This window comes from Saccostrea echinata, unplaced genomic scaffold, assembly GCF_033153115.1.
Source record: "Saccostrea echinata isolate AGI-Se365-2 ecotype Australia unplaced genomic scaffold, CSIRO_AGI_Sech_v1 ptg000001l, whole genome shotgun sequence".
In the NCBI taxonomy this organism is placed as follows: Eukaryota; Metazoa; Mollusca; class Bivalvia; order Ostreida; family Ostreidae; genus Saccostrea; species Saccostrea echinata.
Window position 1 is genome coordinate 21,419,082 of NW_026889750.1, and position 72,089 is coordinate 21,491,170.

A 72,089-nucleotide genomic window follows, 5' to 3' on the forward strand; every position below is an offset into this window, starting at 1 on the left:
TCAAGGTAGGTAACTGACGAACAAGTTGATGAAACAAGAATATCAACAGTCTTGTTTAAAGTCGTCATTTCGTAAGTTCTATGTTCGATACAATGACCTTGTCAGCAAGTACAATCTATCATTAAGTCAAATGCTGTTTGACGTTTTTCATACTAGTTGACAGACCCTTTTTTACACAAAGAATTGTCGACGGATTTTTTCGTTGTTTCTCAATCATGACAAGGAACAAACGACGGGTTAGACCGTCGACAGGGGATGCTCACTCCCCCATGGCACCTGATCCCACCTCTGATGTTTTAAGAGGTCCATGTTTGCTCTGCTCCTGATTTGTATTATTTGAATGGACTTTTGAGCTTGAATACTGTTCGTTATCTCAACTGTAGAATTTTTAAAATTTTCTATTTCCGCTAAATTTGAAAAATAAGATATTTTGTTTCTGATTTCTTAAACTCAGCTTAAGATGTATCTATCATTGGTTAAATTTTTTATGATGGTATTTTAGAGTAAGTTGTGGTTTTTCCATAGTCCAAAGGTACATGTAGATCACAATCCTTTATATGTTTTATAGATATTAAAGCAATGGATTTCATACGTTTTATTTTTATTCTATAGAATTTTATACTGTGGATGAATGTTTGTTTGACATCCCCTCGAAAATTTTTCACTCATATTGATATTATTAGACGCCACCACATGCTGGTGGAGGGCTGCAAATTTAGGCCTCTACTCGGCCTTTGAGCAATGAGGGACCTTTTTCGTGCCAGCACCTATTGCAACGCGGGACTTCAATTTATACGGTCTCATCCGAAGGATAGATATACACCTCCCGCAGTGGGATATTGCGAATGAAAAATACAGTTATATACAGGATTAGCAGTATTTGTTTAAAATTTTAGTTTGACATATAAACTCGGTAGGGAAATTTCAAAAGGCTCTAAGCACAGTCGAAGGCCTTGATGGTGGATTGAATCAATATCTTTTATATTATACGTCTTTCCGATCCACATACAAAAGTCAGATATCGATATAGTTAAAAATTCTTTATCTGCCCCCATTTTGTGTTTGCAATTATAACTTTCTAGTTATTAGTGTTGTTATAAAAAAAAGAATATATAAACTCTTTCAAAACGCTACTCCTCCTAAAGTCCTGATTCTTGGTGCACATTTGAAAAACATAAAATTCTGTAAATGTAAAAACTTAAAACGAAGATAAAAACTTGGTGCCATTTATGTACTTACAAAAATATCAGTGGCGCTTCCGTCTCATCTGAGACTGATTGAAGGCATCGTATGGTAAAGGCTTCATCAAGATAAAAATTACAGAAAAAAAATAAATTGGTATGAATCAACGATAACTAGAAAACATACAACAACCAATAATATTGCAATCATGATTTATGCTCAGTGTTAAGAACTGCGAACGATAGCATTGTTCTCCCGCCTACCTAAAAGTCAATTTTCAAAAGTTAACATATTTGAATGATTTTTCATATTTATATAGATATTTTCATAAAACATTACTTCTTTGGGAAAATAAAGAGAGGTAACTCTGTAATTTGGGAAAAAACTTGTGTTTTTCACTATAGAAATCAACGGAAAACGGAAAATTCTTTGAAAACATTTTTAAAACATCTCCCCCCCCTCTTTGTGTTTCACTGGGGGGGGGGGGGGGGAGAGACATATATTTACAGACAAAGAACTACAAAAATGCTTATCTTTTCACCAATTTCAAAGGGTTTTACAACTAAAACATTGTATTTTATCAATAATATATGTTATATACGTAAAACATAAGAGAAGATTTAAGGAACATTTATTCATATCCAAGAATATTTTAAAATGTGTTGATGCTGAAAGCCCGATTTCAATGGAAAATATCGTCTACCCCCCTTATTTAAAGAGCTGCAATTAGGGGTAATTAACTATTTAACACTCGCATTAAAATTATCAGTCAATTACCATTGAATCGTCCTTTGCATTCAACGAAGAATTTGCGTCCAAATTGCCATTGGTATTGAATTAAATAGGTGTAAAATATAGGAGGGAATCGAGAGTTAGCGTGCGTAGTTCTTTATACAAATACCTATGACGTCTGTTTCGTCAGTGGTTAAATTTCATTGTCAATTAAAATATGTCACGCGCGGACAAAAAACGTTTCACTGGTCCGAGACAAATGAACATCGGTAAGTGCTATTTAAGAAAGAATATCATCAATTTAACTTTTGACGCAAGCGACAAAATTTGCTGCAACTCTTTTGTAACTATTTTAAGCATTACGTAATGATGGCAACTCATCATTCTATCTTCTGAAGAAAATTAATTTTAAAGTGAAGTAAACAGAACTTGTTCAATTGAATATACAGCATAATCACTCTTTGAACTTTGCGATATTGTTCTATGTGGAGGTCTTCAAGAAAACTATGAAAATCGAAATTCTACTACATGTATATGGATGGTGTATTCAAATGTTAAACTAATAACATGAGTAATATTTTTTGAGATACATGTACGTACAAATGTACATTTAAGATATTAAGTATTTTTCGACTTTTATCTCACTTAACGAGTGCAAAATTTTTATCATATATGCATGAATTAAAAAGACGTGATTTTTCACTCATTATGAGATGCCACCACTTGCCGGTGGAGGGCAGCAAATATGGATCTGTACTTGGCACTTAAGACCTTTGAGCAGTGAGGGGTCTTTTGTCTGAATTTCTTGGATGTGACCCAGATGTTGTCCAGAACACACGTGTTGCCTGCAGATTTAATTTCATTCCAGAGAAAGTTCTGCCTGAATATATCATAGATAAGCTCAAAGCAATCTTTAAGAACTAATGTCACATTGGTAACTATGTGTGTTGCCTCACAGTGGACGAAAAATGTGTGTTTCTGCTTGTCTGTCTGCAGCTATGGGGAGTTATTTTATTCCTTTTTTATAAAGTTATATATCTTAAAATGTAGTACATTTATAATAATAAGGAATATAAGCCTGCAATAACTTTTTCTCACTGTACTTGTATCATTGAAAACTTATCAATATTATTTTTTTTAGTACAAGTAATATTACTCTAACAGTTTTTTTTTACAACTATTATATGTGTTTCAAACTTGTTTCTACTGCTTAGAGCTAGTATATGTATATGTCACTTTTGTTTGTTTTCCTTTTCTGTGAAAACTGTCTTTTTTTCCCCTTAAACATAGGAAGTTCAATCAGTGTATGGGAGTGCCTTTATTGTCATAAACGGGCACATTTTGTTCTCTGTGTATATTTAGGCATTTGAGTAATAAGGAATTCCAATACAGTATTTAAAAAACCAAGAACTTTAATGGATCTTTTCTTCTGTAAATTGATAAGTATAAGAGCCTAATATACAACACTGTTATCATGAAAAGAAATGAAAACTGGAAATGCTTTCGAAAACAGATGACTTTTACACCAATCAGAAGATTGGTTCAAATTTAAAATGTTTGTTTGTTTGTTGTTTAACGTCCCTCTTGAGAATAGAATATTTCACTCATATGGAGACGCCACCACTTGCTGGTGGAGAGCTGCAAAATTTTTACCTATACTCGGCACTCAGGGCCATTGTGCATCGAGGGATCTTTTTCGTGCCAGCACCTACTGCGACACGGGACCTCGGGTTAATACGGTCTCATTCGAAGGACGGGTCTCCTCTTTCCACAGTGGGATTCGAACCCACTACTTAAGGATCAACTCCTTACTTCGCGACTCTAGAGCAGATGCTCTTCCACTGCGCCATGCAGCGACTTTAAAATAAGAAAGTTAAAACGTTCTTCAATTGCTTAGTTAATGAAAGGTAATATGTTCTCGGTTAGTTTTGCTATTCCAAGGTTTTGCCATTCCAAGTTTTTTCAATGTTTAGCATCCGTGGATGGATTGATTATGAGCTTATGAAATTAAAAACAAACACAAAAATTAAAATCAACGAAAAATATTTTCAACACAATTTTACTCTTTTGCTATAGGCAACTCTCTCTTTTAAGTGGTGTACCAAAATTTTTATGTATCAATAAACTAGTAGTTTAACTTAGTTACAATGCAAGGAGAATTCTCATATGATGATAAAAAATTCTAGAATTGTGCTTAAAATGTTGTGTTTTTTTCCCATTTGTTTTTTGTGTCATTTCCGGATAGAAAGATAGGTTTTCGAATTTAAGGTGGACGCAGACAGAGAGAAAACTTGGAATGGCCTTAGCTTTCTTTTTGATATGAGGAAATTTGATGCTTCTCGCTTATTTTGCTTAGATTTCAGTCCAACTGAAAAGAGGAATGTTCCTCATATTCTTTGTATAGATCTAAGCCAGAATAAAAAGAGTTCCTTGGATGTTTTAATTTTGGTCAGATTGAAATGGGGAACACGACTCAAATTCTTTTGCAGATTTGGTCCGTCCAAAAAATGAAATATATTTTACAGATGTCTGCAAGACTATAAAGGAGGAAGTTCCTCAAAATCTGTTCATAGATTTCGGCACTGAAAAAAGGAACGTTCCTTAGATGTATTGTAAATCTTGGAGTCTGAATAAAAAGAGAGGAACGTTCCCTAAATGTTTTGTAAATCTTAGAGTCTGAATAAAAAAGAGGAATGTTCCCCCAATGTTTTGTAAATTTTAGAGTCTGAATAAAAAGAGAGGAACGTTCCCCCAATGTTTTGTAAATCTTAGAGTCTAAATAAAAAAAGAGGAACGTTCCCCAAATATTTTGTAAATCTTAGTCTGAATAAAAAAAGAGGAACGTTCCCCAAATGTTTTGTAAATCTTAGAGTCTAAATAAAAAGAGAGGAACGTTCCCCAAATGTTTTGTAAATCTTAGAGTCTAAATAAAAAGAGAGGAACGTTCCCCAAATGTTTTTTAAATCTTAGAGTCTGAATAAAAAAAGAGGAACGTTCCCGAAATGTTTTGTAAATCTTAGAGTCTAAATAAAAAGAGAGGAACGTTCCCCAAATGTTTTTTAAATCTTAGAGTCTGAATAAAAAGAGAGGAACGTTCCCCAAATGTTATGTAAATCTTAGAGTCTGAATAAAAAAAGAGGAACGTTCCCCAAATGTTTTGTAAATCTTAAAGTCAGACTAAAAGGAGGATCGTTCCTCAGATCTATCATGCAGGTTTAGCCAAATGAAAGGGGGAAGGGAACGTTCCTCGGATGCCTTGCATAGCTTTCAATGCATTGAAAAGAGGAACGTTCCTCAAATGCTTTGTACAGCTTTCAAGCATACTGAAATATTGCTGAAATCTTTTGGACAGCTTTCATGTTTTCTGAAAAGAGGAACGTTCCTCAAATTTTCTATGAAGTAATTTCAATCAAAATTGATATGGGAAATTTTCTGAGTAACAGAAAAATTCAATAAGAAGTGTTTTGGATGAATTCATTATTTTCAGTGTCTTTGTAATGCTTTTAGAAGTCAAAGACTGAGGAACGTTCCTTAAACCTTGACTTTTGAAAGCTTATCCTTTGCTTGTTGCACTGAAAATGACTGCAGATATGAAAAATTGGGTCAAAAAAAGGGAATTTTGATTTTCCCTTTTATTTTTGGATTGTGTTTATATTCTTCGTGAAGGAGAGGAAATCGAGTTTTGCCACTTTTCTGACATTCCGTCCCACTCGGACAGAATATCATTTTGATATTGTTTCACACTGTGACAGAGTATCATTTTTATTCAATAAATAAATTACAGTTTTTCACTGTTTAAAAGTAATAATGTGATTTATTTTCACAAATGTTTGATTGTATGTTGTTTTACCTCCCATTCGTGAACTTTTCCCCGATATAGAGACGTCGCTATATACTGGTGAAGGACTTCAAATTTAGACTTAAAATACATTCAGGGATACTTAGCAGTGAGGATTCTTTGCCTTGCCAAAGCCTACCGTGACATGCATATAATTACATTTTTTCGGTAGGCGTACTTTTATTTCAATGGGCGTGTATTAGGACAATCACGGCAAAGTCAGTTTGGTGAATATTATGATTGATACGGTGTTTTCGACCCACTAAGTGCACTAGAACACAATACCACATGATTATATATGATCTCATCAAAGTAACATTATTTCATTCAACAGTGTTATTCTTAATCAAAATTGTCTTCATGACAGACTGTCAATGTAAGCTATAATATAAGCTATAAAAGTAACATTTAAATTTTCTTAGAATATATCACAAGAGTTTCTCGCCTACTTGGATATGCTTGTTTACATTAACTTCCACTTTTTAAATTTTATACTCCCCCCTTTTTTGAAACTGTTGCTATGGGCCTATATTCAAGCATGCGTATTAAAGAATATAAAGCATTATCATTTAAAAGCAGTGGCTGTTCGCATTTGGCACATAGAAAATTAATTAGATTTAATATGGAAGTAGTTGAAGTATGAATGGATCTTCTCAAAACAGTAAAAATACTATATAAAATATAGAGTAATTAAAGAGGTGACGATAAAAACAGTGATCGATCACGGAAAATCCATGAACAGGACATAAAACACGAAATCGGATGGAAATACAGTCAAACCTGTTTTAAGAGGCCACCTTTGGGAAGATTGGAAACTGGCCACTTAAGACAGGTGGCCTCTTATTCCAGTTTCCCCTAAAAATAGCCAGTCAGTCAATAAATGAACAACATTTAACACTACAGTTAAATTAATTAATAATCAGAGAATAAAACAGATCAATTTCACACAAGCTTTTCATGTGTATATAATAATTCATTAACATCAAAAATTCTTTTTTTTAAATTCCAAAAAGGTTTTGTGCTTGTTTCGGCTCATACATGTCAGTTAAATGTCACATACATCCATCAGTGTGCTGGTATTACATTGAAATTAAACAAACTCTTTTAATTGCCATTTGAAGAAATATATGTGCCTCATAATTTTTTTTAAATTTTTTACCCCCCCCCTCCTAAACAAACACAAAAGACGGTAGGATAGTTTTAAAAAAACCTAGACAATACATGTATTTCAGTAAGAATTTTTTATTAAATTCCCATTTAAAATTCTCTTTCATATGTTCAAGCAATAATCAGCAGTGTATTGACACCCCCCCCCCCCCCCCACACACACACTCAATACACTTGTTTAATCGGCAGTAAACTTACTTGCTAAAGTTATTAAAGTCTGGTAAATTTTAATTTTTTATAAAGCTGTCAGAATTTCTCTGTTATACATAGACACACAAATAAAGTTGACCAGAGAGGTGTATTACGCAGTTTGAAATCATTTGACAGCACAGGTGTTGTGTGCATTGGAGCGTAACTAATCTCTATAGATCGTCTCCTGATAGTGAAATTCAGGAGATAAGCAAGCCAAGTAAAGTATGTTTTTACAAGAGTAGCAGTTAGGGCTTCTACATGGAATCAAAATTAAAAGGTGTGAAAATATCGATTGTCTTGTACATGTAGTAGGTAATATATGTCTCACAGTGAACATTCTAAGTAATGATGAATGAATATCCTCAAGTAAAAAATCTAGCTTTAAAAAATAATTTCTGAAGCAATGGGAAAATTATTTGTTGCGATTAAATTCTTTTCATTTTTCAATCGGCGGTCTTGAAAAATAATTACCGCATTTATTTAAAAAAAAAGTGACTTAATGGTCTAACAGCACGCCTGCTAATCGATCAGTTGCATAACCAGCAGTTATGTATAATAATCAAAAGAGATCGATTTCCGGTTATGCATTTGATACGAATAATTTCAATACAAAGATGGTAAGTTGACCCGATGCAGGCAATAGTTGAAATTATTATTAAAATATAAGAATGTGATTCCATGAGCAATTTATTTTTCTTTTATTTTACACCCTTATAAAATGCAAGGATTTTCGATTAGCGACGATATTTGTTTTGAAGCAAGGGCTGGTAGAGCGAAAACGCTGATTGAAAACAGTATTTGCCGACTGGAATTCGTGTTAATCTCAACTAACCTTAAATATCCAATGTTCACCATTAGTTTGCATCAATTACATCTTATCCACCCAAATTTGGACTTTGATATGTGTATTATTTGGCAAATATTCAAGGTAAATAACGTTGCCTATGCATGCGATACTTCAGTTGTGAAAGAGATTTCGGGTTATGCATGAGATAAAGGACAAACAGTTTCAAACTTTATGATTAAAATTAAACATTATGTAATTATAACGTAGTCTTCCAAAATTTTAATAGGATTTTCCTGCAAAATAGGATTTTCCTGCAAACAAGTTGAAACATCTGATCTGTTAATTGTTGAAGCAAACTCCAAGGTCAAGGTCAAAATTGTTGGTATCCTAGAGAAAGTCTTGTCACAAGAAATACATCTTCAGCGGGTAATCGTGTTTTTTAACAAATGTTGAACGAATCAGTTTCAACTAATTTACATGAAAATATAATATCAGAAATTGTAACCCGGAACATTATTTATGGTTCCGGGCAACTTTATCTTTGTAATAAAGTGGAAAAGAAACAACCTAGTGACAAAAGATGTTTGAAAATACACAGCAATTGTAACCCGGAACGTTAATTATGACCATAATTTTGGTTCCGGGCTACTTTATCTTCGTTATAAAGTGAAAAAAAAAACAGCCTAGTAACAAAAGATGTTTGAAAATACACAGCAATTGTAACATGGAACGTTAATTATGACCATAATTTTAGTTCCGGGCTACTTTGTCTTCGTAATAAAGTGGAAAAGAAACAACCTAGTGACAAATATATTTGAAAATACTCTCAGCAATTGTAACCCGGAACGTTAATTATGACCATAATTTTATTTCCGGGCTACTTTATGTTCGTAATAAAGTGGAAACGAAACAACTTAGTAACAAAAATATTTGAAAATACTCTCAGCAATTGTAACCCGGAACGTTAATTATGACCATAATTTTGGTTCCGGGCTACTTTATCTTCGTAATAAAGTGGAAAAGAAACAACCTAGTAACAATACTCTCAGCAATTGTAACCCGGAACGTTAATTATGACCATAATTTTAGTTCCGGGCTACTTTATCTTCGTAATAAAGTGGAAACGAAACAACTTAGTAACAAAAATATTTGAAAATACTCACAGCAATTGTAACTCGGAACGTTAATTATGACCATAATTTTGGTTCCGGGCAACTTTATCTTCGTAATAAAGTGGAAAAGAAACAACCTTGTAACAATGATATTTGAAAATACTCTCAGCAATTGTAACCCGGAACTTTAATTATGACTATAATTTTGGTTCCGGGCTACTTTATCTTCGTAATAATGTGGAAAAGAAACAACCTAGTAAGAAAAATATTTGAAAATACTCTCAGAAATTGTATCCCGGAACGTTAATTATGACCATAATTTTGGTTCCGGGCTACTTTATCTTTATAATTAAGTTAAAAAAAACAGCCTAGTAACAAAAGATGTTTGAAAATACACAGCACGTTACCTAATTTGTATTCGTAATAAATTAATTAATTTTTCTTCGTAATAAAGTGGAAAAGAAACAACCTAGTACATGTAACAAATATGTTTGAAAATACTCTCCGCAATTGGAACCTGGAACGTTAATTCTGACAATAATTATGGTTCCGGGCTACTTTATCTTCGTTATAAAGTGGAACATAAACAACTTAGTTACAAAAATGTTTGAAAATACTTTATTATTATCTTTGTATAAGGTAGAATACAATGAACAGGAAACAAAAATGTTTGCTATTACTCTCAGAAATTGTAACCTGGAATAATAATTATTTTTAATTTGCAAATGATAAAAAAAAATGAATTAACAATTTTACATTTTTGCAGATACTATAATTTAAACTCCTCATTTGGGGGGGGGGGGGGGGGCTCAGATAATTAACTAACATTTGTTTTTTAATTTTTGGAATTGTTATAACCTCCTCTTTTTTTTAAATTCGGGGGAGGAGGCTGAGATTTAAAAATATGGAGGGGTGTTGCAGCTTGCCTTCTGCCTACATGTATATATTTGAATTTTTTTCTCCACAAGGAAAAAACTACTTCTATGGTTCAGTGTAGAATGAAAACTGGCAGATAATAATTGACAGATACCGCGATTGGAAGATTGCAGCCATGGCCGGAACCAAACTTACAGTAAAATCCGGAACCAATATTATGATTTTAAGGTTCCGGCCGGAACGCGAAGTATCCGGAACGTAAATTATGCGACACCAGCCCTTGCTTCAAAACAAATATCGTCGCTAATCGACAATCTTTGCATTTTATAAGGGTGTAAAACAAAAGAAAAATGAGTTACTCATGGAATCACATTCTTATATTTTAATTAAAATTTCAACTATTGCCTGCATCGGGTCAACTTACCATCTTTGTATTGAAATTATTCGTATCAAATGCATAACCGGAAATCGATCTCTTTTGATTATTATACATATATAACTGCTGGTTATGCAACTGATCGATTAGCAGGCGTGAACGGAAGAATATAATTTATTCATAAACACAAATAGAGTTCAGCGTATCTAATTTGTTTAATTGTTTTAATTGATAAAAGTTGACGAACAAATGATAATTATCCAAGCGAATTTGTTTAAAATACGGGATAGAATCGCGCCAATGGACGAGGTGGCCGCCTATTAGAGTGTAAATAAGGTTGTGGGCGGCCGCGTTACACAGGTGGCCGTTTATTTCAGTAAAATATATAGGAAAAATCGTCGGGGGGGGGGGGGGACTGAAAGTGGCCACTGACCGCGAGTGGCCGCTAAGACAGTTTTGACTGTACTAGAGGTGGGACCAGGTGCGTAGGAGTATGCATCCCCTGTCAACCCGTCACACCCGCCTTGAGCCTTAATACTTGATATCGCGATTACTTATTTTTATGGAACTCTTTCGCGGTGAAGGTAGGAAACGTCTGTTAGCTGGGGGCAATGTGCTGTTGGATACAATGCGAGATCGAGCATTGTGGATTTTTAAAGGGCAAATATGAAAGAAGTCCTGGTGAAATATCTTGCGGAACATTCTCTGAACCACGCTTATAAATTTTAAAAGAACCCAGTCCTCAAGTGTTACATTTTATTGATACTTTTTCAGTAAGCCTTTCTGATAATCGTTACTTTTGGAAGCTGATGGACAAAACTCTAAATATTCCAAATAAGACAACCTACTATTTAAAGTTCAACCCTTTGCAATACATTGTACTTTCGGCATATTAATTGTTCGAATCATTCGTTTGTCAATAGCATAAGTAGTTCATGCCCCGGAAATCTCGCGAGATTAAGAGTTTCCTCGACTTCGCCGTAAAAGAGCGGCATAAGTTAGATAACTGTGAGGTAATTGCGATACAAAGTATTACCGATCAGATAATTCGGAGTCAAATTTAGTATAAAAACCAAGACCGAACAATTGACAAACGTCAGCCAAAATACGACACAATGATAAGTTATATTTGCCACTACAACAACCATAAAATTTACGAAATTCTTACTTTAAACGAGGTTGAAATCCATATAGCTAGCAATGTCCAAGCAAGAGGGGGAAAACGGGTCACGGTAGCCGTTCACTTCGTGATCGAGAGACCTCGTTCTCATCGCCGTGTCAAATCTAAGACGTCAACATAGGTGAAAATCACGGGTCTTTCAGCTGAGACCTTGGAAACCGAGGTCCCGTGTTACGGCAGACGTTGGCACGATAAGGAACCCTCACTACTCAATGGCCCCTAAAGCCGAGTACAGGTCTAATTTTGAAGCCCTTCAACGTTATATGTTGACGTCTCTGTATGAGTGAAAAATTCTCCAACTGGACATAGAACAACATACAGTCTGTCTATCTATCAGAAAGGTACTACTTGCACCTTTTTCTCCCCTAGCTCCCCATAAGAACAGGTTGTCTCAATCTTCTTCAGATTTGCTACACTCAGAACTTAACATTTATTCCCTAGGATACTTGCCACTGGTGTTTATAACTTTTATTTTACTCTTACCCGTAACTTCTTTTTTTCTGATTCAACGTCCAACTTCTTCAGCTAGCTTCTGAATGCCTGACTTTCCTAAAGCTTTGCCTTATACGCGGGTATGTTAATGCAGTACACAGATCATATTTCGGCGAATTTACACTTTTTTTTCGTAAAATTTAACATTGATAAATCGGAAAAGTCATAGATAAAACATTTACTATTATTATCCATTGTATAGACGTCATTGAGTCTTAGGCTAAAAGAAGCACTCCACTAGACGTCATCACGTGACGTCTATAAATAGAAAAATTGCCTTAATAAAAAAGTGAAAAGTTTAGCACTACCCCGGGGATAATTCATTTCTATTTGTGAAAATAATTATGTAAAAACATCAATGGACTATGGAAAGTGCTGCTAGAATCCTACTCTTCAATCACAGAAAAAAATATTCCAAAGTTTCGCATGAAACCTTACCAAAATTTTTACATTTCGTACATACGATCAAGGAATTGTCATCAATTTATGTTAACCACACGATTCTAGCAGCACTTTCCAGGTACTATAGATTGATTATGTTGTTTTACGTCCCATTCGAGAATTTTTCACTCATATAGAGACGTCACCATATACCGGTGAAGGGCCTCAAATTTTGACCTTTACTCGGCACTCTGGGCCATTGAGCAGTGAGGGATCTTTAACGTGCCTACGCCTGCCGTGACACGAGGCCTCGGTTTTTAAGGTCTCATCCGAAGGACCCGCAATTTTCACTTCAAAGTGCCGAGCGCATGGCGAAGGAACAGCTACCCATTTTTTATCGACTTAAGTCAGTCGCGGCCGAGATTCAAACTCACGACCTCCAAGTACTGTAGAATACAAGCTTTCGATTGGAACAAAAATTATGTTTCATAGTATGCGGCGTAGTGTTGAGCTTTTGCATCTTTTTTGTTATAGAGCGAAAGAGGAAAGGCTGTTCGGGATTTTAAAGCACTGCCTGTGTTCATTATAAGAAAACATGATAAGAATATACCAGCGTACTGATTCCTAATCTTTAATTCCTTATGAATCACACATAACATTCACGGTATATGCTTTAAAACCCCATTTCATATATTTATTTACATGAATTCTCGTCACGTTGTAAAGGCAAGTAGGATATCTGGGTCTAGCCTAATCATACCCGCTTATACCCTTTGGTTTGGCTTGTCCATTCCAAGGGCTGTCAGGTCATTTCACTATTTGTAGTCTTCAATGCGTTTAACTAAATGCCTCTCAACTATTACACCTATATATTCCTATGTAAAACTTTGACCCACTGTTTGGCCCCACTATACCCCTGGGGGTCATGATTTGAACAAATTTGTATCTACCCTACCTTAGAATAACTCTTTATGAATACGACTGATAATGGCTTAACTGTTCTTGAGAAGAAATTTTTAAAGATATTTCCTATGGTTTGAACATATTTTATTGTATAAATAATATACAAATGGTTTGAACACAAGTTCTAACAACTTACGAGGTTCTAACCATAAAGGACTACAACTGTCAAGGTCTATATATAGAAAACAAAAATATTGATATACGAAATATTGTTTTAAACATACATTCATTACATGATAAATATATAACTAACTAGAGTTTTAGTTTTTGTACAGATTGAAAAATATATTTATTGATTTCAACATTTTGTGACTCATCTCCCCACAGAAGTAGGTGACAATCAATAATATTCAATTTAGTGTTTGGTGTAGTAAGAAACAGTAAGATTCTAAATAGTTCCTCTCTAGCATGTTGACACTTATTACAAACAAAGAAGAAATGATATGGGTCTTCTGGTGTACCACATGAACAATTAGGACTCTCAATAATGTTTCTTTTATAAAGATCATAATTTAAAATACAGCTGTGTCGTAGTTTAGTATGTATGATATGAAGTCGTCTGTTACCATAACAGAAATAAGGAGGGGTGTCTGCTGGTTTTTCATGTATATTGTTTTTAAAACTACTAAAAGTTGAGCTGTTTCTTGTGGCAATACTTAAACTATTCCATTGGTTTACTGTATCAGGAACAAAAGATTTCTTAAATATTTCGAGTCTGCATCTAGGAATAGTGTAGTCATCTCGATTACGTGTGTTGTAATTTGATTCAACACTCCTTATTGAGGGAAAAATACTTTTTAAATAATCAGGTACCAAACTGTGATGTACTTTAAACATAGTATTTAGTTTTCCTACTTTACGCCTCTCTGCGAGAGGTTCCCATCATGTTTCTAAATATAATGCATCTCTTGAAGCTATAATGGGTAACCCTGTAATTCTCGCAGCACAAAGCTGCACCTTTTCTAATTTTTCAACATCTTGTAGAGAACATCCATCCAAAACTATAGAACAATATTCAAGTAGTGGTCTAATAAAAGTTATGTACATGTTAGATAGTGTGTTTCTACCAATGTTGTATTTCCTATATTTTCCTATGGTAAACTTTGAATTCCTGTTGTGATCCTGTCCTGCCCCCAGGGGTCATGATTGGAACAAACTTGAATCTACACTACCTGAAGATACCTCTTTTATAATATGACTAATCATGGCTTTGCTGTTCTCGAGAAGAAGATTTTTAAAGACATTTCCTGTATATTCCTATATAAAACTTCGACCCCCTTTTGTGGTCCCGCCCTACCTCCGGGGGTTATGATAAGTACAAATTCGAATCTAGAGTACTTGAACCTACACTACCTGAAGATAACTCTTTTATAATATGACTAAACATGGCTTTGCTGTTCTCGAGAAGAAGATTTTTAAAGACATTTCCTGTATATTCCTATCTAAAACTTCGACCCCCTCTTGTGGTCCCACCCTACCTCCGGGGGTTATGATAAGTACAAATTCGAATCTAGAGTACTTGAATCTACACTACCTGAAGATAACTCTTTTATAATATGACTAATCATGGATTTCCTGTTCTCGAGAAGAAAATTTTTAAAGACATTTATTAAAGACTTTCCTGTATATTCCTATGTAAAACTTCGACCCCCTTTTGTGGTCCCGCCCTGCCTTCGGGGGTTATGATAAGTACAAATTCGAATTTAGAGTATGTAATGAAGCTTTCACATAAGTTTCATCTTTTCTTGACCAATGGTTCTTGAGAAGATTTTTAAAAGATGTCACCAAATTATCACGAGTTCCTAATTGTCTCCACTTGGAAGAGAGCGTGGCACTTCCTGTGAAGAAACTAAACTCCCTTCACCCAGGGATACTTTGTGGCAATTCGGTTAAAATTGGCCCTGTGGTTCTTGAGAAATCGAAAATGCGAAAAGTTTACAGACGACAAATGGACGCTTGACATTATTTGATCAGAAAAATACACTTAAGCCTTCGGCACAGGTGAGCTAAAAAGAAAATAGGTTTCATCTTTCAGTGATCAATAATACGATTTCAGCATTGTTTTACGTTGATCATGAAAATCAAATAAAAACGTAATTTATAATCATGATTACGTAAATTTTCTTGATAAGTTTATTACCTGAATAACAGAATACGAGTAATGACACACACACAAGCTACTGTATAAAAAACAATGGGATATAACTCTTGCATTTTACAATATCCTGTCAATATTCACCAGTGTTTTAATTAAAGCGCATAAATATTCTTAGCTTTTATATGAAAATTATTAACTGGTACCCAAGTTACATTCTGAAATACTGGGGTCTTGCATACAGGTATTATCTGCTTTTTATTAACCAATGTTCACTTTCTCATCTTTTCCTCGTAAAGATAGATATTCCATTTAATAAAACATTCATGTAAAACTTAATTTTCAACAGATTTGAGAAATGATTCTTGTAATCGGATCAGTGGGTCATACTTAACGTAGATTACGGAAATAAAAAAATATTTGACTCTAAAGAAATTATTGCGCATTGCTACTAAATCATCAACTTATCTGTCAGTAGCCTGCCTCGGTTAATTTTTTATCGTACTCAGAGCTTGCTTATGAGTATTGAATAAGTTGGGAAATGAAAACCCTATATTAATACATAAATATTTAGGAAAGTTGACAACGGAAAAGCTGAAAGCTTACGATTTAGATTTTACTTGGCCCTTCCAAATAAGAAACAGGTGTGACAGACTCTGTTGTGTCTTTCGGGGTTCACTGGGATATTTTGAGATGACATATGAATAGGAATAACCTTGATAATTGAAAAAAACATCTTCAAAATACCTGAATGAACATTTGTATATCTTAAAACTGGTATTTAAATCAACCAGACAAGTATGAGACCTTCTGTAATGTAAAGTGGGTTTACATCACATGTACATTTCAGGGCCGTAATGATCCTCATAGACCACCAGCAACTCGGTCACATTTTTAAGTTCAGAAGGTCATATGAGCAATTTTTGGCTCGTTTCTATTGCTTAATTGCTACAAATTCAAAATGCTGTAAAATTGTTATTATGCTAGGCAAAGAATTCCAACAACATATTTTTACCCTTAAAAATAAATTTGAAGTTTCAAATGTTGGATCAGGAATAACTTTGAATTTTGTAAAGATTTGCAAACTCTATTTTAAGAATATTAACAGAATTTTAAGAGTTGTCTTTCTTTATTATTTGTATATTTAAAATATTCATTGAAATTTTGAAAAATCATCCAAAGCTGCCATGTTATGTACAAAACAATTAAAAATATATACGTTTGATAATGCATATGATTTATTGTGTGACAAGCATGACTGTTCGGACCTAGAGGGCGCTGCGATCTAATTGGTGCAAGACAACAATGCATAGTACTAAAACAAGTATATTAAAAAAGAACAGAACTAAACAACCTTGCTATCAGAGGGTTCATCATGGTTTTCTTATAGACTTCCGGACAATGAAAGAAAAGTAAGGACAAGCTTCACATGTAAAACGAACCAAACTATACTGGATTATCAATACCTTACAATTTAAATTTAAAGCTGAACATGGTTCATAAAAGGAATATGTCCGCCATTTTCGATTATTCGCTCCCTATATCTGAGGGCCCCTATATAAGCCGCTCACTTAGTCGCTGTTCAGTGTAATCAGATGTCACCGGTGTAGACGGACGCATGCTACACAGCACTTGATAGCGATAAAAAATAATAAACTCGTACTTCTACGGCAGGAGAGTAAGATAACAAAATCAGCTGTACAGATCAGTGCAGTAAACAAACACAAATACACATTAGTGCAATAAAGTAAATAAACAAAGGCAATGCAAGATAACCAACCCGGCGCGGTGGTAGAGCGTCTGCTCTAGAGTCGCGGAGAAAGGAGTTGATCCTTACGTCGCGGGTTCGAATCCCACTGTGGGACGTGGAGAACGGTTCTTCGGATGAGACTTAAAATACCGAGGTCCCGTGTCGCAGTAGATGTTGGCACAAAAAAGATCCCTCACTGCTCAATGGCCCTAAGTGCCGAGTAGAGGTAAAAATTTACAGCTCTCCACCGGCAATTGGTGGCGTCTCCATATGAGTGAAACATTCTCGAGAGGGACGTTAAACAACAAACAAACGAACACATGTTGCCATTCCACGCCGATACCCGTGACAAAAAAGCAGTCAGGTGTAACGAATGCGAAAGGTATATCCTGGTGCTGATATTGAAGATAGCATAATCGAATATGGCGTATGCCTATTTATACGAGTCGTGTTCAGCTATATATAACAATACGTTGAACATATGTTTTTATTATTGTACTGTTGAATACTAGTGTTGTTTCTAGTAAGACAAGATTTAAAAAGCATATCTTAAGCTGAAAGGTGTTTATTATAAAATACTTTTGATTCACAAAATGCATCCATGGATGTATCTTCATCAGCAACATGCATTATATGACCTTAATAGGGCATTTCTTTTGCGCCGTTTTCCATACCTGAAAAGATGCAAGAAATTCCTAATGAAGGAAAACATGAACATTATATGACATGATTATAAGAAAAAAGCATTTTCTGACCAATTTCTTTTCATTTAGAAATTTTAAGGGACCAGTAATCTTTTTATGAAATTTACTATTTTTCATACTTGTGGCTACCGTTTTTATAAAAGAAACCCCTTTACAAGTTTAGCGATTCTATCTTATGTTTAGGTCATGACAGAGTTTTTTTTTAAATACTTACAAAATAAGATCCTTATACCGGCAATTTACATGTGCACACTTATTTCCTGCCCTGGCCAGTAAATCAGGCAATGTTAAATCTGCAACATATCTTTTGTCATATCTTAAAACAAAACAATATTTCTTTGAAATTATACATTGTTTATTTAAAAAGGAATGACTTTAAAGCCATTCATTATATATTTGAATATAGTCGATAGGTTTTATTTAATAAACCCCTAAAATATGGATTTTGGAATTACCTAGGGATCCATGCTGTATTAATTCTGACAAAAAGGAGAAAGAAAACAAGACACAGGTGGGCACTATGGTTCATTCCTAAAACAAATAAAAAATCAAACACTTACGCAAGTACTACATGTATCACCAAACACACACACAGATATACATATATACAAGGAGTAGTTACCCCATATAATTTTGTTAGTTATGTGCAGACACCTGATGAGCGTGTTCATAATGATACGAGGGTACGTAGCTCCCGAGTTGTCATCATGACCACGCCCATCGGGTACATGTATATGCACACAAGTGATTATATTATATGGGGTAAGTGACTTGTACCATAGTTTAGTAAAATTGATCATATACAAGTCTTTTACAAGTAGTACAAATTTAGACTGACTTGCAGTATTGAAACAATGTGCTTGTTTTCAGTAATAATTTTCTCTTTTTTTTATCATCATTTTTTTTGCTAAAATTACTTAATCTCACATAAAGACATAAATATGGTTAAATTCATCTCTAAACACAAAACTTAGATGTAAGTCTTTTCTACTTTGTTGACATCCAATCAATGAAAGTCATGTGATCTGATTTGAATGTGTAGTTCCAAAGATAATGTTTAGTTAAGAAGAGTAAAGCACCTCGTATTTATTTTGAATTTTTTGGGTGTTTTTATAAGTCAATCCTGTATCCAAAAAGAATAAAATACAGACTCTATTCCCCAACAGCTATAACAAATGCATGCAAAATGATAAAAGAATACAAGATCATGGAAGATGTTTCAAGTGCCTAACTCACAGTGGACAGAGAAACTACAGTTTTTGGAAACAGTCCTGTGCTGGAGTGATTTGATTGATTGATTGTATGTTGTTTTACGTCCCATTCGAGAATTTTTCACTCATATAGAGACGTCACCATATACCGGTGAAAGGCTTCAAATTTTGACCTTTACTCGGCACTCAAGGCCATTGAGCAGTGAGGGATCTTTATCGTGCCAACGCCTTCCGTGACACGGGGCCTCGGTTTTTAAGATCTCATCCGAAGGACCCGCAACTTTCACTTCAAAGTGCCGAGCGCATGGCGAAGGAACAGTTGCTTTCGATTTTTTATCGACTTAGGTCAGTCGCGGCCGAGATTCGAACTCACGACCTCCCGATCACGGAGCGAGCGCTCTACTGACTGAGCTACCGTGAACGGTCTGGAGTGGTTTGAAGAAGCAAATCCTGTTGGACATTTTAAGACGATGGCAGCATATGCGTATGGTTACACTAGACAAGAAAGTATTGATATTGTCTCTGCTTATGCTGTGCATCTTGGTAAAAGAACGGAGGACAAGCCATTTACAATGAAATTTCTTAAGAGATGGCCTAACCTCAAGGTATTAAAACTAAGGGGACTTGAACTTGTGAGAGCATAGATGGCTTCCAAAGAGACAGCTCAGAATTATCGGGTATTTCAAGAATCTTTTTAAAACACTCTTCCTACATATGATATGTATGAGAAGCCTCATTCCATTTATAACATAGATAAAGGGTATATCCATCGTCCATAAACCACCTTCCGTTGTGAGTGACTCTGCCTACTGCCAGGCTGTGATATCTGGTCGCGACATCTTGCAGCCCATGGATGTCTCCTGCCACGGTCCTCTCGAGAAAATTTACAGGTGCCAAAAATCGATGAGGGAGTCCTGTGCTCCCATTACCAGATACAATGTAAGTGAGGTTGCCGGCAAGGCATATACTAGAAAGCTTTCTCCAGAAAATATTCAGTCTGGATTTAGGAAAACAGGTATTTACACCTTGAATTCCGAAGTGGTAAGGATGGCATATTTATATTTATATCCAGCAGAGGTGTTCAAACAAATGGACCCTGGTGTTCAAACAAATGGACCCTGTTGTAAACACAGCAGTGAAAAGAATACACACAATGGTGACAATTTAGACATTAAAGAAGAAGATGCTTTCTAGAGGATTTAGAGTACAGAGAAAGGCACTTAAAATGGCAAGGAAGGTAATTTCTGATAGACCACCATCTGAGCCATCAAAACAGGTAAATTTCATAAATGCATTGTTTACCTTTAAGGACGATGACGATAATCGAAAAGCAAAACGGCAGAAGCTTGAGATCTTGGGAAGATATGCAGTTTTCCTCCAAACAACGAATGGAATTCTGCGAGGATTATATAGGTAATGGTCTATATCTGCCACCAAAACAAAATTTTGGGGGGAATTTTAAAGTTCTAAGAAGTTTATAATTATGCAGACTTTAAAACATTACACACTTTCATCCATCGTAACGTCATAAGTTGAATATGACCTAAAATTATTTCGAAAGAAAATAGTCTATTTACGTAGATGAATTGATTGACTGGAAAATATCCAGCACAGACCTGCTCAGACTCCATCTTTGGATATAATATGTGGGAAGGTAATAAAAAATGTAGAGTTTCTGGGCAAATTGGCGCTTTCTATTAATTGATAAGTCAAAATTGAACAAAACGTGTACGGTTTGTCTTTATAAAATTACTCTTAAAAGTTTATGACGTCACATGCAGACAAAAAATGCCCCCTTCAATAGTATATTTTGCCGATTCAGATTTATTTTATTCAGTATTATACCAATGTGCACATTTCAAGAGATTTTAAAAATTGTTTTTATGAGGACAGGGATATGTCTTTACGGTACGTAGTTCTTAGATGCAGAGAACCATGTACAAGTTATAGAGGGGAGTCCCAGAGGAAACATGAAAAGAGTAACTACCATCAGCTTGCCATCAGTTTGGAAAGGGACAGAATATCATCTTACACACTGGATTTTTATTTTTTATTTTGGTAGTTTATGAGAGAGTGAGTATTTAGTGCTCTAGAAATATTTAAAGATCAACAAAGAAACTGCATGCTTAGTCAAATAGTACTGAATTCCTTACTGTTGGTATCAAGTCAGAAACCTCAACTTGAACATTTAATTTTTCATGAAAAGACTGCAGTCGTTTGGAAGAATTCTAAGCCAAGAATTGTTGATGATTCAATCAATTTGAATTCATTTTCATTTGTATATCAAATTATGCAAAGGTTATTTGCCTTATTTTTCTTCATCCACATACCGTATAGCTGGTTTTTTGGCGGGACAGAAAGAACTACGCACACTTACTCTCGATTCCCGAATACATTTTACACCCATTTAATTCAATACTAATGGCAATTTCGCCGTAAAATCTTTGTTGAATGCAAAGAACAGTTCAATGGTAATTGACTGATAATTTTAATTCCAGTGTTAAAAAGTTAATTACCCCTAATTCTAGCTATTTAAACAAGGGGTTAGACGATATTTTTTCATTGAAATCGGGCTTTAAAGTATCACCATATTTTAAAATATTCTTGGATATGAATAAATGTTCCTCAAATCTTTTCTTATGTTTTACTCATATAAAATTTAACAAATATGATTAATAAAATACTTTTAGTCGTAGACCTCTTTGAAATTGGTGAAAAAATAAGCATTTTTGTAGTTTTTTGTCTGTAAACATATGTCCCCCCCCCCTCCCGTGAAACAAAAAGCTTTGGTATGAATTTGTGAAATGACAGTCCATATTACCTGTAAAAAGGAATTTTTGTTTCACGGGGGGGGGGGGGGAGAGAGAGAGAGAGATGTTTTAAAATATTTTCCGTTGATTTCTATACTGAAAACACAAGTTTTACCAAATTTATAGAGTTATCTCTCTTCGTTTTCCCAAAGAAGTAATGTTTTATGAAAATTCATATAAATATCTATAAAGATATTAAAAATTACTCAAATGTGTTAACTTTTTAAAATTGACTGGGAGGTAGGCGGGAGAACAATACTATCGTTCGCAGTTCTTTGGCCATTTTAGGTTGCCAAGTTTGGCGGATCATATTTTGGTGAATTCAAAACTATTATCGTAAAATCGCGTGTAAAGGCCGCACTCTTATAATGGATGCACCCCCAAAGTTATAAATTAGGGGAAAATCTTGGTGAAAACGCAGATCTTATAGATAAATGCACCCAAAAATGCAAATACAGGTGTAGCTCTTAATTTAACTGCACAAGTAATGTGAAGAACATGTTTTTTTAAATATTTGTATCATTTTAAAAACGAAAGTAGGACACAAACTTATTTTTTCTTTGCAAATTCAGCTTACATTTAAGCTCCACTTACATGTAATTAAGCCTATGTTGTATTTTAATTGTTCTATGTTTATAGCTTATGTACCTAAATATTTTTTTTCTTAATCCCCCCCAAGCATGTTACGACATTTCGCTGACAATTAATGCATTCCAAGCACATGTCTGTGTTACGTAATCAAACCATCTCATCGCAATTACTGTCACACGTAAGCCTAAACTGTAGAGGAATTTTTAAAAGTGGATTTTTAAACTGCTATCATTTACAATACTATTTAAGACTATTTTGAACAATAATTCCGTTATTTTAGAGAATTAAAATTTTATGAGAAAGACTCGTTTTACATAGTAGATATACTGAAACGCAAAAGAAACGCAACATCCTATTTTAGGGGGAAATATTATAAATAGAATATAATTTTGTATCTAAAAAGTAAGGACATCTTCAACTTTGTAAATACCGGTAATTTAACGGTTGATTGATTTTCATACCATTACCGGAAGTTAAGTTCGAGTCCGCTTAACAGAAATCAAAAATTGCATGTTTAACAAAACAGTTGGCAATAATATGGGGTTTGAACGGTTTGTATCTGTTCATCATAAGTAATGCAGCAATATTTCGAAAAATAAATTCTCCTTTCTTTTCCGAAAGCGATGCCAAGGATTCCTGAAAATGACGTTAAGTACGCATTTCCATTGCTCTAGCTGGAGAATCTCAAAATAAAGGTGATGGAAAGTTGCAGATGCAAATATGCACTACATCACACGTCAAGAGGCTCTTACGTATCATTAGCATGAATGACAGTCCTTGGACCGGAAGTCCAAGGGTTACTACACTGCGCTAGGCTAGAGAAAATTCGACCTTATTATCTGAAAAACGAGCATTTAAAAATGGCAAAGAATATTCCTTTCGCTCAGATCTCGAGATAGATTAACCTATTGCATCGTAGAAATCAAGCTGAAATTGTTGTGCATGGCAGTCTTGCACGCTGTAATTTAATGGCCGGGGTGGAGGGTGTTTTAACAGTCATATGATACTTTCTAAAGTTAAAAGATAATCATTTAACATTTTTATCAAATCTTTCATGTTTTTAAATTGTGTTTTACCTTACTGTATTCATTTTTGAAAATCATTGGATAAAGAATTCAAATATTTGTAGTTTACTGCTTGTTGCGTTTCAGTATATGTTTCATTACATTATCGTAAGATGACATTTTTCAGAACAAGGATTGATTGATTGTATGTTATTTTTACGTCCCGTTCGAGCATTTTTCACTCATATAGAGACGTCATCATATACCGATGAAGGGCTTCAAATTTAGACCTTTTATGTCTCCACACCTTCCTCACAAGATGCATCAACTGAAAAGATTGGCTCAAACTAAGTCTTGGGAAGACTTGATTAGACTACATGTTTGCTTGCAACACACCTTCTTCGCAAGAAACTTCAACTAACGCTGTCTTATTGTCGTAAACCTTAAAAGTGAAAAGATCTTATATTGACACGAAAAAGCCTACAATCCGTATGTTCAGTAGCAATTTTGATTTGCAATAGGGCCCCGTAAATAAAATTAAAAAAAATAAAAATAAAGAAAACTAAACAAACAGCGTACAACACATGACAAACAAATGGACGGACACACTTCGATCAGAATACCTCATTTCAATCTTTAATACAATATTTATTGAGCCAAAAATATTGTAGACATACTATATAGAAAACTGATCGATTATTTGCTGTCTCAGCTAAGTATTTACATCCTATTCCGCTTTTAAGCAACAGGAAAGAGAAATCGGTATGTCTCTCAATTTCACCTTGAACCTATTTTATATGAATTGTGCCCATTTACATGACAGAACCCCTATCTTATATAAAGAATTAAAGATAATTGTCAAAATACGTAACTTTCGTAATCTCTGTATATATTAAGCTTCATATGAAAAGGTCTCTTTATATAATGCATAATCTTTCTTGAGATTTGTATAAGAATTTCAATAACTCGTCTAGACAGAAATCATACAAAAAATTAGTTTTATATATATATATATATATATATATATATATGTATTTTGTATGTATGTATATAAATTCATATATACTGAAACGCAAAAGAAACGCAACAAGCAGTAAACTACAAATATTTGAATTCTTTATCCAATGATTTTCAAAAATGAATACAGTAAGGTAAAACACAATTTAAAAACATGAGAGATTTGATAAAAATGTTAAATGATTATCTTTTAAGGTATTAGAGGTGTAATACGCCATTTCCGGTAAAAATGACGGCATTTACCGACGTGTCTGACATCGGCAGTTTTCGGAACACTGTACTTCGTAAACAAAAATGGCGTGTCGTCAAGACGGCCTAGGACGCTAACATAAAACTTACACCAAAGAAAAGGAATATAACTTAGCGGAGGAGAGAATGAATATGATATTACGTAGAAAACACGTGAATATATATTGTTAGACAAAATATGCAGTCAAAACGATGATACCTTCAAATACACACTTCATGGGTTTTTCCAACTTCTAAAAATAGCTTCATTTTCGAAGAACGAACGAGATATATGCCTTTTATTCAAAACTTTACATTCGCATCGCGATTTCTTGTGATTCTCTCAATATCAGCAAACCGTTTGAGGGGAAAAAATGTACGTAATAGGTAGCATTGCGTGCATTGTAGAATCTGCAAATTTATAAGTGACGTTCAATGTCCATAGAAAAATATCTGAGATGTTCAAAATATATCAGTAAAAAATAGAATGTAAATATGTTTACAACTTTAAAGAAAAAAAAATTAATATAAGATATGGCAATAAATGATTTATTCTGGGTTGGGTTAGGGTGATTTTTGTTATTTTATTTACATTAATTAATTTATTTATTTTTACATAAGTTTACTGTTTAGAAGGGGGGGGTGAATATTTTTTATTGATATTTTTTATATACATGTGGGGAACAAATTGGTTTTATTTTACCTTTTGATTAGTGTTTCTGTCAGTATATATTTTAGTCTACATTGTATAGTAATGTTTTGATCTGTAAAGAACTTAATGCACATGGAAGCTGCAAAAATGTAAGACGGTCATTTTGCAAATCTTTGTCTGGGTCAAGGTCACTGTGACGAGGTCAATCTTCTGAACAAATGAATCTGACTATAGTGAAGTGTAATCAATATGACAATAACCTTTTGTTTATATCACAGGTACTTGTGGACAGGACCCCCCCCCCCCTTCCAATATGCCCCACAGGTCAAAAAATATTTTTATGTATTTTTTTTCATAAATTATTCTTCTAGTACACATTAAAAATGTATTCCATAAGAAAAATCCAAAAAATAACGCAGAATTAACGTTTTACTAAAAAATCATACCCGCGGTATTATAAAATAGAGAAGGTAAGTCACTTCCATTTGTTTACACTGGACCCCTCTTGGATATCAGGCCCGAAATATCATTTACCTAATACATGTCACCCAAATGTGTCATGATATCTTGTTTCGGTAGATATTTTTGTCTTTAATCGTGCTATTTAATTGCCCAGGCATCCCATAATAATCCGAGTATTCATCGTCAAACGTGAAAAATGCTACAAGATTTGGAAATGTTAGAGTAGAAATTACGGAAGTGATGCAAAAACGGCACCTAGCGTGTAACTCTCGAGTTCCGAGTGTTATAGAACTAAGGGAAAAGTCAGAGGTCTACGAAAAAGTTCGGGAAAATTTTAATAAAGAAGTCGAAATTGATTCATTAGAATTAAATTCTGCTTAAGATTTTCGAGATGAGCGAGGGTAGTCGTCAATATTCCCTTTAAAGGATGTTATCATTGATACCAAGTAGCGGTTTTAAAATCGCTTAAACATTTATTTACAACTTACAAGACATGTAACCCCCCTTCCCCTTCTACATGGACATGCTTGCAATTAATTCCGATAATATTAAGCTTAATAATTATGTGTATTTTTTAATATTCTTATGCGATGATTATCATTTGCCAAGGAATTTAAATGTGAGTCTTTTCAAAATTAATTCTTAAGAATGAAAATCAGCACCCAATTTAAAAAAAAAAAAAAAATTTCATGCTCTTCTTTACTTTCGCGTCGCACTGCTGAGTTTATTTCTGGCCTTGATTACATATATATCAAGCTGCTATTATTTTAATTGAACAAACGGAAGCTTAATTTCTATAAAATAAAGACTTTTTAAAAAGTTCTTTAGGAACGTCTTTTCTAACAGTCATAGTTAGATAATTGCAACTTGTTTTACGTAGCAATTGACGTTTACATATTGCATGGGTTGTACAACCATTCATCAACCGGTCAATTTGTTTTTCTCCAACACTGTAACTTGTAATGACGTTCCACAGCCCCCGTCCCCAAATTAATCAATATTGATTAAATACATATAGCGAATTCATAACAAATGGGGAAAAAAAGAGATTTTTTTTGTACAGTTTTAAATAATCACATTTCTGTCTTTACTTATTTTTAAAACTAGTTTATCATTCTAAATATTATATTTACTACCACATTAGTTTAACGGATATCCACCTTTCCGCAGACACAATTTAATGAAAATTCCATGTCCACGCAGATGGGGAAGGCGGTCGAGGTGGAGTGGGGGGGGGGGGGGGTTACATGTCAAGTTTATAATGTTTAAGCGATTTTTAAACCGCTACTTCGTATCAATGATAACATCCTTTAAAGGGAATATTGACGACTACCCTCGCTCATCTCGAAAATCTTAAGCAGAATTTAATTCTAATGAATCAATTTCGACTTCTTTATTAAAATTTTCCCGAACTTTTTCGTAGACCTCTGACTTTTCCCTTAGTTCTATAACACTCGGAACTCGAGAGTTACACGCTAGGTGCCGTTTTTGCATCACTTCCGTAATTTCTACTCTAACATTTCCAAATCTTGTAGCATTTTTCACGTTTGACGATGAATACTCGGATTATTATGGGATGCCTGGGCAATTAAATAGCACGATTAAAGACAAAAATATCTACCGAAACAAGATATCATGACACATTTGGGTGACATGTATTAGGTAAATGATATTTCGGGCCTGATATCCAAGAGGGGTCCAGTGTAAACAAATGGAAGTGACTTACCTTCTCTATTTTACAATACCGCGGGTATGATTTTTTAGTAAAACGTTAATTCTGCGTTATTTTTTGGATTTTTCTTATGGAATACATTGTAAATGTGTACTAGAGGAATAATTTATTAAAAAAATTCATAAAAATATTTTTTGACCTGTGGGGCATATTGGAGGGGGGGGGGGGTTCCTGTCCACAAGTACCTGTGGTTTATATATGCTCATTATTTCATTAATTATCATATATCCCATGACATTTACAAAAAGTAATGGCTTAAATTTCTAGGGGTACATCGCTATGATACAGAATATAGATAAATATTGTGGATGGAATAAATTTTTGTTGTTGTTATATTATCACAAACACACCTTACACAAAATTGATATTGTTCTTTCATTGATCTTTCCTACCATATTTTTCATTGACAGAATATTACAAACGGTTTTATGAAAAAAATCGACAAAATTGTCACTCAAAGTAGACAAGTTCTCTCGATTACAAATATTCATATATCATACCTGATGAATTTGAACTAAAAAGAATGCATATATGCAATCTGTACTGCTTAGTGTTGCAGCTGAATACATGAAACATTCAACTGTTTGCGACTAACTAGAGTGCAGGTAAAAAATTACATCTGCACCTTTTATCTATTAAAGGTGCACCAGTGGTTAGAGGGTACAGGCATGAAAATAAGTATAGAAAAATTATGTTTGGACAGAATTGCTTGAAAATATGGGAAATATTGCCTGAAGTGTTGTCCATTATAACTAAACTGAATTTAGTCATATTCAAGGTCATGACCATTACACCCTTAATACCTTAACTTTAGAAAGTAACATATGACTGTTAAAACACCCTCCACCCCGGCCATTAAATTACAGCGTGCAAGACTGCCATGCACAACAATTGCAGCTTGATTTCTACCATGCAATAGGTTTATCTATCTCGAGATCTGAGCGAAAGGAATATTCTTTGCCATTTTTAAATGCTCGTTTTTCAGATAATAAGGGAATTTTCTCTAGCCTAGCGCAGTGTAGTATCCCTTGGACTTCCGGTCCAAGGACTGTCATTCATGCTAATGATACGTAAGAGCCTCTTGACGTGTGATGTAGTGCATATTTGCATCTGCAACTTTCCATCACCTTTATTTTGAGATTTTCCAGCTAGAGCAATGGAAATGCGTACTTAACGTCATTTTCAGGAATCCTTGGCATCGCTTACGGAAAAGAAAGGAGAATTTATTTTTCGAAATATTGCTGCGTTACTTATGATGAACAGATACAAACCGTTCAAACCCCATATTATTGCCAACTGTTTTGTTAAACATGCAATTTTTGATTTCTGTTAAGCGGACTCGAACTTAACTTCCGGTAATGGTATGAAAATCATTCAACCGTTAAATTACCGGTATTTACAAAGTTGAAGATGTCCTTACTTTTTAGATACAAAATTTTTTCTATTTATAATATTTCCCCCTAAAATAGGATGTTGCGTTTCTTTTGCGTTTCAGTATATTATCTTTTTTTACAGACAATATAGATGACCCACCAACCCCACTATTTTGTTAAAATACATTTTCTCGTCGTATGCATGCTCATGATCATTGACAGATGTTTACTGTAAAACAATCCGAACAGGGACGTCGGAATGATTTTGTAGCAATGTCAATCCAAGACGATAAAGGGTTGTTTGGAACCGTTGAAAAGTTGATTAATGGAGTAAAATATACGGTAAGTTAACGGGTACCATGCTTTAAGTGACTGAAGGCATATAATACAAGAAAAAATCCCAAATTGAGGGACAAAAAGCGGTGCAGCATATAGATTGATTGATAATATGTTGTTTTACGTCCCATTCGAGAATTTTTCACTCATATAGAGACGTAACCATATACTGGTGAAGGGCTTCAAATTTTGACCTTTATTCGGCATCAGGGCCATTGAGCAGTGAGGGACCTTTATCGTGCTAACGTCTGCCGTGACACGGGGCCTCGGTTTTTAAGGTCTCATCCGAAGGACCTGCAACTTTCACTTCAAAGTGCCGAGCGCATGGCGAAGGAACAGTTGCTACCCATTTTTTTTTATCGACTTAGGTCAGTTGCGCCGAGATTCGAACTCACGACCTCCCGATCACGAAGCGAGCGCCGCAGCAGAAGATTTTTAAAACATTTGGATCCGTAGGTCTTGGTTCATTCGCAAGTTTGAGCTACATACTGATTATTGTCGAGTCTGAGTAATAATTAAAGTATACTTCATTCAAATAGCGTGCCATCAATAAATGAAAATACACTTTTATCAGGTACGCCCAATAAAAGAGCGGAAAAAAAAATTGATAAATGTATTACGTACATGCAAAATAATTTAGGAATGACTCTAATTCTTGGCCAAATTATTCGAGTATAACCTGGTTTGGGTCAGTTTATTAAATCTGGAATTTTCCATGAATCCCAAGGACTGGAAATGAGAGGATTGTATGGATACAGGTGATTCAGCTGGTTGTCAGGGGGGGGTGTCCCCATACCAAACCAGGTTATACAGATATAATTTGTGTTCGTTTTTGGATATTAACCAATCAGAGGCTAGAATACAAACGAAATTAAATTATTCTGATATAATACATATGTACATGAACGCGCTCTTTTAAAAATGGCAATTATATGTGTAATACTTAATCAAATAAATCCCGCTAATGACATGTTATTTATCATGAATTGTCTGCGCCAATATGATTTTTATATACAGTTAATTAATTAATACCTTTTTCGTGCATAAACAATTCGCAAGAAAGCACGTATGCTCTGTTCAAATTGATTTCTAAGTCAATCTTTTTACTCGACTATAGCTCTTCTCGGGAGAACGTGAATATAATTAACACACAGTGTTAATTTATCAAAAAGTTCGCGAAATATCTCTATATTTACAAACCACAATTCAGATCAAAATGAAATTTGGCACACATATAGTCATAAACATGTTCTTTACATTGTAAATAGTACATGTTACGTAATGTTTTGAGACATGTTTGTGACGTCCCAATGTGAAAATGACGTCAATATGTAGATGAATTGTGACAAAAAAATGGCTAACTCGGTCGTACTCGAGCAATGAATGGCTGTTAAGTTTAACGTATATCTTGGAAATTCCTTTGCAGAAGCTTATAATAATTTGTACAAGGTTTATGAAGTCATAGGACTTGCCAGAAATTCAATCATTAATTGGATTGATTGTTTTAGAGAAGGAAAGGAGATGGTTGACAATGGTGTTCGCTCTGGTCCCGAGTGATAGGATGATCTTAGTTGGGCAATTTATTATAAAAGATCGCCAAGTTACAGTCACAGGTGCTTGGGGACGGGAACCCCCCCCCCTCCCCCGCGTTCCGTACCTCAAGGGTTCTCCGACTTTATATATATAAAATATATTTTCTATAACACATTCACAAAGTATCACAATTGAAATATCCAAAAATATAACCTAAAACTAACTTTTTCAGTTGAAATTAATGATGAAGATCTTTTCTCAGTAGAAAAAGTGATTTCTTCTCCCAATGGGGTGCCTCAGTCTCAAATGAGATGATAAGCTTACCACGTGATTCATAGATAAAGCAAACGTGATTCGTACGGCAGCAAAATTTTTACGCTCTTGGATTTTTTAGTTTTATTTGTGTTATAGTTTAGTTTAGATTATTTGTGTGAATAAATTTGCAGCAAGATCTCTTTCATAGTTGTTGCAGATAACCAGACTGTTTTGATCCTGACTGTCCTATTTTTGTTATTATAATGCCCGCTCCGAAGGAGAGGGAGTATACTGTTATACCCTTGTGTGTCTGTCTGTAACAAATTTTCGTCGCAGTTTTTTAAGCAACTACTCATCGCAGCTGCATGAAATTTTAGCACACTCTTGTCTAGGCATGCCATATGGTGGGAATACTTTTCGTACGAATCTGATGTTAACCTCTTTTTTATTCGTGTGCCAGTCTCTACCAAATTTTCGTCGCAGTTTTTTCAGCAACTATCCAACGCAGATGCTTGAAATATTAGCACACTGTTTGTGTAGGCATGCCATATGATGGGATTCATTTTCGTACGATTCTGATGTCAACTTTCTGTTTATCCGTGCGTCTGTACGTATCAAATGTTCTTTGCTGTTTTCTTAGTAGCTACTCGTCGCAGATGCTTGAAATTTTAGCACACTCTTTGTTTGTTCATGCCATACGGTGGGATTCATGAGAGTATATATTCACAGTGACATCAAAGCGGGGTATTACTAAGAAGCATTGGCTCACAGACTTGCTTTATTATAAAATTATTGAATTGCCAATGTGTGTATCGTTTACAAGGTTGTATTATACTCAGGTGACTGTTTAATGTCCCTGGGCCTCTTTTTATACTCCCGTCTTAAGACGGGACGTATTATGTTATGACGTTCATGTCCGTCCGTCTGTCTGTCTGTTAGCTTTTCTCGTGTCCGGCTCATAACTTTAGTACTATTAAGCCTAGGATTATCAAACTTTGTCAGCTGATACTTCTTGGGTAGAAGGTGTGTCGCACACTAAAAGTAGGTCGCTCTGACCTTTAATGAAGATGCTATGGCCAAATATGGAAAAATCCTGCCCGGCTCATAACTAGAAAACTATTGGACTTAGAATCATCAAACTTGGCCAATTTGTGCATCTTAGGTAGAAGGTGTGTTGCGACCTATTTCAAGGTTACTGTGACCTTTCATTTAAGTGAAATTTAAAAAAAAAACTGTCTTTTTACTATTAGATTACACAATCCCTAAAAATGCAAGAGTGTTGCAGTATCCTTATTAAAAAAATGTTAAATCAAGAAAATACTTATTTTTTTCATTATATACTTTACAGCAATCTATAACAAAGGTAATGTTACAAGAGAAATTCCACCTTTCCCATGGGTGTAATTATCAAGCACTGGTCAAGGAGAATTTGATAACAGAAAATTGCATATCAAATTAGAAATTAATGAATCTAGTGTGAGGAGCTAACTGGTAGAGCATCTCTGATCAACCAGGTGTTATCTATATCTCTCAGGAACTGGGCAAAAAGAATCAGTTGTGTTGGATTAAATACTTGGCTAGCCTAACTTTTAAAATGAATTTGGTGAAAAGTAATTAAAACTTATTTGATATTGTGTAGTAAATTAATTTGATATTGTACAATAAACTAATTTGACATTGTATAATATAAGTAAAACTAATTATACTTCGGGGGATATTGAAATCAGCATGCCTGTTATCCGTATGAATTGCAGCTTAAAACCAGTCTGACACTAAATCTAAAAAATCAAGTATTTAAAAAAATATTTTAATTATGGTAGATAGTCCCTACAAATCTAAGAGTAATGCAGGAACCTTATTAAAAATGTTGCATCAAGATTGCACAAGTTTTTTTTTTTCTTTTTATAAATCTTTGTAACAAATTTTTTAAAAAAAAATCGTTTTCAAATTTAATTTCAGAGTGACATAAATATGCATTTTTATTGCACTACAAAGCAGATAGTATGTATAGATCCATTCATCCGTTGGGAGTAATGAGTGGACATGCATCCAGTTAAAGATTAATTAATGAGTTCAGTGTAGGAAGGCTAGATGTCTCAATCATTTCTGTTAGAGGATCTCTGATCAAGCAGCTCTTATCTGTATCCTTTGGGAATTAGACAGAAGAACTGCTTGTCAGTTTATAGTATATGTCATTTGATGGCCAGCCGTTTTTTTTTTAAATATTAATTTGATATAGATTAAGTTGTTAAGACTAAATTGATATTGTTTAATATGATATTTTTATTCAATCTTTTGAAAATATCAGCTAATTTAGAGCATCACGTCTCACAAATCTAAAAGCTGGGGGGGGGGGGGGGGCTGCAGATGGACATTTGTCAAGCTCTAACACAACCAGTTGAAGATCTATAATGTAATATTTGTTATAATTAATGCCTACACCACAGGAGATGTATAAACAGATATTATAAGGAATGGAAAAATCATTGAAATCCTTGTATCAAGGTTGACATGATTTCCCTGCACTCTAAACTGTTAATGACAATTGAACAATATTTGACGGACGTAACTTGCTGTGGCGGGGCACTTTATTTCTTTCTTTTTTTTTTCGTTACATATGTCACTCATTTTGGGACGCTACTGTGTGTCTGTGGAATAATGCAATTTTGGTCCTGTACTTTGCAGTTACGGTAATTGGGCAGTGATGGATCATATATTGCGATATGCGACCTCGGTCTCATTCGAAGGATCGGTTTCCATGTCCCGAACTAGAACCCGCAACACAAAGATTAACCTCTTACTTTGCGACTCTAGAAGGTAAACATGGCAATATATCTACCATTCGAATTTTCTTTGATTCAAGAAATAGCAATGTTTGTCTACATATCCAACACTATCTTAATTTTAACTATGAACAAGTTACAAAGAAAAATAAGTCCTTTGCGAATTAAAAAAAGGGTTTATTCTATCTCCATAGTTAAATTATCTCTTTACTGTCACATTTAAAACAGAACACTTTAAAATTATTTCTGCTTCTTAGATGCTTTTTTATCTACCTGAGGATGCTTCTATAATCATGGCTTTACTCTTCTGGAGCAGAGGAGTTTTTAAGATGATTCCTATATATTCTTGTGTAAAACTTAAACCTTCTGTTGTGCCCTCAACCCCTGGGGGGTCATAACTTGTACAAACTTGATTCTACAATACCTAAAGTTGCTTCTGTATTAATATGACTAATAAAGGCGTAGTTCTTGAAAAGATTTTCTAATATATTTCCCATATGGTTTCTAGGTAAAACTTTGGCCCCCTGTTGTGTCTGCGCACAACCCCAGGAGATCATGATTTTGAACAAACTACCTGAGGATACTTCTATATTAAGGTATGTCACTCGTGAAATTTGTTATATCAAGGATTTTTTGAGAAGTATATTTTGGATAAGTACTCATATAGTATGACTCAAAATCGCAGAGAAAATGGGGGGTCAGTGTGCATCTAACTGAGCTACGGTACAATTAAGTTGACCTTTTTGCACTTAAATTGTAACTCTTTGGTCAATCACTTTAACCGTTATCATATTTTATAAGATGTAACCATGGCAATAAACATAATCTTATTTTACGTAAAATAGTTTGAATAATATTTATCGTTGAACAAATCATGCAAATTAATGCGCGTAAATTATTGTGTGACCTTTTTGCACTTAAAAAAGTCTCATATTTGGGGTATTAAAAATCTAAATAGGCAATAGAATATTTTCTTGTATTAAACTTTTTACGACTTAAGTGCTGATCGGTCAAAAGTATCGAGTAGTTTAAAATAATGAAAGAAAAAGTTGGGGTCAGTGATGTAAATTTTGAAATATTGGTCAAAATATGCGATTTTCAGGCAAAAAAAGTGTGTAAATTTTATCTCGACTTCCATAATATATCTTCATTTCTTGGCAATGTTTGTTGAGCGAAGGTGTAAATTTTGTTATAAAAATATAAATTGAGACCTATATTTAATATTCCGGGCATATCATAATGGAAAATATTCTCTGAGTAAAAGTATGTGAGGCTTAAGTTCCAAGATATTAAATTTCATAAATGTGTAGATTTGCAGAATTTTCTGCTAAATATCCTTCCGCCACAAGAAATAGTCCCTTATAAATCTTGCTTCTTTGTGAATTTTTGAGCAGCTTTTTAATTGAATGTTGAACATTTTACATTGTTTAATTTAAATATGTTATAAAGATTGAATTGTAATAAATAGTTTTTAAGTAAGAGATTCTGACTGAAATTTTCTAAAAGGCTGACGAGTGACATACCTTAATATAACTTATAATGGCTTAGCTGTTCTCGAGATGATTCGACTTCGACCCCCTCTTGAAAAACTTAAATCTATAGTACGTAATGAAATTTTCACACAAGTTTCGTCTTTTCTTGGTTCTTTTCATGGTTCTTGAGTAGAAGATTTTTAAAATATGCTACCAAATTTTTACGAATTTTTAATTATCTCCCCCTTGAAAGAACTAGACATGAAACTTCCTGTGAACAAGCTTAAATCCCATTCACCCAGGGATGCTTTGTGGCAAGTTTGGAAGAAATTGGCTCAGTGGTTAAGTGAAGAAGTCGAAAATGCGAAAAGATTACAGACGACAGATGGATGTCGAAAGAAATGTGAAAAGTTTACAGACAGACGCCGGACACTCTTTCATCATAAAAGCTCATTTAAGCCTACGGCTCAGGTGAGCTAAAAAGTCAAAAAATTACTCTTTTGTGCGGACAAATAGCAGCCGAAATTGAATTAAACGTCTTTGTTACTAGTAGGCAAATAATATAATAAATCGTACCAAAGTCACTCGGGCAAATCGACGGGTAGATCTTTTCATATTTGCTTCACAGGTAAATAAACAGTGTTCTTCAATCATACTGATGAATTTTTAATTTGACATATTTTTATTTGAAAGTAGAAAAGTATAAACACACTTAAAAAAGTTAATAAAGTAGGTACGTATAATAAAAGATCAACAGTTTGACCTTATCAGTATAAGGCCATTTCTTCGTAAACTGTCGCATCAACAATGTTTGGCGTAATCTATCTCCAGGGCATCTTTTAAACTGTACTCCGTATACAAAATATAAGTAATATATTTCGGATTTCCTACAATTATAAACAATATTATAGGAAGTATATATACATACTTGTGTTCCAATTTTTTTCTCAGTGGCAGTTATTTTGATTGTTCTTGAAGATTTTTTAATTTGAATAAAATTTGAGTTAAAATTTTAACTAATTGAAGTAATTCATATGACGTACTACTATTCACATTTCTTCCCTTAATGAATTCCAGGTTTTTTCCTCATTGTCACTTTATATATTTGTCAATTGAAAACAAAAGTATTTCATAATTCATTGTCATAAAAATATATTGTGTTTGTTAATTAGATCGATTAGAGTGAAAGTTGAATTCTTCAAACATTTTTATTGTTGTTTCTACATAACGTACGGCCAAGAAATCATACCATCATAAGTAAAGTTTCAAGTCTTAATTATTTTCATTTCCGAGTTTGAATGGTAGCGCTCCTGCAGATACATTTTACTTAAATTGAATTTTTTTTAACCAATTAAAATATTTTGAATTTCGCAATTTATAGTGTATTCAATAAGATTTGTCATCTGGATAAATAGAGAGATTAGATAGATAAGTCAGATAGATGTCAAATTTAATCAATTATTCTCAATACACGTATGTAATTAATGTACCGAAACTCATCTTCGAGAAACCATTTTCGATTGTTATAGATGTAAACAGTACTCACATTCAACAATGGCGAGAAAATGCCGTAAATTGGTACTGAAGAAAGAGTTTTCGCGAGAAGTTACCCGAAACCAGTCATTTCGATTAGGAAAAAGAAGATGCACTTGCATGTCGACATACATTCAAAATGAAATACCATGTCACTTAAAATTATAAAACCTTGGAAGGTGTTTATCTTTTGCAAACAAATTACGCTGTTTATTTGGTTCACAAACGGCATGATTACCCATACCTGTACAATATACTTTACAATTATGTTTCACAGTATTGCTCCACCGTGATGCATAAATTGTATTGCATTAATTTTATCTTCTAGACAAAAGTCTTTTGGTTCAATAGAAGCTGAAGTTGTAAAAATGGCTTCATTCACATCACATTAAGGAAAACAAAGTACAAATTTTGCGATTATCCGAGATATAAACCTGTTTCGAAAGAAGTCATTGTGAATTTGTGAGATTTTATTTTCGTTCTTTTTTTTCTAGACACAATGCTTGACATTTTCTTCAAACTGTACGAGAATGGCCAATTGTAAGAGTGCTCAGCTATTACTCAAGAAATAATAAAATGGAAATTTTACTAATGAAGACGCGATTTGTAAACTTGTTTCATTCAAGAAGAATTGTATTGAATAATTTGTGTGAGTTAACTGAAAAGGGGGAGAGTATATAAGCAATTAAATTTTCTTAATATTTCTTTATAGATAATATTTGACCTACTTCCCTTTTTTTAAAGTTAATTTGCTATTCATAAATTTACCTGTCCTCATCTGTAAAAAAAAAATGTGCCTCTAACGCTGTATCACCGATGTCATTGCATTCACAAAACAAATTTAAGCGTTTGATTTAAAAAAGAAAAAAACAAAGAAATGCATTGATTCTTGGCTATTTTTTCAATAATTATACTGTAACATTGAGTGCCAACTTTTTTGAGAACTGAAACGCGAAAACTCTTCTGTCTAAATCGTATATTTTGATAACATTTGATATAATTAATTTTTGGGCTACAATTAAAAGATAATGAAACTATATCTTTACCCCGAAACAAGCAAATCTAGTTCTGCTAATTCCCAGATTGAATGTCAAGAAGGTATTTCTTTTCTGTTTAACAATAAAACTAAAATTAAAATGTCTGGTAGTGAAATAGCTATTATAACGTGTGTGAAATCTACTCACCGACGTTTTTGTCATGAAAAATCACTTCAACCAGTAAACATAGGAAAGCTCTTCGCTGTTTTAAATTTATGGATGATATTGTTAAAGTCACAAAGGGATAGTTATGAATTCGTCTGCCGAAACTTCCTAAGCCACTGTCTAATGACACGATTTGAGACCACGATACGCATTATATAACGTTATTTTTCCATTAGCTCAAGAACCTTTGGAAGTATTGGACATTAACCATAAGGCACTGTTGAAATCACAATAGGTTTCCCATTAGGTATTATCTTTTATTCTATTTGGATAAAATTCATGAATATGAAATTTTTAAGCTTATTTTACCATATGCACAGGGAAAAGAAATGGTAAAAATGTAACAGGGCTCTTTAAAGTCTGACACTTTCAAAGACAAAATGTGTTGTAACTTCTCAGGTTACAATGTTAGTTTAAAGTTACGGTTCATTAAGGATTAGACAAAAATAAACATGGCAGACATTTAACCTTCAAAAATACTAAAATTGTCCTCTATTGGGATTGCTACAATTTCGAGTCTAATTCAGGTTTCTCATCGATATTATTATAAATCTTTAAAATGTTATTTCAAATTAAAAAAAAGAGAGAAGGTAAAATAAATTTTCAAAACACAAACACAAACAAAAATCGGCCAAAGATATACAACCAAAACAAAACCAAAAAACAAAAAAAACAAAAAACAAAACAAAACTTATGTAAAGCGAAAGACAGAAGAAACTTCCGTTTGAAAAATATTGCCAATTAATTTTCAGTGCTTGCTTGAAAACATAATAATTATAATTTTTCATTTAGTTTCAAAATTTGACTGGTGTTTTTCCTGACAAGACACGTGTATACTGTAGTACAGTGCAGGGAACTAATTTTGTTACATCAACCAGCATAAGCATTAGTAGCATCAGGATCGAGCTAGCATCAGCATTTAAAAAACAGCATTACCAGGATCAGTATCAGCAAGCAAAGGATAGAACTAGCATAGCTAGCATTGACCTAGATTTAAAAACCAGCATTGACCTACTTAAAATCAGGATCATGCTGGTTTACTAATAATACAGATTCGTTTTTCACAAAACGAAACAGCAAGTAGATATTCTTATTTCAGTCGGGAACAAATACAAATAGAGTATTTCTTGCGGTTAAATTATTCAATACAATCTTAAGATAAATATTAAATTAATAAATAGCAATAATCCCGCAATATTTTTCGATCTGAATCAGCTGATCACCAAACGTCCTATGGAGTCCACTTTTGAGGCCTCGCCACGGCTTGATGTTATTGAAATTGGTGATAAAAGGGTAAGTAGAAACACTTGGTCAAGAAAAATAAGTTTAACAATACAATAAAGGTATGATGTTTGGTGTATAACTATTTACTTTAATTTTTATTGGGTTTTAAGTGCATACACGTACTAAGTAAATAAAAGTCGCAGTGCCTTTGATAAGATAATCATAGAGGTGTATTGAACAAAACCTAATAATTAAACCAAATAATTGATTCTGTATTATTCACAGCATTAAGCGAATCTAGTTTAAATATTTTTAATGCGGAGGTTCTTAAACTTTATTAAAAAAAAACATGTGCAGATAAATTTGTGTATGTACATGATGTAGATCTGCCGGAAAAAATTTCAATTTCAAGTAGCTAAAAAATAATTATCATTATAACACAAAATATTATATGGGAGAGGATCTATGCATGAAATAACATTCATTTTAAAACTTTTACACTACATATTCTTTTTCACATTATTCATCATAGTGGTACATTGTGTAAACTAGTTTGTATAATTGTCTTGGTATGTAGAATTTTATTTTAAGTACTTGAATCCATTAATACCCTTGCAAATAAAATCTCAATTCAATTATAATAAATACACCAGATTTTATCAACAGAATTAATTAAGTCTATAAATCATTATCTGTGTTTTTCCCAAGTAAAGTTGTGCAAGTTGTGCCTTACAGCACATCTTGCTTCTAAGGAGTGGTAGAAGAAAAATTTGGAAAAGATGATATAAGAGTTTGTTATATTTTCAGAAACTGAACATTTTGCCAAGGCGGTACACATCTAGAAAAGAAGAACTGATAGAAAATATTACTGTAAATTTCATATATTAAGGTTTTAATTTTAGAATTGTGAAATTTGTGTTGCACTGAAGGAGAACAGTTTTAATGTTATATCATCAAGATCAAAAGATATCTGGCTAGCACAAACTCTAAATCTATGGTACACCATAGTATAATAAGTGAATGTTTAAACCATTGGCTTAAACATTGAGGAAAATGTATCTATACAAATGTACCATGTTGTAAGGCCAAAATAAAATTATTGTTCGTTTGGAATTGCCTCCCGCCTCATTGAAATGACCCTCCTGGAAAAATTTTATTGACCAAAAATAAGAAGTTTTTTTTTTTTTATTCAATCAATTCTTGGCCTGTTATCACATGTGCCATCCAATCACTTAAAGTAAGTGTTGGATCAGAGCAAAGCTGGGTTCCTGGTTGATGGGAGATACCCTTTACAAAAAGGCAGAAAATAATGTGTTTACTGCTTATTGAGATTTTTATCATAAATTTTTTATTTAACTTTAATTTTGAAAAAAAAATATCCCTCCCTCCTGAGTCTGAAACCTCCCAGGTGGCAATTCCAAATAAACAATTTTTTAAGGATGACCTGTAAGAGAAGAAATATTTACACAGTAAAACATGGTTATAACGAACACGCTATAATGAATTCATGCTGATGGCGAAATGATTTTCATTCCCTGTGGTTTTCAAACCCATTGGAAAGTAAACATATTACAAATCAAAACTGTTTATCCCAGGCATTTAGCTGTAAGCTTATTTTTCTGTATTTGAATGATTTACTTCATTCAAAATACCCTACATGATAATGTGTTATCCCCCATATTCAGTCTCTTAATGCAGATTATGGAATTTTTCAGTAAACAATTTAAATGAAATCCAAATAAAGAATTGTTATTATTTCAAGTTTAAATATTCACACTACTGTAATGATTTTCCCCTTAGATTCCAAAAAATCCCCTGACGTTCCCCTGTCTGTCCCTGACATTTTCCTGTCTCCCCCTGACTTTCTCCTATAATCCCCTGTCGTTGTCCCTGACTACCCTGTCTACTCCCTGACGTCCCCTGACTTTGCCCCTGTTACCACTGTCTAACCCCTGATGTCCCCTGACATTCCCTGACGTCCCTGTTTACTCCCTGATGTCCCCTGACTAAGTCCCTGACCACCCTGCCAACCCCCTGTCGTCCCCTGACATTCATTTTGACCAGGAAAAAGGGTTGAAATATGTTTTGTTGCTATTTACTTGTGAGAAATACGTTACTCTTGGCAATTCTTAAGTTTTGTGAAGATATATATTTAGTCAATTGTTATTTGTTTGAATATCTTGAGTAATTTATTTCTTAATATGATTGTATTTGATTGTTTTAGTTTACTACATGTAGCTTTTAGATAAATTTTAAGGAGAATAAATGCCAGTTACTTTGAAAAGAATAAATTACAAATTTATTGTGTCTTGTTATGAATGGCAAGTATATATATTTATATTTATTTATATGTTTATCCATATATCCACATGTATTTATTTACTTGTTTTGTTTATTTATTGACTAATTTATTAATTAAATCTGTTCATAGATTTTTTTTAGATATATTTTCCTTATTGAATTATTAATTAACTGATAAATATTATATATTTATTTAGTTTTTAATTCATTTTATTTTGATTAATTAATTCTATTTTATTCAATTTATTTGTGAGTTTCGCATAAACAGTCGTAAGGAAAAACAAAACATACTTCAAAGTATCTTTTAAGCATATTTACATTTCTTTTAATTCTTTAAATTTCATGATGGGTATCAAAATAATTGTCTTATTACACACAATCTGAATTCGGAATTTGTTTTATTGCTTCTTTGACTTTGGTAAAAAAATTAAAAATGTTCCTCAAAAACTGTCATGGCTGTGAGAGTAGTTCCGAGCTGTTGATAGTTGACCAGTGACTCTAGGTACACAGATCAGACACCTATTGTTCTTTTGACTGACCACTATACACTGTTTATTCTGTGGCAGCACGACCGTATCCACTCTGCAGGTGTTATTTCTTTCACAACCGTGACAAGTTTTTGAGGAAATTTTTATTTTACCAAAGCAAAAGAGAACAATAAAACAAATTCCAGATTCAGATTGTGCGTAAGGAGACGATGATTTTGATACCCATCATGAAATTAAAAGAATTAAAAGTAATTTGAATATGCTTACAAAATAGTTTGAAGCTAATTTGTTTAACCCGGAGATTGTTTATGAATAACTACACAAATTGAATTAAAGGTCGAGGTTTTCAACCGGTCGGTTTTCCTCAGGTAAGTTTGGTGTGGGGTGGAGCATAATCGAAGCGGGTGAGAAGCCCCGAGGGAACAACGCTGGCTTGTGTATACCTACCTTTATACACAGGATGTTACCTGTATTACCTGTATACGTTTTCCTACGACATGGTAAAACAATGTCATTGTTTTTCTTGTGTAGGTCAATTGAAATGTTGACCGTATAATTCTGAAATAAAGCATGCGAAATATTTTTGTTGCGAACAGAATCCTACTTAAATTCTTTTGAAATTAAGGTTTTTAAAAATAATTTGACGATTTTAATTATACTGTGTGTTTGTTAATTAATATCAAATGTTATAACGGATATAGGGTCAAAATCTGTCGTTGTAAGCTTGCGACGCAAAGGGGAGTAATTCAAATTGCACGTCGTGTATGCAAAACGAAAGCAGAAAGTGGTTCTTTTTGTAGAAATACAATAAACTAAATAAATATTTTTGAAGATAATTCCTACGTGATTTTACCACGACGCATGATCTGTATAAAATGGCCAGGGCTTCGGACCGGGGGTGGTTTCCCGACAGCTAGCTATTACCCGGTGAAACGGGAATGGAATCACCTGCATCGTACTTTTTTCCCTTCGGGATTCATAATTTCAAATATTATATGCAAAGCAAGACGTTATAATCCGAATAATTTTTCTTCTAAAACTGGTTATTATACCGTAACTTTGTCACCTTGTCTCGAAGAAAAACGACACGTAACACAATTGTCTTATATAAAATTTCACTTGAGCAATTATATTACAATGTTGTCATACTTGTTTTAAAAAAATAACTTTATTTGCTTCCATGATACTTCAAACGCGGGTCGGTATGTGTTGTAAAGGTAAAATAAATGTACATCAGTTAAACTATGTTTTGACAAATTATAGTTATCGATTGTGATCGTGAAATGAAATCCCCCCTTTTAAATTACAATTTTAATATACATGTATAAGCATAATTTTTCTTATCATTTTTTAAAAATTATTTAACAGAATTATTATATTTATGGCATATTCTTATGAATTAAAAAAAAAAGTTTTCATTGCTTCTTTATCACGTTATTATTTGCGGTAAGCATCAAAAGCTAGTGAATGTAAATTCGATGGTGGGTACGATCTCCAGACACGGTACACAAGATATACACAATGGCAGAAAACTAAATGTCAATCAAATCCAAGTATCCAATCCCAGGCTTAATTTCAGATGATTGACAGGGGTTCACAGACCAGGTAAATTAGAAGGAGGTGCTTATTTCCTCCCCCTTTCAATAAAAATTAATCAATAAATTAAAATAAAGGAAATAAATAAAATAAATAAATAATTTAAATTATTTATTGAGAATTAAATAAAACAAATACGTAAAAATAAATTTGATAGATATAATTAATAAATGATTGAAAAAATAAATAGATAAATAAATGATCAAAGACAGAAATAAAAAAGATACATCAATAAATTCAATTCAAATAAATTAATAAATTTACTAAAGATACTTCAAACAAATAATTAGTTACAAAATCAATATTTTTATTTATTGTTTTACTTATTTCTTTGTATCTTTTCCTATTTATTTTTTTTATCTATCTGTTTATTTATTTATTTAATCTATTCATTTCTTTTCTTTTAGATATTTGTTTTATTCAATCATTAATTAATTAATTAATGTTATTTCTTTCTTTATTTATTTTGTTAATTCATTTTATTTTAATTAATTAATTTTTTCAATTCCTATTTATTTTTGTAGTTCCCCATAAACAGTCTTATGGAAAAACAAACGATGCTTCAAACTATTTTTAGGCATATTTACATTTCTTTTAATTCTTTTAATTTCATGATGGGTGTCAAAATAATTGTCTTATTACACACAATCTGAATTCGGAATTTGTTTTATTGCTTCTTTTACTTTGGTAAAAAAAAAAAATTAAAAATGTTCCCCAAAAACTGTCATGGCTGTGAGAGTAGTTCCGAGCTGTTGATAGTTGACCAGTGACTCTGGGTACACAGATCAGACACCTATTGTTCTTTTGACTGACCACTATACACTGTTTATTCTGTGGCAGCACGACCGTATCCACTCTGCAGGTGTTATTTCTTTCACAACCGTGACAAGTTTTTGAGGAAATTTTCATTTTACCAAAGTAAAAGGGAACAATAAAACAAATTCCAGATTCAGATTGTGTGTAATGAGACGATGATTTTGATACCCATCATGAAATTAAAAGAATTAAAAGTAATTTGAATATGCTTAAAAAATAGTTTGAAGCAAATTTGTTTTAGCCGGAGACTGTATATGAAGAACTACACAAAATGAATTAAATTTAATTCATCAATAAATTAAAATAATTGAATAAAATAAAATAAAATAAATAAATAAAAATTTTAAATAAATCCATTTGTTTATTGATAATTAAATAAAACAAATAAATAAATTAAATAGATAGATTGAATAAAAAAATAAATATATAAATGGAGAAAAAAGAATAGATAAATAAGCAGACAAATTAATAAATAAACAGATACATGAATTAATAAAATCAATAAACAAACAAATAAATAAATAAACAGATAAATAAATAAATATATATATTTGCATGCCATTCGTGCTACACAAGACGCAATAGATTAGTATTTTTTTTTTTTTTAAGTAACGGCATTTATCCTGTCTTATTAAGATTTAACTGAAAAGCTAGTAACAATCAATAAAATAATATTTTGAAAGATTCGCTAAAGATATTTCAAACATAAAAACTAATGATTAAATCTACATTTTCACAAAACTTGAAAATTGCTAGGAGTAAGGTATCGATTTTCTCACAAGTAAATAGCAACAAAACATATTTTAACCCTTTTTCATGGTCAAAATGAATGTCAGGGGACGACAGGGGGTTGGTAGGGTGGTCAGGGACTTAGTCAGGGGACATTAGGGCGTTGACAGGGACGTCAGGGGACATCAGGGGTTAGACAGTGGTAACAGGGGCAAAGTCAGGGGACGTCAGGGAGTAGACAGGGTAGTCAGGGACAACGACAGGGGATCATAGGAGAAAGTCAGGGGGAGACAGGAAAATGTCAGGGACAGACAGGGGAACGTCAGGGGATTTTTTGGAATCTAAGGGGAAAATCATTACAGTAGTGTCAGATGTCAATGAATGGGGACATACCGGTATTACTATTTTTGTCTATACAACTCAGTAACCTTGGCTTTACTCAGTATTTATATATATATAATATTCCATTCAGTTACCTAGTACACAATATTCTTAGCTCAAATACTGTATATATACTCCGTATAGTGTAAGCAAGTATATCCAACAAAAAATTTAGTGAAAAGTAGGAACATCAGTGAATATTTAACCAGTTATGAATTAGTGTTTCATTTTTTAAGTTGGGGTGTAAGTGATCAAAAATTCAATATTTTTAGAGTATTCATGAAACAAAGGATTGCATATGCTTCAATAAGAACACGACATGTAACAGAAATATTGCCTGTCTACATAATCTCAGAGGCACGAATGTTGGTGTTAACAAAAAATATCAGGGGTATTATTTTTTTTATGTTTTTTGGTTTTTTAAAATGTGTACTACAAACAAAGTTGGACATAAAATTTTATATATACATGTATCTCTCTATTAGTACCTAAAACATCACACTACTGTAAAATATGTGTTCATTTATTTGACAAAATCAATTATGTGGACAATCATATGAACAGTTTTAAGACTGTAAAAAAGAGCAGACATGCATTTTAATTTTCATACATCTAAATGTAATCATGTACAATACATAAAGCACTTGAAGTCCACTTTAAATTCTTTACTTTACTTTTAAGATCTACATGGGAAATAACTTAAAAATGTACATGTATGTGATCAATGAATTTGGCACACTTCATCACACAGGTTTTAATGCCACTGTCTGATTTACAGAAGTTGATTATTAGTTTTTGGCTTCTCACTATTTTTTCAGATAGAATTTCATCAGCTGGATTTATTTCCAAAGAGGAGGTCAGCATATCTAAATCATTCTTCAAAATATTCTCTTTTTTTGCCATCAATCCCTGGTGGACTTACTGCAGTGTTTACTGTCATTGGCCTGAAAAATATGAGATATTAGGTCATGATTTAATTTAAAAATGTTATCAATGTAAATTAAGTTGATTAGTTTAATTTCTCTTCTTGCATGGAGATTAACAAACAGTCTTCCAAAGAGAATCTGATTATAAGTTCTGGTTAGAGATTTTTAAATTTCATATAATTAAGAAACTCATCCTTGAATTATTTTTACTTTCAAACAGACTGCTTAAATAATAAAAGTAAAAAGATTATAAATTCCAATATCAAAAATGCCAAATGTTAAAAATACAATGTATATACAGTTCTAACTACAGTTTTGTTAACTTTATACAATTACGTCTACAAATATACAGAATACAGACTTGAAGAGCAAATTGTATTACGACAAGCTTTAAAGCAATTATTTTTTTTTTTCAAGTAAAAGAAAATAAATTGGCACTAACTTAAACTTGAAAAGTACTTGCGTCAATGAAATAGGGGCACAATTAGAAACTTAAAACGGTGAACCAGTGATTTTTAGCTCTACTGGTCAGAGACCAGAAGAGCTTATGCGATAGTAAGGTGTCCGTCCGTCTGTCTGTCTGTAAACAATTTTTCAAAACGCTACTCCTCCTACAGTTTTGGTCTGATTTCAATATAACTTGGCACACAAGTAGACTACACTAAGATACAAAAATTAGTGCATCAGTTTTTGATTTCGATGAACGGTGTTGCCATGGTTTCTAAAAATAGAAATTTATGTGAAATTCCTTTAAAATGCTACTAATCCTACATTTTTGGTCTGATTTCAATATAACTTGGCACACTAGTAGACTTAACTAAGATACATAATTTAGTGCATCGTTTTTTATTATTTTGATGAACGGTGTTGCCATGGTTACTAAAAATAGAAATTTCTTTGTAATTCCTTTAAAACGCTACTCCTCCTACAGTTTTGGTCTGATTTCAATGTAACTTGGCACACAAGTAGACTACACTAAGATACATAAATTAGTGCATCAGTTTTTGATTTCGTTGAAAGGTGTTGCCATGGTTACTAAAAATAGAAATTTCTTTGAAATTCCTTTAAAACACTACTCCTCCTACAGTTTTGGTCTGATTGCAATATAACTTGGCACACAAGTAGACTGCACTATCATACATAAAGTATGCATCGGTTTTTGATTTCGATGAACGGTGTTTCCATGGTTACTAAAAATAATTTCATTTATTGTTGCATGTTGCAAAATTTCAAATGCAAGTGCTACTTTTCCTTTGTTATACATACAGACAAGTAGAGCTACAGTCTCATCAGAGACTTCTGGTTCTGCACTTTTTAAAAGGGACCTGGGCCTTTACAATTGGGAAAAATTATTGACATTTGTGTCAAATTGGGAAAAATTAATAAGATTGAAATTAACCTTAATTGACAGGTAAAAGTAATTGTAACATCTTTTATTCAAAATATTTACTACAAAATAACAAATTAGACACAGTTCTACATTTTTAACTTTTTTTAATCTTTGAAAGTTGTCATTAATTGAGACTGTCCTATAATTCCATTCTTTTTTTTTTTTTTTTTTTTTTTTTTTTTTTTTTTTTTTGCCATAAGGGTAGACATAAGAGAAAATCCTACTCATAATAGCCATTGAAGGTGATATAACCTGACATGATTTATACCAAATCCTTTTTTTTCTAACTAGTTATTAAAGCTTTTTAAATTACCCTTATCATATTGATGCAATTACCCTGCAATATTAGTTGCATCTTCCGGGTGTTACAGAAACAGTTGGAATCAGGCTAGGACTACTACATGTAGTACTTTGATTTACAAATAAAGCTATGTTTCGCCGGTTCACATGCATCTTACACTTTCTTACGATGCATTTAGTTTGACATGGTCCATGTGTTTTTCTATGTCTTGTAAATGCACAAAATTATCAGTTCTTCACTATTATTTACCGAGAACAATAGTGTTCCATTTTAGATAAGTCCTACATAAAAAAAATTCAATATAAAAAAAACAAGAACGGTTTTATTTTGGGAAAAAAGCAAAGGAAATTGGGAAAAAATCGGTAATTTTTGATAGGGGAAAGGGCCGATATTCGGACCTAAAATGGGTGTAGAAAAATCACTTTAGAACATAATTTTGCTTTTTAATGTCAGATTACTGATCACAGTTTCAAACATTAATTTCTTTTTTCTTTAACTCCAGTAAAATTTAAAAGGAGCCATTAGGGCTGAAAAGACTAATCGATAATATTAATTCTGTGTGAGGATGGTACGCATATCAATATGTATGTAAAAATATTTAAATATCGCAAAAAAATTCAGGCGTTTTTCTTTGTTTACTTAAATTTTGGGTCATATACGATAAACATGTTAAATAGAAATATTTATTTAAAATACATACCGGTAAAAATTTACACCACTTGCGTGAAGTAAGTTTGTTTTACAACGGATATACAGCTTATTCTTTAAATAAATAATTCATGATTATAATTGTGATGAAATGTTTTGTTCTTTTCAATACAAGAATAAGACCACGACCAATTCAAAATATTTGAAACATATCGTATCATAGCTCAAATATCATGATTGATACATACATGTATCAATATGAAAAAAAATTGTATCATCCCAGCCTTAGAACCCTTCCCATCCCCAAAAAGTTTTATTTGACTTGGGACAACTTTCTTTTTTCCTTACTTTTACTTGTAGCATTTTATTCAGGTACTTAATTGTAAGTTACTTTTCTGCCTTTTTAAAAATGTTGTTATAATATATCTGTTTAAAACCTTACGTACAATCTACTCGTAAACCAGACACAGGTCAGTTACATGATTGGGTACAACCTAACTTCTCCCCTCAAAACTAAGACCGCAAGGGTAAATTCCGTAACCATACTTTTGTTTAACGGTTGACTTCTAGATTTGGTAGACTGGCCTTGCCTGTCTGATATGAGCAATATACATGAACGCACGAAAGAGACAGGCAATACCAGTCTATAGATTTGGTCACGAGTTGACATACTAGGTTTGAGTGGACTTGGTTATCAGTCGGTCAGATTATGTATTGACTTGATACCATGTGAATTAACTACAGAAGACTGCATCTGATTCTCTAAAAAATCATACATTTAATTCTCAATTGTAAAAATTGACCTTTAAAATCACATGGATTAAATGCCTGAATCGCTGAGAATTTTGAGTGTTTATTTATCTGTAAATCTGTTTCACATCATCCTTATATAATCTGATAATTAAAAAAAAAAAACATTGTTTACATACCCTCTGAGTCATGGTAATGTACATGTAGTGTACAGATGATCTGATGGTTCCTTGGAAATGGCTTTTACAACTTAAAGCATAATAATTTTGCTGAAATATATTCACACGAAACATGATAAATTTTCATCTGGGTTTGTCATAAACTTCATCATGTTCATTGTCCATCACGTTTCCTTGCTCACACGTTGAACACATTGGGGCTCTTCTTCCGAAATCGCTTCAGAAATCGGAAAATCATCGCATCGTTTGGTGCAAGCAATACCTCATAAGAACTATCTGGATTGCAGTGGGCAACTAGCCTTTGTCAAACAACTCTGTTACGATAACTTCGCAAGATTTACTTCCAACTTTCACTGTGTCGCCATTTTTGTTTTCAATTTTACGATTGGAATTTGACAAAGCGAAATTCGTTAAAAATCGCTAAATTTCTTTCGGTAAAAAATGTAAACAGATAAAGGAAAATTATTTATTACAAAATACAAATAAAAATTACGACAAAAAATATTTTTATGCCTTAAAATAGCAATGCTGAAATTAAATTATCCACTTCCGCCAGGATAATCGTACTTCCGGTAGCATTACTAGCATTGACCTAGTTTTGAACCAGCAAAGGTAGCATCAGGATAAGAATAACTAGCATTAAATCAGGAGGCAAAGGAAGCATTCAAATCAGCAAGCACAGAAGCATTCAAATCAGCATTGATGCTGTAACAAAATTAGTTCCCTGCACTGTATTGAAAATAATAATTAAAAGTAAAGATAACAATTTTTCCTACATTAGTAATAAGCGATGATTTTATATAATAAGTCCACTATAAGGTCCAGTGACCTTTTTTGCGTATTTTGTCAACCTGAGCCTTTTATTTTTATTTATTTATTTTTTTGTTATTTGACAATATAAAATGTCAGAAAGGACACAACGGCAGAAATTTCAAAAAATGATGATCGTTTATCGGATATGGATGAGTGGTACCATTGACGGGTTAGGCAAACATTACAACAAAAATCTCTTGGACTTTATTTAAATGTGGGAATCCAGGCACAGAAAGTATAAACTTTATATTTGCATAAAGTGTGTTTTTCTTCGTTGAAATCCTTTGGAAATCTTAAACTTGCACACTCAAAACCTAACACATGGAATATTTTCATAATTCCAAAAATAAAAATACAAGATGCATATGATAATTTAATGATGACCTCAAAGAAAAACTCTTTTGTGAAATCGGCCTTTTTGATTCGACAAAAAAGGTTGCATGTAGTTGCATAACCAATTCTTATTTCGTACAAAGGAGTTATCAATAAGATGCTGTAGAGTTTTTGTACACTGCAGAAAGACGCTGACGATATTAGGAATTAAAGTTCAGCTGTGATAAGAATTTGCAGGCCTGGCTTTATGAGGTTTGACTTCTAGTGAGGTTAAATGTATTTTTAAAATATCGGCGGTGTTGTCATAATCAGTTAAGAGAAGTGTGGACTTTAATTGTTTTAGCATCTTCATCATCTTCTGGTAATGTGGGTAATGCTAATGTCTGATTTTATCCTTTTCTTTTTTCACCTGAACTGAAGATACACTGTGTGTATGGGTGCTTAATAGTTGACCTGCTTGTCTCTCAAGGTTGGATACGAAGAAAAGTCTTTGATAAATGAAGTCAGCTCTGATGAAGCCAGGAGAACAGTTATATCTTCTTCTATTCTCTCTTTCATTTCTGGCTTTGTTGCGTGGACCCTGAGATCCACGCAGAAAATATATAATACAAGTTGCTGTCCTTTAAAAAAGGACTGCAATACGTGGATCATATGCATGTGTTTCTAAACGAAATTCAAAGAAAGTTTCTATATTTAGTGATTTTACAAAGATGTATTTTTTTTTTTTTGTAATTTTCATCGTTATTTAAGTCTGCTTAATTGGGCTGTAATGATAAAAAAAAATCATGACCTTGAAATGATCTGAATATGAAATGTTGATCTAAGTATCTTTCACAATTATAATGTGGTCTTTAAAAATAACAACAGAATTAAAAGACGCTTAAGCGGATCCAAGGAGGGGGGGGGGGGTTCGGGTGTTGGAACCTCCTTTATTTTTGCAGAAAGAGGAAGAGAGAGAATGATTTTTTCTGTAATATATATATTTTTACATCTAGTATTTTCAATAGAATAAGTTCTTCAATCTCTACACTTTCTGCTCTCTAGATAGAGTTTTGCTTATTGCTTCCTCTGTGTACCTTCACAATCCCGACCCCGGGCCTCGACCACCCACGCGTAACATGAAAGATTTCACTTTGATATCATCGGAAGATTCCAGCGAACGTACAGCTATGCTATTTTTGGACCATCTTCTAAAGTAACTAACTTTAAGAAGTGTGCATAAAAAGTCATGAAAGGGAGTATCCATAATAGAATATTTATCTCCTTATATTATGAGGATATTTTAATCAATGAAGAGAAAGGTTAAAAATGTCCCCGTAGTATGTTCGGGAGGGGTGCTCACTTTTTCTTTAAAAAAATCTTTTGTTATAAATTGAATATATAAGTTTTAATTTGCTTTGGAAGCTTCCCCGCACTTTTTGTTGAGGGAAGGTTCAAAGTACAGAAAATCAAACATTTAAAAGAGATCAAAATGTACCAAAAAGTAAGACGAAGCCCCCCTCCCCCCCCCCCCCCGAAATAGAATTTTACAGGGTGGTGCACAGGTTATTTTTATTTATTTATTTCTGCTTGTCAACTCTTTTTGGAGGTTACCCCCTTTGAAACCGTTGCTACGGGCTTGAATGTTAGTGTCTGCGGTTTGACCTAATCCCCCCCCCCTTTTTTTCAAAAACTCTGTATAGGAGCACTAGAGGGTCTCAGCACTAAAAGGTCTCCGTTATCTAAAACGGTGCTAGGTTACCGATTAACTCGATCAATTTAAAAACACATAAAATATTAATTTTGTGTTTGTGTGTCTCTTTTTAAATAACGGTATGGTTAATATACAACCCCTGCAATCGTAACTTCTCGGCAAAACAACGTGTATTTCCAAGCTCGCCAGAAGGTCTGAGAAGATGCGATTGACAATCTCATCGCACGTGTGTAGACCTAGGCTATTTGGTCTTGCAAGCACAGGTGTGTGCACTGTTTGCTAGTGACGCTTCGACTGGTGACGGTATTTGCTACAGACATGAGGAACTATACACCAGTTTAATAACGTGCATTTTTTTTTCTAGTGAAAATTGGAGTAAATTAAACTGTTAAAGTCGAATATCTTGGATATGGGGCAACCCATATCTATTCTTGTTACAACGACTGTCAATACATCCATGGACGAGTTCATTGGTTATTCTGAAAGGTGGCACAGGTTAACCTTTCGTTAACATTTTCTACAATGATCTACCTACTAGTACTTTGAGTGATTGTACTTTCAAAGTTGTTAAATTTTATTCCCGATTGGCCTATAGTGTTGTCATGTAAACAAAATCGGGTTATTTCGATACATGTAATGCATAACGGCTGGGACTTGACATCTGTACTAGATTTATACGGAAGATATCCTATCATTGGAAAGATAGATGGTACACGCCCTAACAAAAAATACTATAGTAAACTATAGTTAACTATAGTTTACTATAGTTAACTATAGTACCTAAGTAAAAACTTTGTAATTTTGATTTACTATAGTAAAAACTTTGGAACTTTGATTTACTATAGTAAAAACTTTGGAACTTTGATTTACTATAGTGAAAACTTTGGAACTTTGATGTTTTGATTTACTATATTTAAAACTTTGAACTTTGATTTACTATAGTAAAAACTTTGAAACTTTGATTAAGTACCATAAATCCCGTGGAATTATGTCTTTGATTCCCATTCTTTACATCTTGTGATATTCCAAGTTTAAGATTCATTAAACCTCGCTCTAAAATCTGTACATCGAATTTATATATTCTTTGGCGTTACCAAGATCCGATTTTCTCTTTTATACATATATCCGTATATACAAACTAAATTCTATGGTACAAGCATTTTAAATAAGTAGGAAGAAAAGCTTGAACATGTTGAATTGAAAACTTAAGGACATACGCAACGTACCTTACCTACTGATAATTTTTCAAGATCTTCTTAATTTAAGATTAAAATGCCATCAGATGTTTGTAGACAAAAAATCAGCATGTATTACCAGGGGTTTTGAAAAGATATCAATTGATGAAAATTCTTGTATAATTCAAAGAAAAATATACAAAAATTACTAAACATATATTCTAGATGTTTTGTTTACCCAAACTTGTTTTAGAAGAAGTGTACAGCAGCATATATAGACATTAAAATGTAGCACACAGTTCCTTCAAGTATTGGAACTCTTCAACTCCATGGAAAAATTCAATAAAGTTCGAACTACGTTGTGTATGTCCTTAATTCAACTACTATGTTTTAAAAGATAGCCTTTACCATGTTTACCGGCATTAGTTTTGTGGATCAAGGTTCGCAAAAATAACTTGATAGACAGCAAATCCAAAGCTTGATAAAGGCCTATAGCAATGTTTTTCCATGTGGGGGAGAGGGAAATGCATCCAAAAAAAATCTGCATACTACAGATCTGTGCTACACATGTACCATATATATATATATATATATATATATATATATATATATATATATATATATATATATATATATATATATATTCCAATTATAGAATCTTCCGTATAAATCTAGTACAGATGTCAAGTCTCAGCCGTTATGGGTTACATGTATCGAAATAGCCCGATTAGGCCATTCCAGGTTTTTTCTATGTTTAGCGTCCATCCATCTTTCAAAAACCTACCTACACATATGTACCTATTCGCAAAAAACACACAAGCCAAAAAATAAAAAACAGACTTTATAGTCATAAAAATGACGTCATTCAAAGAATTTGATTTCATTAATCTTATTCTTGTAGAAAGAACTATTCATTAGCAAAATTTAAGTATTAAATGCTTAAAATATAACTAATATGACACATTGTAAGCAAAAATTTAGAGAAATATACAGAATTTAAAGATATCGACCAGAATAATCAATTTCAGGACTCCTGATTTTGTTTGTTTTTTCTGATGTGGGGTATCAAAAACCAAGGCGCACGCGGACGCTAAACAGAAAAAACTTGGAATGGCCTTATTTTTAATGACAAAAATATAGGCCATACAATCGGGGATAAAATTTAACAATTTTGCTATGAAAGTTCAATCACTCAAAGAAGGCAGAGACCGTTCACGGTAGCTCAGTCGGTAGAGCGCTCGCTCCTTGATCGGGAGGTCGTGAGTTTGAATCGCGGCCGCGACTGAACCAAGTCGATAAAAAATGGGTAGCAACTGTTCCTTCGCCATGCGCTCGGCACTTTGAAGTGAAAGTTGCGGGTGAGACCTTAAAACCCGAGGCCCAGTGTCGCAGTAGGTGCTGGCACGATAAAGATCCCTCACTGCTAAATGGCCCTGAGTGCCGAGTAAAGGTCAAAATTTGAAGCCCTTCTATATGAGTAAAAAATTCTCGCATGGGGCGTAAAACAACATACAATCAATCAATCAAAGTAGGCAGATCAATGTAGAAAATGTTAACGAAAGGTTAACCTGTGCCACCTTTCAGAGTAACTACATGTATGAAATGAACTCGTCAATGGATGCATTGACGGTCGTTGTAACAAGAATAGATATGGATTACCTCATATCCAAGATTTTCGACTTTTAATTTACTCCAATTTTCACTAGAAAAAAACTGCACATGTTATGAAACTAGTGTATAGTTCTTCATGTCCGTAGCAAATACTGTCACCAGTCTAAGCGTTACTAGCAAACAGTGCACACACCTGTGCTTGCAAGACCAAATAGCCTAGGTCTACTCACGTGCGATGAGATTGTTAATCGCATCTTCTCAGATCTTTCACGTTGTTTTTCCGAGAAGTTACGATTGCAGGTAATTACACACAAAATTAATCTTTTTTGTTTTTTAAATTGATCGAGTTAATCGATAACCTAGCATCGCTTTAGATAACTCGAGATCCTTTAGTGCCGAGACCCTCTAGTGCTCCAGAACAGGGTCGGATCCAGCAGTTTTTGAAAAAAAAGGGGAGGGGGGGTTTCTAGGTCAAACCGCAGGCACTTTAATTCAAGCCCGTAGCAACGGTTTCCAAAGGGGGCAACCTCTAAAAAGAGTTGACGAGCAGAATAAAAATTAAATAAGTAAATAAAATAACAACCTGTGCACCACACTGTAAAATCCTATTTGGGGGGAGGGGGGGGGGACTTCATCTAACTTTTCGGTACATTTTATTTCTTGTAAATGTTTCATTTTTCCGTATTTTGAACTTTCCCGCAACAAAATGTACGGGTGAGCATCCAATGCAAATCAAAACATATATTAAAATTATAATAAAAGATTTTTTTTTTAATGAAAAAGTGAGCCCCCACCCCCACATACTACGGGGACATTTTGAACCTTTCTCTTCATTGATTAAAATATACTCCCTTTCATGATTTTTTTATGCTTACTTCTTAAAAATAGTTACTTTAGAAGATGGTCAAAAAATGGCATAGCCGTACGTTCGCCGGAATCTTCCGATGATGTTAAAGTGAAATGTTACTTGTGGGTGGTCGAGGAACGGGGCCGGGGTTGTGAAGGTAAACGGAGGAAAGCAATGAGCAAAACTCTATCTAGCGAGCAGAAAGGGCAGAAATTGAAGTACATGTACTTATTTTATTGAAAATACTTGAAGATAAGTGAAATAAATACAACTAATCTGCAACTTAATATATATGTTTGATGTCCGTTTGTGGCTAATATTTTTATACCCCTGCTCCGAAGGAGAGGGGGGGGGGGTATACTGTTTTACCCTTGTGTGTCTGTCTGTCTGTCCATATCAAATTTTTCGTCACAGTTTTCTCAGCAACTACTCATTGCAGATGCTTGAAATTTTAGCACATACTTTGTTGAGGCATGCCATATGGTGGGATTCATTTTTGTACGAATCTGATGTCAACTTCCTGTTTATCCGTGCGTCTGTCCGTACCATACATAACAAATTTTGGTCGCAGTTTTCTCAGCAACCCCTGATTGCAGATGCTTGAAGTTTTAGCACATTCTCTGTTTAGGCATGCCACATGGTGGGATTTATTTTTGTACGAATCCGATGTCAACTTCCTGTTCATCCGCGCGTCTGTCCGTACCAAACATGACAAATTTTCGTCGCAGTTTTCTCAGCAACTACTGATTATTGATGTTTCAAATTTTAGCACACTCTTTGTATAGGCCTGCAATATGGTGGGATTAATTTTTGTACGAATCTGATGTCAACTTCTTGTCCATCCTTGTGTCTGTCCATAACTGAAGTTGTGTACATTCACATCAGAATGTACATTCACATCAAAGCGGGGGTATTTGGAAGACATTTCTTTGAATAAGCTAGATCAACTACCAAGTACCAACATATCTTATGTGGTATTTGACCCAGAGACTACTGGGTTAGGTTCGTGGACAAATTTATCTTGGAAGAAATATCTAAGGAATACTTAAATGTAGTTGTATTATTTAAGGTTAAAGAGTAGTGTTGCAGGTTTTTTGACAGGCCGAGGGTTGCATTTTGTTCAATTTTGTCCCAAAAAACAAAGGAAATTGAAATATTATAAATAAAATTTTACTTTATTTTGTTTAATAAAATATATTTCTTTGATTTTAATAGGAAAAAAATTCACCATAATCACAAAAAGCATTTTTATGGACTTGTTCTGTGAAACCTTTATTTGAATCTGATATTGGCAAATGGGGGTACCTGTTTTGAGAAACTCTCTCTCAGTAATAGTATTGACAACCCCTTCATTGTTTACATTCATCATACCCTAGCATGAACAATCTAAATATTTTAGCACAGTTTTTTGAAAAATCACAAGTAGGTCCAGTACCAGGAACCTACCTTAAAGAAGAATGGAGTTAAACTATGATTTTGTTTTCCAAAAACATATCCGAGTAAATCCACATACAGTTTTAATTTTAATTATCAGCTATGTCGTCTGATCCAAAAGCTGTCAATGATTTTTTTTCTTTCGTTAGTTTTAAATTAAGCGCCAAAATATTGAAACGGAAGTTTCCGATTTACTCCCCTTCTTTTGTTTTCATTGGTGATCTAATATGGCGGTCAATCTAAAGCGAAAAGATGAGTCAGGAGACAAGAAGTACGTGTTCTATACCACAAGAAATTGTAGATAACCAAGATCTTAGTTTCATAGAAGAATTAAACATTATAGATGAATTGTATTTTAATTAAAATAATAATGTGAACGAAGACGAAAGCAGTTATGACGAAAACTTTGAATCTGATTCCGACAATGATGAAGACGTGGACCTTGTAAATATTGAACCATCAGATGAGGACACAAGGGAGTATGTTGCCCAGGCCCTTTTAGAAGTGATACATGTGGATGTAGGGAGTTCTATACTGAACCATACAGTTCAGTTATTGACGTGGAATCGGCAATCGAATTCCGAGAACACTGTAAAGAAGTCAGCAAGGATGAACTTGATCCGATTATAAAAGCGGAACTGTTTTCCCATCGCCGTTCAGGTGTTCATTCACAAGCAAAGAAACAGAACAAAAGAAAGAGAACGACCCTATCAAGAATTCTACTTCAAAGGAAAACAGTTATGTAGATTGAAATTTTGTTTTATTCATGGTATAGAGAGGAAAAAGTTGCAGTCCATCGCACACTCTCTTGAAGTTGATGGACTGTCTCCTAGAGATCATAATGGGACTGGTAAAGCTTCAAAACATGCACTGAGCTACCAGGATTCAGAAGGATCAAGACATTTTTGATGAAATTCGCCCCGGACAATGCCCTACCTCTGCCAGGTAGACTTCCCAATTACAAGAATCATCAAGTTCTTTTGTTACCATCTGACAAATCTACTGTAGACATACACCGAGAATATGAAAGTCTTGCTAAAGAAATGAAATACAGAAGCATAAGTCTGCGAACATTTCAAAGACAATAGCAGGAACTGTGTCCAAATATAGTTATTACAAAACTTTGTACTGATTTGTGTCAGAAATGTCAGGAATTTGCAAACAGAATTTCGAAAAGTGGCAATCTTGCTGAGGAAGAGAAAGAGCAATTACTTTCAGAGTACAATAATCATGTTCAGCTTGCCAAAGAACAAAGGGACTATTATCGTGAGAAGGTCAAACTAGCAAAACAGAATTTTCTGCAATTGCCAATTGCTCTTCAAGATTCAGGTAAGTTTTCAAAACAAATATTTGTAACCCATTAAAAATCATATGTAGGATATAATGTATAAATATGTACATTAATGGCACAGAAACAAGTATAATATGTTTGACATTCTATGAAATTCTGATGGACTTCAATGCTCTACATGTGATGAAGAGCTAAAGCAGGTAATTTGTAATAGTTATTTTGATAAAATGTTAAATCTCAGCTTTGTCAGACTGAAATTGTACCACTCTTGTCGCTGATTTTTCTTTTATGTATATCAAAATCTTTCAATTTTTTAATAGGTAACCCACCACAGTCAGTTCAAACCACCTTGCACTATTCCTGGGATTATGTTCAACAGGTTCATATTCCACACCATGCCCAACAAGTGGGGCCAATTTCCTTCAAAACCCCTCGTAATGCCATGTTTTTGGTATCTGCTCTGAAGGATCGGGTACCTTTCATCATAAAAACTGTCTTAATTAAGGAATTTTTTCCTTTTGGTGATATTCAGGATCTGTAAATCCTTTTTTTTTCACTTCATTTATTTTAACCCCATTTCATTTACATATAAAGCATATAATATATTCAAGAAATATATTGAGTCTACCCTTTCATTATGTATGTGTTTCTTTTTTCTTTCTTTTTTTTTGGGGGGGGGGGTTGGTTGGTTGGTTGGGAGGTACCCTTTTAAGACAATTTTAATTTAGCATTTACCATGTAACATCTTTGATTTTAATTTATATGATTATAATTTTTAATATCTATATGATACATGAATTTAAAATGAGAACTCCACAGAGAGAAATTTTTGTTAAGTGATTGCTTTATCACCAATACATATATATTTATTTGGATACCTGTCGGTTTATTTGTTGTTTATTTTTCATTCATGTATATGCTTATTTTACAGGAAAACAGGCCTTTTATCTTATTGATGAAGCAGCTAATCCTGGGAAATGAGCTAACAGTGTTACAAGCATGGTACATCATTACTTTGATAAGTTTGGGCACGGCGAAACAGATCTCGAAGTTCACTTTGATAACTGCACAGGACAAAATAAAAACAATGTTGTGTTATGGTATGGTCTTTGGATAGTATTGACAGGTAGGTTGATGCTGTTATTGTTATAATTTATGTAATAGTGTTTACTACAGTACACCAGTTTATTAGTGTAATGAACACTTTACATGAATTCAATATATATCAACAGCATCTCGTGAAAGGAAAGATACCATGTTTTCAACATTTTCTTCAGGGCTACACAGAACCATAGAATACTCGATGATGGTAGCTGGCCATACAAAATTTGAGCCAGACGCATTTTGGCGTTTGGAAGTGCACTGGAGAAACACCAATGCTGAAACAATATCACAGGTACTTTTATTTACAAGTACATGAATAATATTATGATAATCTAGTCATAATATATTTATTCGATAAAGTTTTCTTTCTACGATTAAAAAATTAGAGATTTTATTTCATTTTTCTGGTGTCTTTCACAACATATTTTCCCAATGTGTTTTAGGTGGAAGAATCCGTTAGGACTTCCTGTAGAAGTGGTCACAATATACCACAGGTTGTAGGCAATGGTGAAGATCCTGTCCTTTTCTATGAATTGAAGAATTATTTACAACAGTACTTTAAACCTCTGAAGTACCTACCCCGCTACCACCATTTTTACATGGATTCAGAGAATCCAGGAATTATTAGATGTCGGGAAAATGCTTCCTCAATGCCTGTCAATTACATGTTACTGAAAAGCAAATTTAAAGTAAAGTTCCCATTCCTTCTCCATCAGCTATTGAAGGCATTGAACCTGCTCGACAATGGTACTTGTTTGACCACATCAGAGAACACTGCTATTCAGAAACAGCAAAAGAATGTATATGTCCAAAACCTACTGTTCCCAAACAAGAAATAGACTTGACAGAATGCATTGAAGAATATAAACCAAAAGTGGCAGAAAAAAGGCTTTACTAAATTAAGCTTGTAATTCACTAATTGTGAATTGTGACATGTTTCAACATGTATGATCTGTTTCTAATTATGTGCAGTTTATTAAAACATGTTTGCCTTAATGCTTAAAGTTTATAGGAAAGATTTACGTGTGCTCTGGTTAATTCTGTATATGTGTTTTTTAACATGTGTTTTGTACGTGTTTTAACAGTGTTTTATCAAAGCATTTATGTTTTTTTTTATATGTAGGGAAGTTGTGATTGATTGTTTTACATATTATCTGATCAAGTCAGGTTCTCTATATGTATGAACTATGTCATACACATGTAAATAACATTGTTTTATGAGAGCATGTATGGTTTGTTCAAAGTAAGGCAAGTTGTGATTTACTGATGGTAAATTCTAAACATTGTATAATTGTCAATTTACATGCTTTATCAAAACACATGCTTTTAGTGAGTTACAAAGTTACAATGTACAGCTGTAACATGAAAAGGTTTCTATTCATTTTACCAAGTAACACTTTCATAATTATCTGCCAATATGTAATTTATCCATATATGATAATTGGCTAATTGCCTTATGCTTTGCATAAGATTATTTAATTTCATTCTTTAGTGTTAAAGTGGTGATATAGTTATGTACCACCAGGGGCCCGTTTTACAAAAGAACGTACGACTAAGACCAAAATTTAATTCTGCTAATAACTTTCTAATTTACAAAAAAAAAAAAATAAAAATGGTTTCAATATATTTAAAAGGTAAGTAGAAAGATACCTTTTACGCTAGCAATTTTAAACAGAATAATTCATTTTGCAAAAATTTACAATCAACTGAAGTTTCTGGTCTTAGTCGTAAGTTCTTTTTAAAAACGGACCCCTGATCATCATCACTAAGTACATTGTACATGTTGAGTGTACATGTACATGTTTATCTATGTTTTAGCATGCTCTTATGTGTACTATGCAATGTGATAGGCATTTTATTTCCCAGGACGTTTATTGTATTTATTTCCCCAATAGCTTAAGGAAGCGCTAGGCACTGCACACTGAAGAGTACTAACTCCTAGGGTAGTTTTATGCAGTTAGAGTGATCTGCTATTAGATGCAAGATTAGAATAAACTAGAATCTACAGTGAAAGACACAATGTGTACTAGATAAAAGTATTCTAACCATTATATTAGACCAATATAAAGTAACTGAATAAATTATTTGTATGTATCTTCCCAATGTAAATAAATATCAGTAATTTCTGTTCACTAAGACTTCATTGACTTTGAACATTTTTCCAGGGGAAATATGATAGGTACCTTATAATGAAAATGAACTAGATAAACTCAATATGTACACCTTTATATGACATACTTTTCTCCAAGTCCAAAAACAGTTTATGTTAGTGTTAAAAGCTTCCTTAAAAATTGAAGATTTATGAACACAGAATGTATATGAAAATTGAAAGTTTTATAAACACCGAATATATTTGAACTCTTGTAAATATGATTATGTAAATGATAAGAAGTCTACTTTATTTTGTTACCATGACAACAATGATTACAATTCTGTACGCTTCTAGAATTCCCATTCCATTTCTATTTAGAAAAAAAAATACATTTAAGTCATTACTTTACTTTGGTTTTAGACTGGAAGTAATGTGTTTAAATATCAAAGAAAAGTGTGTATTTTTAAACCGTAAAGTGCCTTTTTATAAAATAACTTAATAAAGGGTTAATGAACAAATCTGGTCATATCTCGCTCTACCGACTAAGCAACCGTGACGGCTTATTAATGAATAGAAATCACTGTTGCTTATTTAAATGGAGAAATACATGCAAGTAAAGTGTTCAATTAATTTATCTTGCCCTAATAAAATGTTAGAAATGTTTGAATTGATTATATTTAGAGTATATGCTGTAGATTTCAATTTATTCAATTTTCTATCTCGGGGCAGATCACTCTAACTGCTTAAAAATACCATGGAATCAGAATTCTTGAGTGTGCAATGTATACTTGGAGAGGGTCGTTAATCATTTTGTGATACAGGTGAAACATTATAAATGAACAAATTCAATGCACATTTTGGAAATAAATACATTGCTACTAAACAAAAACACAAACAAAAGTTGGATTTTATTAAATACTCAAAACTATAATTTAATTTTACTACTTATTTACTCAACTCTGTGCAACAATAACAACCTTAATCAATCAAAATGCAGACAACCTAACAAAACAGTTGCAAAAGAAGTTAGATTCAAGGTACATGTACAATATTAATATTAATATATGAATGAGTTAAAATTGAACTTAAAATATGGCTTTTCATTAGCATTGCGATAGATAATAGTAATATCACAAACGTGGAAAACAAAACCAGAAACACTACTAACTAATTACGCCATACCGGCATTTTCAAGGTGTAATATACAGGTATTATAAAAAGTTATTATCAGTTATTATATGTTTTCGATTTATACCCCCATACCAGATGCTGATTTGTCAAGTTAATAATTGACGTCACTGCGAAAGGATTCTCGTAATCACGTGACAAATGTTTTTCATTATAATGTACAAGAAATCAATAACTACCTGTTAGTCGCTATCGAGCGGTTAAAATGGACTGGAAAAGTAGCAGTAATTCCACATCCAAAGGTACGTCATTTATATTTTTTATTTTTTTTTTTTTTAAATGCATTGTCGATAAATTTTTCTGGCTACAGTTGTGATAAGATGCGTTTTAAAGGTACATGCTAACCCTAGAGAAATACAAATTTCAAAACGGTGTTAGGCTTGTATAAGGTGTGACATGACTGTTATGAAGCTAAGATATTGATTTTATCATTGCTGCGATTTATTGCTTCAACTCCAATATTGTCCTCAACTAGAAATTTTTAGATCAATGATGAAATTATCTTCGAGACCGCAAATATCAGGGTAAAGAAATATATTGTATAGCTAAATTAGATATCTTAGTCCTGAAGTCAAATAATCACACTTGACACATTCTCAACAGTTGTTTAAATCCATGTTTGTCCTTTTATCATGATGAGCTTATTTTTATTGGCGATGAAATATTGGGAAAAAACACTACAGGAAAGAGTTTATTGACCTTACCAATAACATATGTCCTTGTCCCTATATATATATATATATATATATATATATATATATATATATATATATATATATATATATATATATATATATATGTCAGTACATCACGAATACCTTGTGTGTCATTGCATTTAAGCTATCCCATTTCCTCAACGGTGGCTTTGAATAAAAAGACGTTTTTTTTGTAAATGAGAAAATCAATGGTGATCTGATTTCATAGTAATTCAATGAATGAAATAGTTTCATTACTGTATTGTCTTCAGGTTCATTCCGTTAACTGATAAAGAGAAATGACTTTCAGTAGGTGCGGCCTCACGACAGATTATGCTTACTCCTCCGTGGAACTTGATCGCATCCATGGTGTTTCAAGGCTTGAGCTCACCTTGTCCTCAAATTTATCATTTGACTGGATTTTGAGCTTGATTTCTTTTTTGTTATCTTGCATTGAGCTTAATACCTTATTTTCATATTTATAAATGGCTTTCTTAGGCTTAAAAGTAGACCGATCCTTCGGATGAGACCGTATAAACCGAGGTCCCTAGTCGCATTAGGTTCTAGCACGAACAAGATCCCTCACTGCTAACTGGACCTAAGTGCCGAGTGTAGGTAAAAATTTGCAGCCCTCCACCGGCAAGTGATGGCGTCTCCATATGAATGAAAAATTCTCGAGAAGGACGTCAAACAACAAACAAACAAAAAACTTATATTAGGCTCAACGATAAAATGTTTTTTGTTTATGGTAATCCGAAAAATAACTTCTTTAAGCCTTATTGTTAAAAATAATTCACAAAATAATCAATCTTATCTACGGACTCTATTTTATTGGCATTTGATGGTAAACAAGCTTTTTTTTTCTTAGACCTTATCGAAATTGAACATTTTCGAGGTAAGATACCTTAACACAGTCAAAGGTTATAATTTCAATGTGTATTTTTGAATAGGAAAATCATGTTAATTTTTTTTAAACGGGTAAAGGGGGGGGGGGACATATTGTTTAAATATTATCTCATTCTCTCCTAAACCCCCTTTTTAAAAACAATTTTTTGATCCCATTCGCCCATTTTTTGAAGGCATCCACATTTTAATGGTAAATTAATTAATATGGTAAATAATTTACGTTCATCTGATTTATCCCCCTTCTATGAAGTCTTTCTTGCTGTTCAATGCTTGTTGAATATTGATATTAGATATTTTCGCTATTTCGTATCTCACCTAACACCAAAGTAGTGATGTTAAGCCAGTTCAAATGCATGTTTAGTAATTTATCAGTTTGTTAAGTAGTCGACGGTTTAAAAAGGGCACCGAATGCTTGATTGAAACATTATCGTGAATATTGTTGCAATATCATAACACATCGCTCACCTAAGCACATTGGGTAGGAAAAAGCACAAATCACTTCAGTATTGAAAAGTTTAAAGGGGGGGGGGTTGGATTTTGAACTACATAAGGATGCTTCCATATCAATATAGCAAATGGCTTTGCTGTTCTTGAGCAGAAGATTTTTAAAGATTTTTTTCCTATATATTCCCTTGTTAAAAATTTTATCCCCCATTGTGGACCCTCCCTACCCCCCACCATTTGAACAAATTTGAATCTACCTGACAAACTCCCTGAGGATGCTTCCATATCAATATGACTAAACATGGCTTTTCTGTTGATTTTTTCCTATATATTCCTATGTAAAAATTTGATCCCACATTCTGGCCCCACCCTAACCCTGGGGGTTATGATTTGAACAAACTTGAAGCTACACTACCTGAAGATGATTCCATATCAACATGACATAAACATGGCTTTGCTGTTCCTGAGAAGATTTTTAAAGTTTTTTCTTATATACTACCTGAGGATGATTCCATATCAATATGATTAATCGTGGCTTTGTTGTTCTTGAGAAGATTTTTAAAGAATTTTTCTATATATTTTTATGTAAAACTTTGATCCCCATTGTGGTCCCACCCTACCTCTGGGGGTCATGATTTGTACAAATTTGAATCTACACTACCTGAGGATGATTCCACATCAATATGACTAATTGTGGCTTTGTTGTTCTTGAGAAAAATATTTTTAAAGATTTTTTTTTATAAATTCCTATGTAAAATTTTGATCCCCTATTGTGGCCCCCCCTACCCCCCCCGGGGGGTCATGATTTGTACAATCTTGAATCAACACTACCTGAGGATGATTCCATATCAATATGACTAATTGTGGCTTTGTTGTTTTTGAGAAAAACATTTTTCCTAATTATTTCTATGTAAAACTTTGATCCCCCATTGTGGCCCCACCCCAACCCCGGGGGTCATGATTTGAACAAACTTGAATCTACACTACCTGAGGATGATTCCACATCAATATGACTAATCGTGGCTCAGTTGTTCTTGAGGAGAAGATTTTTAAAGATTTATTCCTATATATTCCTATGTAAATTTTGATCCCCCATTGTTGCCCCACCCTAACCCTGGGTGTCATGATTTGAACAAACTTGAATCTGCAATACCTGAGGATGATTCCACATCAATACGACTAATCGTGGCTCAATTCTTCTTGAGGAGAAGATTTTTGAAGATTTATTCTTATATATTCCTATGTAAAACTTTGATCCCCCATTGTGGCCCCACCCTAACCCTGGGGGTCATGATTTGAACAAACTTGAATCTACACTACCTGAGGATGATTCCACATCAATACGACTAATCGTGGCTCAGTTGTTCTTGAGGAGAAGATTTTTGAAGATTTATTCCTATATATTCCTATGTAAAACTTTGATCCCCCATTGTGGCCCCACCCTTACCCCGGGGGGTCATAATTTGAACAAATTTGAATCTAAACTATGTAATGAACATACCACGTAAGTTTCAACTTTTACAGCCCAGTGGTTCTTGAGAAGAAGATTTACAAAAGGTACCACCAAATTTTCACTAATTCTTAATTATCTCCCCTTGAAAGAGGGCGTGGCCCTTCATTTGAACAAACTTGAATCCCCTTTACCCAAGGATGCTTTGTGGCAAGTTTGGTTGAAATTGGCCCAGTGGTTCTGGAAAAGAAGTCGAAAATGTGAAAAGTTTACAGAGGGACGGACAGACAGACAGACGGACGACGGACAAAATGTGATCAGAAAAGCTCACTTGAGCCTTTGGCTCTTTTCTTTTTTTTGGATCTGAAAAGCGAAAACACATCAGAAGTCTCGAATGACAGATGACAATTTGTATATATTATACTTTCATGTATACTACTTGAATCTGATTTGTCGAGAAACATTTGCTAAAAAACACTTAATATCCGCTGAATAATGAAGCCATGCCCTCCAGCATAGCAACAGTCGACATTGCATGACGACGGGTGATATTCCTAAAATTATTGACTGCGCAGAATATATGCGCGCAAGGTTCATTGTAATATGTATTTGTATAAAACATTCAGTATTATATAATAAATACTGCACGTAGTTCGAGCGCAGCCGAGGTTGACAATTCCAGCTTTCATCCTGCACACACACACACAAACACATTGTGATTTTCTATTTGAACGCTGTTTAAACGCTGTTTAAACAAAGGTGTGCCAGAAATTAAAATACGAGTTTAATTTCGATCAAAATAACATTAAATTGACATATTGAGTATCGTTTATAGTGTTTAGAACCCGTAGTAGATACAACGTTTTTATAAATATTTTATCATATTGTTAAATTGCTCAGTAAATGACACACATGTATAAGCCATACTATCTTTTTTTAACGTGCCTTACATTACATTTACATGCCCTTTGTTAAAATCTATAAATTTGGGTCTGATTGATGAACTCGATTTTCACTCATAAAGAGACGTCTCCATATACCGGTGAAGGGCTTCAAATTTAGACCTTTACTCGGCACTCAGGGCCATTGAGCAGTGAGTATGGAACGCCATAGCTGCCTGAAGGTCATTTTCATATTATATGAGGTGGTATAACCTTTATGTGAAGTGGTGAAGTCATTATATATAGTGGTAAAATCATTATATTCAATGAAAACTTTATTATATGCAGTGGTTTTATCATTATATACAGTGATAAAATCATTATATTCATTGAAAACTTTATTATATGCAGTGGTTTTATCATTATATACAGTGGCAATGTCATTATATGAAGTGGTTAAATAATGTAATGAAGTGATAATATCGATACATTATGCTGTAAAATCATTATATGCAGTGGTTTTTCCGTTTTATACATTACTGATATCTTTCTGTGATGTGATGAATTCAATATACACAGTACAAACATAATTTGTGTGATAAAGCAATCATTACATTGTATGAAACCCGCTGCATGTGGAGTGCCAAGTTAATTTCATTCAGTGCGACACCTTTACATGAAGTGAAAAATCTATTATGTACAGTACTAACATCATTATATTATATAGTAAAATTATTATATATATTCCTTAAATCATGCTTTGCAGTAGTAACATCTTTATATGAGGTGGTTAATTAATTATATGATGTTGTTAATTTGTTATATGATGTGCTCAAATCTTTATATGCATTAGACGTTTCATGTTATGCAGTGGTAACTTCTTTATCATCACAGTTTAAAGAGTGTTTGAAAATAGGAAACCCGGGCCGTGGCAAATTAAAAGCCGGGACTATTCGAGATTTTTCTAATTTCTGATTCTATTATATTATACAGCTTCCTGATTTGATCAACTGTGCTGAAATTTTAAGACTCATTTTTATAGGTTAATGTGTATTCGCTGTAAAAATTGCATTTAATTTTAAAATACTTAGTAATTTAGATTTTCTTGGCGATTGTTGATTTCCAAGTTCAGTGGTGGATCCAGGAATCTTGAAAAGGAGGGCCCGACAAGTTTTTGGTCGGGGTAGGTAGCCCACAGCCAAACCAAAAAACAATTGATTTATTAAATCTTATGTATATTTTGGACACAAAGGGGGGGGGGGGGCGGCGGGCCCCATAGGCCCTCTCTGAATCCGCCCGTGAGGTTGGTAAATCGGGTAGGCAATCAAGTAGACATTTTACGTGTTTTGTTTGTTTGTTTGTTGTTTTTTGTTTGTTTGTTGTTGTTTTTTTTTTTTTTTGCCATATTTGACAGAAAGCTTATAAACTTTTAAATTATTCTGATGTTAAAAATTATTCATTCTTTGAAAGGCATTTTTTGAGTGAAATGACACGTTTAAGAAAAACCGGTTCACATAGGCGTCGGAACCGGGGGGGGGGGGGAGGGGGCTATTGCCCCCCTCTTTTTTTTTTTTTTACAAAGGTAGACATAATATAGGCATTGAAAATTCGGGCTTAGGTCTAGCCTCCCCCCCCCCCCTCCCCACTTTCTACAGGCACGATTCATTGTAGTGAAAGAAGGGTAATTGGTAGTGTTTAAAAGAATTTGATACTGAAAGATGTTCGACCAACCCCCCAACCCCCCCATCCACCCACACCCCCGAAATAGGATTTTCGGGTTTGGAGAAAGAACAATTTTCCTTTTTTTTTGCTTGTCAAGTTTTTTTTCAGGTTTGATTTTTTTTCTATTTCAATTAGCCACCCCACTATCAATTTCCTTCCGACGCCAATGGTTCATTAAAATCGGATTTGATCTCCCGGAAGTCAAACATAAAAAATCCGAAATACTTATTCATTATCTACATGCCATTTGATAAAATATAAATTAATTAAAGAATTATCACATATACATGTAATTATAGGACTATTAATGCAAAGCCTTGTGTCAAACTTTAATCACGCGTAAGTTGCTTGGTTTAAGGATATCCGATCCTCAGCCTTGAAGGATAACTCTTAATTTTATTCAAAAAGGCTAAAATGATTTTAATTTGGTTGTTTGTTTGCTGTTTAACGTCCCTCTCGAGAATTTTTCACTCATATGGAGACGCCACAATTTGCCAGTGGAGAGCTGCAAATTTTGTCCTATACTAGACACTTACGGCCATTGAGCAGTGAGGGATTTTTTTCGTGCCAACACCTTCTGTGGAACGGGACCTCGGTTTATGGCTTTATGCGGTCTCTTACGAAGGACCGGTCTCAACGTCCCACTGTCGGATTCGAACCCGTGACGTAAGGATTGACTCCTTATTCCGCGTCTTTTAGAGCAGACACTCTAATCACCGTGCCACGTTGGCGACGGCAAATATGAAACTTGAAAATGAAATGTTTTCATGCAGCAATTTTTCAATGTGATTTAAGGTTTTCTGAAGTCTTAGAAACAGTCTTATAAATAGTTGATATTAGTAATTTAACACCCCACCCCCACCCCCACCCCGAAAAAAGTATTAAACAAATTACATATTTAACGTAATCCAGTTTCCTTCCATCTTCTAGCATATAGATACATGTACCAGTGCACATTTGCATATTATGAAATTAGAAATGATTTATGATGTTTTGCACCAGGTTCTTCCCGGATGATCGGATCTGGTTTAATAATCCCTTTTTTAATGAAAATGTGTATTTTGCATAAAAATAGCATTTTCAAATAAAGAAATAACTATCAAAAAGAAAAAGTTTTTTTTAGTTAAAATACAGTGTTTAACATCGGAATAATTTTTAAGTTTATTAGATTTTTATCAAATATGTCAAAAAAAAAAAAAAAAAAAAAAAAAAAAAAAAACACACACACACACACATAAAATATCGCAAACCCAGTCTACCCATTTTACCAACATGGAAATCAACAATCGTCAAAAAAAAATCTAAAATACTTAGTACTTATAGCACAATGGATAAAATATTAAATCAGAAAATTGAAACTGCCTACCAATTTTACTTGAAACCAAAAATCGTAAAGAAAATCTAAAATACCATGCAAGTATTTAAATACAATTTTTACAGCGAAAACACATTAGCCTAAAAAAAGAGTCTGAAAATTTTAAATCAGAAATTTGAAAAATCTCGAATAGTCCCGGCTTTTAATTTGCCACGGCCCGGGTTTCCTATTTTCAAACACTCTTTAAACTGGAACTCCGCGCATTTTTTAAAAATGTTTTTGCAAGAGGACCAGTTTAGATGATGATAAAGAAGTTACCACTGCATAACATGAAACGTCTAATGCATATAAAGATTTGAGCACATCATATAACAAATTAACAACATCATATAATTAATTAACCACCTCATATAAAGATGATACCACTGCAAAGTATGATTTTAGGAATATGTATAATAATTTTACTATATAATATAATGATTTTAGTACTGCACATAATAGATTTTTCACTTCATGTAAAGGTGTCGCACTGAATGAAATTAACTTGGCACTCCACATGCAGCGGGTTTCATACAATGTAATGATTGCTTTATCACACAAATTATGTTTGTACTGTATATATTGAATTTATCACATCACAGAAAGATATCAGTAATGTATATAATGGAAAAACCACTGCATATAATGATTTTACAGCATAATGTAACGGTACTATCACTTCATTACATTATTTAACCACTACATATAATGACATTGCCACTGAATATAATGATAAAACCACTGCATATAATAAAGTCATCAATGAATATAATGATTTTATCACTGTATATAATGATTTTACCACTGTATATAAAGATAAAACCACTGCATATTATAAAGTTTTCATTGAATATAATGATTTTATCACTATATATAATGACTTAACCACTTCACATAAAGGTTATACCACCTCATATAAAATGAAAATGACCTTCAGGCAGCTATGGCGTTCCATAAGTGAGGGTTCTTTATCGTGCCAACGCCTGCCGTGACACGGCCCGCAGCTCTGTTAAGGCTGCATAAAGGGGGCGGGGCCTAATTTATACGGGAAAAGTTTACTGTGACATCACACAAATATAGCAATTCCTCACAATAACAGAAAATGAAATAATTTGCGAATCTAAACTGCATAAGAGTAATGACCTACATCAAAACTTACCACCGCATTCATTTTTGTCGCTAGTTAAATCGCAGGCAGCAAGATATAAACAAATCACTGATCGCAATGCACTTGTTGACATGACGTCATCATGGTAAAGTTTGACGCATTTTATGTGCAGTGAGAGGCGGATCAAGTAATTTTTTT

The 72,089-nt window shown here is 33.4% G+C and overlaps 1 long non-coding RNA gene across 1 annotated transcript; it reads right to left on the reverse strand.

Moving 5' to 3' along the window:
• Positions 1–17,672: 17,672 nt before the first annotated feature.
• Positions 17,673–38,123, reverse strand: LOC133187287 (uncharacterized). The gene is made up of 4 exons (XR_009721166.1): positions 38,004–38,123; positions 18,283–18,358; positions 18,042–18,143; positions 17,673–17,797 (listed from the first exon to the last, which is right to left on the reverse strand). It is a non-coding gene; the product is annotated as an uncharacterized LOC133187287 (long non-coding RNA).
• Between the last annotated feature and the right edge of the window lie 33,966 nt (positions 38,124–72,089).